This window comes from Serpula lacrymans (assembly GCF_000218685.1).
Source record: "Serpula lacrymans var. lacrymans S7.9 unplaced genomic scaffold SERLAscaffold_1, whole genome shotgun sequence".
In the NCBI taxonomy this organism is placed as follows: Eukaryota; Fungi; Basidiomycota; class Agaricomycetes; order Boletales; family Serpulaceae; genus Serpula; species Serpula lacrymans.
Window position 1 is genome coordinate 1,718,390 of NW_006763290.1, and position 61,457 is coordinate 1,779,846.

The 61,457-nt window shown below is 42.3% G+C and overlaps 12 protein-coding genes across 12 annotated transcripts; 4 read left to right on the forward strand and 8 right to left on the reverse strand.

Moving 5' to 3' along the window:
• Positions 1-3,907: 3,907 nt before the first annotated feature.
• Positions 3,908-4,372, reverse strand: SERLADRAFT_431949 (uncharacterized protein; the record flags this gene model as incomplete). The annotated part of the gene is made up of 1 exon (XM_007312231.1): positions 3,908-4,372. One exon carries the CDS (start codon positions 4,370-4,372, stop codon positions 3,908-3,910), a length of 465 nt encoding a protein of 154 aa, XP_007312293.1.
• A 279-nt stretch (positions 4,373-4,651) lies between these two features.
• Positions 4,652-4,894, reverse strand: SERLADRAFT_340128 (uncharacterized protein; the record flags this gene model as incomplete). The annotated part of the gene is made up of 1 exon (XM_007312232.1): positions 4,652-4,894. A coding segment is annotated over one exon (243 nt), but the record flags the coding sequence as incomplete, so codon positions are not given.
• Positions 4,895-12,819: 7,925 nt separating this feature from the next.
• On the reverse strand, positions 12,820-13,168 carry SERLADRAFT_375616 (uncharacterized protein; the record flags this gene model as incomplete). Its single annotated transcript, XM_007312233.1, has 1 exon — positions 12,820-13,168. The coding sequence occupies one exon, from the start codon at positions 13,131-13,133 to the stop codon at positions 12,957-12,959; it is 177 nt and encodes a 58-aa protein (XP_007312295.1).
• Positions 13,169-18,399: 5,231 nt separating this feature from the next.
• SERLADRAFT_344644 (uncharacterized protein) lies at positions 18,400-19,059 on the forward strand (the record flags this gene model as incomplete). Its single annotated transcript, XM_007312234.1, has 1 exon — positions 18,400-19,059. A coding segment is annotated over one exon (660 nt), but the record flags the coding sequence as incomplete, so codon positions are not given.
• Positions 19,060-19,134: 75 nt separating this feature from the next.
• Positions 19,135-19,590, forward strand: SERLADRAFT_338903 (uncharacterized protein; the record flags this gene model as incomplete). The annotated part of the gene is made up of 1 exon (XM_007312235.1): positions 19,135-19,590. A coding segment is annotated over one exon (456 nt), but the record flags the coding sequence as incomplete, so codon positions are not given.
• A 13,307-nt stretch (positions 19,591-32,897) lies between these two features.
• Positions 32,898-33,931, reverse strand: SERLADRAFT_431954 (uncharacterized protein; the record flags this gene model as incomplete). The annotated part of the gene is made up of 6 exons (XM_007312236.1): positions 32,898-32,936; positions 32,992-33,068; positions 33,119-33,200; positions 33,252-33,485; positions 33,538-33,638; positions 33,817-33,931. 6 exons carry the CDS (start codon positions 33,929-33,931, stop codon positions 32,898-32,900), a joined length of 648 nt encoding a protein of 215 aa, XP_007312298.1.
• Positions 33,932-34,597: 666 nt separating this feature from the next.
• Positions 34,598-35,394, reverse strand: SERLADRAFT_431955 (uncharacterized protein; the record flags this gene model as incomplete). The annotated part of the gene is made up of 4 exons (XM_007312237.1): positions 34,598-34,916; positions 34,969-34,993; positions 35,051-35,238; positions 35,363-35,394. 4 exons carry the CDS (start codon positions 35,392-35,394, stop codon positions 34,598-34,600), a joined length of 564 nt encoding a protein of 187 aa, XP_007312299.1.
• Positions 35,395-41,233: 5,839 nt separating this feature from the next.
• On the reverse strand, positions 41,234-42,160 carry SERLADRAFT_454723 (uncharacterized protein; the record flags this gene model as incomplete). Its single annotated transcript, XM_007312238.1, has 3 exons — positions 41,234-41,735; positions 41,785-41,904; positions 41,956-42,160. A coding segment is annotated over one exon (441 nt), but the record flags the coding sequence as incomplete, so codon positions are not given.
• A 429-nt stretch (positions 42,161-42,589) lies between these two features.
• Positions 42,590-44,616, forward strand: SERLADRAFT_454729 (uncharacterized protein; the record flags this gene model as incomplete). Its single annotated transcript, XM_007312239.1, has 10 exons — positions 42,590-42,681; positions 42,746-42,951; positions 43,006-43,070; positions 43,124-43,322; positions 43,378-43,502; positions 43,565-43,687; positions 43,737-43,926; positions 43,977-44,151; positions 44,206-44,345; positions 44,397-44,616. The coding sequence occupies 9 exons, from the start codon at positions 42,898-42,900 to the stop codon at positions 44,460-44,462; spliced, it is 1,137 nt and encodes a 378-aa protein (XP_007312301.1).
• A 3,294-nt stretch (positions 44,617-47,910) lies between these two features.
• SERLADRAFT_444346 (uncharacterized protein) lies at positions 47,911-50,340 on the forward strand (the record flags this gene model as incomplete). The annotated part of the gene is made up of 7 exons (XM_007312240.1): positions 47,911-48,108; positions 48,176-48,970; positions 49,027-49,290; positions 49,346-49,556; positions 49,610-49,878; positions 49,936-49,980; positions 50,035-50,340. The coding sequence occupies 7 exons, from the start codon at positions 47,944-47,946 to the stop codon at positions 50,038-50,040; spliced, it is 1,755 nt and encodes a 584-aa protein (XP_007312302.1).
• A 376-nt stretch (positions 50,341-50,716) lies between these two features.
• Positions 50,717-50,929, reverse strand: SERLADRAFT_375641 (uncharacterized protein; the record flags this gene model as incomplete). Its single annotated transcript, XM_007312241.1, has 1 exon — positions 50,717-50,929. One exon carries the CDS (start codon positions 50,927-50,929, stop codon positions 50,717-50,719), a length of 213 nt encoding a protein of 70 aa, XP_007312303.1.
• A 4,483-nt stretch (positions 50,930-55,412) lies between these two features.
• On the reverse strand, positions 55,413-56,022 carry SERLADRAFT_404595 (uncharacterized protein; the record flags this gene model as incomplete). The annotated part of the gene is made up of 4 exons (XM_007312242.1): positions 55,413-55,579; positions 55,650-55,794; positions 55,883-55,893; positions 55,974-56,022. 4 exons carry the CDS (start codon positions 56,020-56,022, stop codon positions 55,413-55,415), a joined length of 372 nt encoding a protein of 123 aa, XP_007312304.1.
• Between the last annotated feature and the right edge of the window lie 5,435 nt (positions 56,023-61,457).

Below are 61,457 nucleotides of genomic sequence, written 5' to 3' on the forward strand. Positions count from 1 at the left end.
AAGGACTCATTCCAGAGGCAAGGCATAGTGGTTTGAGGAATAACTAGAATAGTGGATCGATCAATAATACCACAATTTAATAGAAACCTGGGGTCCATTATACTACGTAATAGTAGTCCAATATTCCCAGTTTTTGTAGCAGTCCAATACTCCTGAGCTTTGTAGTAATCCGGTGTTCCTGGGCTTCGTAGCAATCCAATACTCCCTGGACTTTGTAGTAATGCAAAATTCCCAGGCTTCTACCTGCTCCCAGTATTCAACTAAAGTGTGCCTGGGTTTTACCCTTTATATTGAGCAAACTGCTACAAATAGCTACAAACTTGCAGCAGTGATGTACCCAGATCAAGACAGTTCTGTTGCTATTCCACATTTATAACTACATAACATAATCATGTGAAGGTACTAACCATCCCAGGGTCTCCACCACGCACATTGTATGTATATACTCCCTCACGCAATATGCAAAACATACTCTCCCACCACTGCAGGACAAAACACCATGATTCAGCAACTTCCCCCAGCCTGGACCAGTTGTAGTCACCCAGAAAGGTGAAGAAGAGTTTGAAGTTGAATGGGTGGTGGATGCACGATAAATGAGTACCTATCAATTGAGACAAAAATTCAAGTTCCATAATGTGCTTCTTGCACAACAAATTATTCACCCTTGTGACCTTTCACCCGACTGTCAATTAGTTGCAGTCATTTACTTTGACTGGAATACATCTTTTGAATGATTCCATGAATTTTTAAGGGTCACAGACCTTCATACTATTGCTGCTACACATGGCATTACTTTCCGGTCCAGTGACAAGAAATAATAGATGTTTTGCGATTCCCAGTGTTTACCTTGGCAATTCATTTTTAAAGTGTTATGGAGAGATCAAACTCTACATTCATGGTCCATTCAATGTAAACTACCTGCAAATCCTGTTGATCCTGCAAATGAGCATGTCTCACAACTTTGTTCCTTGCAAGAATCCAGACGTCACCAGTGCCACATACTTCAAACAGCTGAAGATGACTCTTTTCCACAGATTGCTTCTAAAGTATCTACATATCCCCCAAATTCTGGATTAATTTAATAAACTTGTTCAATGATAGAAAGAGGCCAGAAGTGTTTGTGGTCAAGTTTATTAACAGAGGCAAGGTGCTATAAGTGCTCTTGTAGCCTATGGTAGCCTACATAGCTCCCGTAGCTGTAAAGATCACAGTTATAATATAACTAAAGCTGCTTAAAAGAGTTAATAAATTATGTATTAATCAATTATGTAGTCTGTATCAGTGAAGTGATGGTTTGTACCACTGATATTTATAAAAATAAAAGTAATAATTTATCCAAATATAAGTTGTGACAATGGGTAAAAAAAATAACACAAGTCCATAAAAGGTCAATATATGACGTCTGTATAATATATTTTATAAGCTTTCATGGTGTGTGGATAAATGTGTAATGTGTGGCTATAGGTTGTTTAGTTAGTAAAAAGCAGACCAGAAGGTTGAGAGTTCAAACCTTGTCTGTGTTAGTTTTTTTTATCAGCCGCATCACAATTTCCAACATCTATAAGAGCAGCTATATGAGGCTCTATACATGGCAGAGGTCATATGACAGGTTTGGCCACTATAGCAGCTTTATGAGCACTTTTAGTGCTATAAAGTTCTATATAGCTACCCTCATTTTTCCTAATATTCCAGTTTTCTGCACATAATAATAGGCCGATATCCTCACTACCATTGTTGTCCATGTTGTTTGCTCTCTTCATGGTGCATATTATGTTTATTATCTTAAGGGTGCCTTAGAAGTTCGCTTGCAAAAAGGTCTACATACTCCCATTTAAGGAAACAGTTGTTCTCATAAAAGCAACAGGTGTCACCGGCTTTCCTTTTGTTGGGTAACAAAGCACACTTGAGGGAATTATAATAAAACTAAGAGCATGTACGGGAACCAAATTACAAAAACCATGGCTATGATTTTTGATGTGCCAAGTGGCTGACAGAGTGTTCCAAATTTCATTTCCGACCGGCGTCAAATGTGCATGGGGTGAAGGGCACATGCCTTGAGTAGATGGAAGTAAAGATAGCTACTAGTCATTATGCAAAACAGCTGCATCAATGGTGCAAAGAACCTCCCCAAGACACTCTAAGGTCACTCAACAATACCCTCTGCATTCATTAAGGATGTCTGGCATCAATAAATCTACAGATACAAACACAACCACTTTACAGTAGAAGAAAAAGGTGCCAAAGTGCATCTGGACAGAAAGTGACACCAAAAACTTGCTTGAACTTGCTGAGGAGCACGTTGGCCTGCTTGGAGAGGGTGGGGGGTATAAGCCTCAATTTTATAACCTGGCCGAGGGTAATCTGGCTCCTTTAAAAACAAAAGGTGTAACAACCAAGAGTTTGTATACTCTGGCGCACAACAAAAAAAAGCAAAGAGTGATGAGTGGAGGAGAGGATAATCTCCTTAAGGTAGGACCAATTTTGTTGTGGGTAAACAACAGAAGGACTCACTGAGGAGTCTCCTTGATCTATTGGGGTATTTATACTACTGCAGACCATTTGTACATGTATACTATACAGTTGATGGAGGCAGTGGCTGATGATGTCATGGGGCACAGCCCATTTGACCAGCTCCACTGCATGAGATACTTGTAGCTAAAATAAAGAAAGGCAGCGCAGCGCAAGAAGGTGGAGTTTGAATGAAATGGAAAATGCTGCATGGCACAGTGTGTGAATACTATAGAAGACAGTTAAAGAGGAGAATGAAATTTAAAGGTCCAAAAATTGTCGTAACAAAAGGAGCCATCAAAACAGCCGACTCAATCTGTAACAAATGGTTCAGTGTTAGTAGTAGAAGTACATTTTAAAGCTTCATTGCTAACTGTTATTTCAGCTAAAGAAGGAGCTTAGTTGTGTAGATCAGTTGATCAACACATCTGGGCTTGGATTTGATGTAAAATGTGGACTGAAGATTACTGATGCAAACAGGCACATTTGGGATGCTTTCCTCAAAGTGAGCATCTTTATCCTCAGCAGGTATGGGACGGGCTTACCTTTTTTTTGCAGAGCAAGTCAAAAGATGTTAAGTCAACCTACAACCAGTTAGCTTCAGATGGGTGGAGGTGGTATGACTCGATCACAGCTATTCTACCAAGCCGGGCAAAAGGGACTCATGTTTTCTGTGCATCTCAAGCACAATCTCCAACAATCAGTTCAGTGAGTAAAGATAGGGTGGATGTGGATGCTGAAGGCAATGATGGAGGGGAGGACGGAGAGACGAAGGTGATGAAGAGGGTGCAAAAAGAGAGGCAATTGAAAGAGTGGCGGTTGTTAGCACCAAAAAAGGCAAAAGAAAGAATGGGAGTGAATCTGGCACCTTGTATGTGTCATCTATCCACTCCAAACCTACTAGCACATCTGTCAGCATCACGTCCTCCGGAAAACGCAAGTATTCAGCCATTGATAGTACCTCTGTAATTTCTGCCACCCCAAGCAAAGCCCCACATTATTCTGGAGCCACTGCAATCAATGGTGTGAAGGAACAGATGCAGAGGATGGTGGATAACAAGGAACAGCGCAATGCCAAGCACAATGACTTCAGGTACCATTTCTTGAACATTGTAGAGAGTGCTTTCACTGGCAGCGTATCTGGTGGTGGATCTTTAAACATTGCTTTGTCTTCATCTTTTTGACACATTGAGCCTTTGAACACAAGGAGTCAGGCCATTAGAATGGCTGGGCAGATTAAGACACAGCTCAATGATGAGCAAAAGATTGCATTTGTTGATATGGTTACCTCGATATGGCCACACAGGATGAGAATCTTCACATAATGCGGGTGGATAAGCTGTTGAAGGACTTTGCAGCATTTCCATCCAACTAGGTCTGTTGTTGTCTTCATTTTTTGTTATAACTTGCTGTATCCCTGCTCAAATGTAAGCTCTGTACGTTGATGTGGAAATGGAATCATGACTGCTCTTTTAGGAACTTGTGCAGGTACTCCAGGGAGTAGATGTATTTGTGTATTTGTTGCCCCACTCACTCCTGAAGGTGTTGAATCACTCCTCGGAGGCATTGGATGACTCCTTGGAGGTGTTGTATGCCTTCCAGAAGCTGATCCAATGGACAGGCTGTCTAGCTGTATTCGGACTTTTTCCACATCAGCTGGCTGTATGTTGAGGGGCTGTCCTCCCACTGACTGTAACTCTACTTTGGCTTTCCGTTCTGAAGATGGCCAGTGTTCAGGTCTTGGTTGTAGAGACTGTTGTGGAGGGTGTTTTAGCTGATCAGGTGCTCCCACTGCTCTCAGAATATCTCCACGGAGGTATTGCCCCACTGCTTTCGGAACATCTTCATGCTGATATGGTTCCATTGCTTGTGGAACATCTCCTTGGAGATGTGGTTCCTTTTGCAATTCATTTGGATCTCAGATCCGAGGGTCAGGATCATCCTCCTCCAATTTTTTTTGGTCTGGATAGTGAGCATTCTCTGGAATGAGTCCCCCCCACTGATCTGTGCTAGTGTCTGTGTTCCAGGGAGCAGTGTCATCCTTTTGTACCTTTCCGGATTCATTGAATATAACATGCCGACTGGAAAACACAGTCCGTTTTTCAGTGTCTAGGAGTTTGTAGGCTTGCTTTCCATGTGTGTAGCCAATCATTATGGCTTTGTGCCCCTTGGAGTAAAACTTCCCTTGCCTTTTGTCTTTCGGAATCAAGGCATATGCTTGGCATCCGAAAGGGTGAAACAAAGTTGGATCAACTCTCCTTTTAAACAGTATTTCATATGGGGTCTTTCCATGGAGTCCTGATGCTGGGCTGCGTGCTATGATATATGCAGCTGTTTGCATGGCATCTACCCAAAATGACTTTGGGAGCTTGGAATCATGGAGCATAGTGGTTGCTAATGTAGCCAATGTCTGATTCATGCGTTCTGCAATGCCATTTTGTTCCGGAGTATCTGCAGCTGTAGTTTCTTGGATGACACCATCTCCTCGGAGTTGATTTTTGAATGCATTGCCAGTATATTCTCCTCCCCCATTGCTCCGGAGGAATTCTGTGTATAGTGGAGTGAAGTTTTCTTCTCCCAAATGAGTCCGGAAGAATGTTTGGACATCTTCTTTCCATTGCTTGTATCCTTCCAGTGTTTCACTTTTATGTTTTAGGAAATATATCCATGGAAATTTGGAGAAATCATCTACAATGATAATCCAGTACCGAAAACCCTCCCTGGAAGTTGGTTTGATTGGTCCTCCAACATCTGTGTGCACAATTTGTATGGGACACTTGGCTCGGTTTCCTCCAGTGGTACATGGTGACAACAAAGTAGTCCCTGGATCAACACAAGCGAGAACAACAATGCCATCGTTGCCACTCTTTTATCCACTTTTTGGGGCTCTGACACACACAACCCAGCAGCTTAGCTCTTGAATGTCAAGTCTGCAATCCAGAAGAGAGCATATCTCAACAAATCACTTATGTCAGTTGTTGTTTGTTGCAAGGAAATAGCTATTGTAACAACCAAGAGTTATTTACTCCGGCGCACACAGGAACACACTATAAAGAAGATGATGGGGAGTGGTTACCCCTTTGGCTGCAGTGAGTGGGTTGTGCTAGACAACAGGAGGACTCACTGAGTCCTTCCCCATGTATTGCTCTTGTATGTATACTAAAATACATGAGGTACTGTACAGTTGTAAATAAAGTTCAAAGTCCGATGTTTAGCATGTGACCGGTCACATGATGAGTCTAGACACTGGTCAGGTGATGTGTCACATGACTGGTCATGTGACTATGAAAAAGTCCGAAAATGTAAAGTAAAGTAAATGGTCACATGACTGGTCATGTGACTTGGAAAATAAAAGTAGAAGTACAAAAGTGAAGCGTAAGTAGATGCTGGTATGTCAATTGTAACAGCTATCAACATCCTTCTGATGGTCAAACTTATGCACTTTGTCATAAAATGTCAAAGATAAGTTCACTTGTTTTTCTCTCATATTCAATGTTTTTTGCTCATCTCTCAAGTTGTAGCATCAAAATACAGACACGTCTCTCTCTCAATGGAATATACATATACAATCAAGAAATTGAGCATCTGTCTAACAAACCCAGCAAAAGAATGTTCCAAGACTGGCACTTGACTGGAAGCAAGTTTGCAGCCCTTGTTGGTGGAGGCTCTATATATTTATTAGTACTTATTGCTGGTCTGGGTCTTCATGTTTCAGTTGCTGCCATGAAGGGCACTTCACCATGGGACCTTTACAAATTTGCTAAGAATGCCAAAAAAAGGTAAGAATTGAAAATAGTCACCTCTTATACATCTCTGACAAGCTTAAAAAAGTAACCGCTGAGGGAAATTTAATTATCAACCACATCATTCCTACTATCAGTTGCATGCACCTCTTTTTGCCCATTAGCATGACATTGATGTTCTCCCTGGCTATACTTGCGGAGCATCAGCTACCAATTGACTAACCATATATTGCTAGATCTCTGTGCTTTGATTTTTGGAGACCCCCTCTGGTCTCCCGGATCACCCATAGCTTGTTTCCCCAAAGATGCTAGGTTGGGGTCTTTGCTATTCACTTAGTGGGAAAAGAGGAAATTGATATATTATGTATGGAAGAAATGATCATGTACTTGTTAATGTATTAGTTTGTGATTGGGCATGGGCTCTTTCTGAGCTGACCAAACCATAGACCTGTGGAGAAAAAAAGTAAGCTGCTAACCCTTTCATGATAGGAGATGTTATCAATGTAAGCAGTGAAGATTTTTTCCCAAGGGGTTAGAAGATAAAAGGTGGTGGCTCACATAAATGTCAAAGCACTGGTGGTATGCCTGTTGTACGTCTGATGAGAGCAGTGTGTGTCTCTGGAGCAGCCTGCATGTAGGGCGCTAATATTTGGGCATGTTTCCACAAATACACTGAAAAGGCATTGCTCACCCATCTCCCTTTTACTTTCATGACAGCGAAGGGGACTTCTCATAGGAGATATTCTAATGTAGTACCAATGTGGATGCCATGACTTGGTGGAAGTTTGATACTGGCTGCGCACATTGATTTGTTGATGGTTGTTAAGAAAGTTGATCTTGTCAGGGGATTAATGCCTGATTTCTTCCCTTGTGTCCATTTGTATGAGACTATGTGATTGTTGTGAGAAGGATAACAACAGATCTGTAAGTGTAGTTGCCAGGTGGTGGCAGGATCCAAAGGTCCATTTTGTGTGGACCAGGAGACCTCTTCTCCTAGTGGCAATGATTTGGTACACAGTAGTTTGAAAATGGTTGACGTCAATCTGTTGCAATCTGTGTCAATGTGGACGCCTGATTGTGATGGGTGAACGTTGAGGTTGAAGGCCTGTAAGTTTGGAATGGTGAATTCACCAAATTGGGCCGCCATGTAGAACATGATGGTGAGGCAAGCATAGACGGCTGTGCTGAGTGGGGAGGAAAAGTCTAGTTGGTAAATGGCTGACATGGCAGATATTTGGCAGTTGGAGGTGTTAGAGCAAGGGCTGCGGCTATGAGGGAAGCAACCTTGTGGTCATTGATTGTCTATTGTAGCCCCTGCAGTATGTGCAAGGCTAGCAAGCCAGCTAGGTAGTTGTTGATGGTTTTGTTGGAATATGCTCTTACCATGCTGGAAATGAATGCCAAGATAAGACGGAATAGTCATCCATCCAGAGAGGAATGATAGCAAGGTTGTCTGGGGCCAGGGTATCCAGCTCAAACCAATCTAACTCCATTCCCTTAAGGAAGGAGATAGCGTAGTTGATCTTTGCTTTGTCAGTTCAGAATGCGCCCGGACGGTCATTGAAATTCAGTTGGCACTGCATAATGAAGGAGCAGAGTTTTTGTGGGTCAGAGCCATTGAAGGTGTTCAGCTCCCTGATCTTAGTGCGTGCGGAGACACTGTCAGGGCTATGTCTGGACAATTGGGCAAGCAAGGCAATTGCTTGAGCCAGAGTGAGGTCTTCAGCATCCTCATTTTCCGGCTCTATGCAAAATAAATCCGGGAGAGCAGGTATCAGAGAATCCAGAACAGGGGTTGGGGTACAAGGTGAGTTGGGCCACAGTGACAGTGACATTCACCAGTGTCAGACCTTGAAATATGTGAAAACATCTTATTGACTCCATCTTTTTTCGAGAAATACAGTGCCATTCTCACCATACAATGGCTTCAAATCACCCTATTAAGGATGCAGGCAGAGATGGATGTGATATCTGTTTCCAACATTTGAAGGGTCACACAGAAGAAGCTAGGGACATATCCATGTCTATGGCAGGTCAAGGTGGGCCAGATGCTTGCCAAAGGCAATAAAGATGTTATCTTGAATGTAGGCACTGTAAAACCTCTATCCCCTATACCGAGTTAACGGAGGGATAAAAGCTTAAATCAAACAAGTAGCGTTTTCAAGTAACGATTGAGAATTAATCAACAACTGAGGAAAATATGTACATGATGGTCTACTATATATATGTTTCTGAAAGTCAGCCATGAGGCGCTGACTGAGCTAACATGCAGCAGCCATGAGGCGCTGACTGATGTTCTTTGTAATGATTCTAGGCTTATGTCACGTGATGGTCACGTGATCTGATATAACTACGTATTTATGTTATCCGCGCTAAAGCAGCAGCTTAACATATCTTATCTGTCATGTGATCAGATATCAAAGAAAATGAAAAAGGAAATTAGCGCTCAGACTAGCGCTTCTGGTTCAAGTCGTGACATTACCCCCTCCTTAGGACTTTCGTCCCGAAAGTAGGGGTCCATCTTTCCGTTTTCCCAATTAAACAATTGTTTTCGGACTCTAGTCGTTGTGAAGTTTTCGAAGGGTTGGAAATGTAATTGAAATCGGATCCGTCGAGGTGCACTAGGGTTGTTATCGTGGAATGTTTTTACTTTATCGGGTGAGTTGTTTAGATGTTGTTCGGGTTCCCACGTGCGTTCCTCTTTTGGATAGTTCTTCCAGTGTACTAAGTATTCCAATTTCCCTCTTTTTAGACGTGAGTCTAAAACTTCTTCGACTTCGTATTCTTCTTGTCCGTCCACTATTACCGGCGGTATTGGTTTAGGTTTCTGTTGGGAAGGGAACTGTGGTTCTTTGTACGGTGTAAGCTTTATCTCGTTGAAAACTGGATGAATAGGCCTCCATGTCGGTGGTAGCGCTAATTTATATGCCGATTCGCCTATCTTTTCCAGTATTTCAAACGGACCGTGTCTCTTGTCGTCCAGTTTCTTAGCTGGTCGATCTGTTGAGATATTGGTCGCTTCTACGTACACCTTATCTCCTACTCTATACTCTACTGCTTCTCTTTTCTTCTTATCGTACTGCTTCTTCATCTGTTCAGCTGCCTTTTGCAGCGATTCTTCTGCTCTCTTCCTTGTTTCTGTCATTCTCTTTACGAAATCTTCTGCATTTTCGTTTTTTACCCCCACTTTCACTACTTCCTGTGTTCTCGGATGATGTCCATGATTCAGGTAGAACGGGCTATATCCCGTCGCAGAATGTTGTTTGTTATTGTAAGAGAATTCTGCTAGGGTAAGCCATTCTGCCCAATCATCTTGTTTATGGTTTACGAAGATTCTGAGATACTGTTCTATCTCTTGATTGATCCTCTCCGTTTGTCCATCCGTTTGTGGATGCCAAGCCGTTGATGGGTTCGCCTTTATCTGAAGAAGCGTATGTAGATCTTTCATGAATTTCGAAACGAATTGCGGTCCCCGATCTGAGATGATCTTTTCGGGTATGCCATGGTTCCTGAATACATGATCTCTAAATAGTCGTGCCACTCCTTCTGATGTGATCTCCATTTGCGTGGGAATTACCTTGATCATTTTTGTAAACCGATCTACTACTACCATTATCATGTTATATCCATTTGATTCTGGTAGCGGTCCGATCAGATCTACTGATATGATCTGCCAAGGTTTATCCGGGATCTCATTTGGATGAAGCGGTGCTGCTTTCTTTTTATGGTCTGTTTTGGTTCTTTGGCAGACTTCGCATCCATCTACGTATCTTGTGATATCTCTGTCCATATAGGGCCACCAGTATTGTCGAGTAATTAGCTCCTTTGTCTTATATCTTCCTGGATGGCCTGCAATAACAGAGTCGTGGTTTCGTCGGATAATCTCTTCCCTTAGCGCGGCATCCTTCGGTACATAGATCCTGCCTTTGAATACTATGCAACCGTCTTCGTCTAGCCAACCATCCTCTCTCCTTTCTATCTTTCCTTTCATCTTTTTTATCAGCTCATCTACATTTCCCTTTCTTTTCGTAATCCACTTTGAAATCTCCAATTCTTTCTCTTGACTGTCTGCGATCTTTTGTCTTTGTTCTGGAGAGAGAGTCATTCTTACAAATAGTTTCTCATCCAGTAACACGACGTCTTCGTTGTCGTTTTCTCCTTTGTTATGATCTGATCGCCTGGAGAGAAGATCTGCTTTTATATGCTTCCTTCCTGGCATATGATGTATCGTGAAATGGTACTGGCTCAACTCTGTCATCCACCGCGCCTGTCTCCTATTCAACTTCTTTGGTTCTTTGAAATACAGCAGATTCTGATGATCTGTCCATATCTCAAATTCCTCTTCCGCGTCTATTAAGTAATGCCTCCATTCGTTAAGTGCCGTCATGATGGCAAGAAGTTCTTTGTCATAGATCTCGTAATTGCGTTCTGTGGGGTTTAACGCTTTGGAGAGGTATGCAATTGGCTTCCAGTCATCTTTTTGTCTTTGTGATAAGACAGCACCCATAGCGAAGTCACTACTATCTGCTTCTACTTTGTATTGGCCATGTGGTACTGGGAGAGCTAACACCGGGGCTGAAGCTACACGTTGTTTTAATGTGTTGAATGCTTCTTGTTGTTCATTTCCCCAAATGAAATCCTCTTTTCCCGTTAACTTGGTCAATGGTTTGGCTACTTCCCCGAAGCCTTCTATGAACCTTCGATAGAAATTCACAAATCCCAAGAATGCTTGTATGTCTTTCTTATTTTTGCATTCTGGCCATTTGCTGATTCCTTCTACTTTCACCGGATCCATGCGAATTTCGTTTTCTGAGATGATCAGTCCCAGGTATTCCACTTCTGTCTGTTCGAAATCGCATTTTTCTGGTTTAAGATAGAGATGATTCTTTCTTAGGATTTCTAGCACACGTCGCGTCGTTGCTCGGTGCGTTTCTATATCTTTTGTGAATATCATGATATCATCTAGATATATGATTACTAATCCTTCATCTATCAACTCTCTAAAAAGCGTGTTCATCATCATTTGGAACGTGGCGGGGGAATTTGTCAGTCCGAAGAACATGACTAGTGGTTCGAATAATCCCCGATTTGTCCTAAACGCCGCTTTATGCTCATCTCCTTCTCTCATTCGGATGTTATTATATCCCCATCTTACATCCAATTTTGTGAAGTATTTGGCTCCACTCAATTTGTCTACTAGTTCCCCGATCAACGGAAGTGGATATCTATTTTTGATGGTGATATCGTTTAGCTTCCTATAATCTTGAACTGGTCTCAACTTCCCGTCTTTCTTTTTAATGAAGAAGAATGGTGATGCGAATGGGGACTTCGATGGTCTTATCCGTCCCGATTCCAGATTCTCTTTTAGGAACACATCTAGTTCTTCTTGCTCTCCTCTTGCCAATGGATAGATCTTGCAATCTAGGGAGTGATCTCCCGGTATTAGTTCGATTGCGTGATCCCATTGTCTTCTTTCAGGTAATGTGTCAAACTCCTTTTTATCAAATACGTCTTTGTATTGATGGAGGTGTTTTGGCACTATCTTTTCGAATCCTCCTTCTTTTCGATCTTTGCCTGCAGCTTCTGCTAGCTTTTGTGCCATTGTGCCTTGGGCTCTGATATGGTAATATTGATTGTCGATCGTGGCATCTTCGAAATTATGGAGATTCACCTGTATCATCCTCTCATCTTCTCGTAGTTCCTCAAAGAATATTTCAGGATCTTCCTCTGGATCAGAGATTCGGATCCTTGGTCTGCATTCTTCAGGACACCTTTCAAAGGTCAACTTCGATTCTTTCCAGTCTATTTTAGGATTATGTTTGTTCAACCATTCATGTCCTAGAAACATTTTTCCGTTACCCAGATTGGTTACGGCAAGATGTATCTTTTCGACGTGTCCGTCGATTTCCATGAGCAGTATTACAAATTCATTGATGGCTCCGTTTTTATTAAGAGTTCCATCTGCATTATAGACTGGAATAGGTCTCGGTATCTTCCTTGTCTCATATCTTTTGTCTTTCACAAATTGGGAGTCGATGCAACTCCCCGTGCATCCACTGTCCAATAGTGCTTCGACTGTTTCTGATTGGAGAGTATCTAATGTAGTAAGCTTACATTTTACGTTCATTTGATTGCCTTGGGTGCCCCTAATGTACTTTTTTGGGGAGGCAATTTCTATGATCGCTTGTATAGCTTCTACTTTTGGTAACCGGTTGATTTCTTTGATCGTTTCCCGGGTTACTTCTCTCGTTCTTTTTTTATGTGTCCAGGCACTTAGAATCCCAATGGATCTTTCTTCCTTTTGGTCTCTTAGCCTGTCTACTACCCACTCTGGGGTCCAAACTTCTGTTCTAGGTTTTTTTAAAGGGGTTCCTGACCTTTCTTCTACAGTCTCTGCTGCGTTTTCCTCCGTAGAGTTCGCCGCATCGGGTGTAGGAATCTTAGGTTCTATCGTAAATGCTGCGCTTTTTAGTGATTCGCCCGCCGTCGGAACTGCGGATGTCTTATCACTCTGCGCCGCTTTTACTCTAGTTGCATCTTTTTCGTTTCGGATTTCTTTCTTTGTCTGAGTGGAAATAATTTTATTGTCATCCGCGCTAAAGCTGCAGCGTAACAATTCTGAGTCACATGTATCTACAGTCAAAGGAAGAAACCGATTCAAAACGTCTTTAGGCTCAGTCGGTCGATGCGGTACCGCTGGCCTCTTTAAAAACCCTCAAGGAGTTTTTCCCTTTCCTCTTTCGTCATCTTTTCTAAGAACTCTCGGACATTAAATTGTGGCTTCCTTTTTTGTGCGTCTTTGCATTCGAAGCTTCTATGTCCCTTTTCTCCGCATCGGTAGCATCGTCCCTCTGTGCGGAACTTTGCTTTATCTACCTCCATTCTTTCTCCGCTACCGGTATAGGTATATCCGGTTCCATCTTTCTTCTTCTCTCCTTCTTTCTTTTGTTCCGAGTAGGGTTTCTTCCCAGTATCGGAACCTTTTTTCTCTTTTTCTCTCTCTCTCCAAATATAGTCTATTCTGATGAGTTCCCTTTTCCACTCTTGGTAATCTCTTGGAATGTGCCCGCCGTAGATCACCCTATCCACTAGCGGCTTGTTCATATTCCTTCTGAGTAGAGACACTAGGAACTCTTCATTTATTCTATTTGTGTATCCCGCCCATCTTTTCTTCTCTTCAAACCTTTCAAAGAAGGCTTGGGCGGTTTCATTGCCCTGTCTCAGGGTCAATATTTCGTTCTTGGCAGTTTCTTTTTCAAAACTGTCCTTGAACCTTTCTTCCATTTTGTCCGCAAAATACGGCCAGCTTCCGTACGTGTTTGTAATATCGAGCCCCAGTTGTTGGGCGTCGACTCGGTTCTCTAGCCAATCGGTCCGGAAGGCCGCGGCTTCTCCTTCTTTCATAAAAGATAGCACAAAGCTTATCTTTTTTCGGTCATCTTTGAAATATACGGCATCGTCTTCGAAATGTAGTAATAAGGACTCTCTAAAGGCCCTATACTTCTTTTTATCTCCGGAGAAGTTCTCGGGTTTCTCCAGTGCCGTTCTACTTCTTTCCACCTTTTCTGGAGGTGGCGGTATCTGTTTCTTTAATCTTCTTTGCAAGACGCTCACTTCTTCGAGTGCCTCGTCTAGCTGCGATTGGTAGTGCATTTGTGTCTGTCTTATTGCCTTTTCTACTTCTTGTTTTACGTATGCTTCCAATCGCGCTTCTTTCGGGGGGGGAGTGTCTATTCTGGGTAATGCGTCCATCATTTCCCTGGTAAATGCGCTGTCCGTGCTGTTGGATGGCTCGGGCAGATCGCGATATTCTAGGTTGGACATTGAACGTGAGTTGGGGAGGAGGGGGAGTTTCGGATTTGATTAAAGGGGATGGGATTCTAATGGGTTCTATTTCTGGTAAAGGGAATTGCCCTTTGAATACGTAATCTTGAGAGTAAATGTGTTGCTCTCCGATCCAAATGTAAAATTCTCTACTAAGCATAGAAAGGAGTTCACCAGTGATAAGCTGGATCGATACACCGCTTTCTAAGATCCTAGTAGTCTATCTATTCTCTTTGAGTCAAAGTGGTCCTCTTCAGCCCACTACTGACTATGTAGGTATGGTAACTATTTTTGTATTTTACGAATTTTATGTAAAAAGTATAGTGATAAATTGGGGTCCGAACGGTTGTCCCAATGTGACCAGCTTATTAGGCTTTCAGTCCTTCTCCCGACTGGCGGACGCAAATGCGCGGCCTGGTCAGAGGAAATCGAAAATGAAACTAGGTAAAACCGAGAAAATCCCAGTGGTTCCACACCAAAGAGATTATGATGATATAAAAGTGTAACTAGAGGGGGATAGTGACAAAAGAGTCTTGGGAGGATGAGGGTGATACGTTGGCGGGAAAGAAAGATAATATGGTGTTGGGGCGAGCGGGGATGTGATGGAGTGGAAGAGTAGTGGTGGTTTGGGTTGAGTGTTTGAGTAAGGTTAGGATGAGTAAGATGATGATAATGGTGACGATGATGGTTGTTAGGATTGTTGCTGTTATGTTCATAAACGGTACTTGTAGCAGTTGTTGATTGTGTAAAACCTCTATCCCCTATACCGAGTTAACGGAGGGATAAAAGCTTAAATCAAACAAGTAGCGTTTTCAAGTAACGATTGAGAATTAATCAACAACTGAGGAAAATATGTACATGATGGTCTACTATATATATGTTTCTGAAAGTCAGCCATGAGGCGCTGACTGAGCTAACATGCAGCAGCCATGAGGCGCTGACTGATGTTCTTTGTAATGATTCTAGGCTTATGTCACGTGATGGTCACGTGATCTGATATAACTACGTATTTATGTTATCCGCGCTAAAGCAGCAGCTTAACATATCTTATCTGTCATGTGATCAGATATCAAAGAAAATGAAAAAGGAAATTAGCGCTCAGACTAGCGCTTCTGGTTCAAGTCGTGACAGGCACAGGCCTTGGCAAGACCCCCGCTTTCACGATACTATTGCTGCTTCGAGTAAATGACATTCAAGTAATTACTCCACTCAATCTCTTGGGCCTACAGAACACTAAGTCTTATCAGAAAGCTGGAATACCAGCTATCACTATTCACTCAGAGACAGCATCACCAGTGAATTTGTGGGTAAGCACCTGTATCTCCTAATTGAGAATATGTCACAACAATTAGTTAATTGCATAGGCAATTGGGCCATAATCATCAGTCCGGAGCAAGCCATGAAGTCGGGAGAAGCTGTTGAGACAGCTGTTATTCCACCATAGCTGTATAATATCAATTGTTTTCAATGAGGCCTATTGCATCACTAAATAGGGTGAATTTTGACCAGTGTACCGAGAACTTGGCCGTCTTCAGTACATAATACCACCCACCATTCCTTTCCTAGTCACTTCAGCCACATTTACACCTGACATGCTCAATGATAGTCACCAACTCCTCCAAATTCATTCAGACCAACTTCTGACTGTAGATTGTTCCACTGATCACCCAAATATCAGCATTGGGGTCAAGAAGATAGAGCATCCACTCACAACTTACTTGGATCTTGCTTTCTTGATACCAAGTGGCTGGAAGGCATGTGATTGACCACTGGACAAGTTCCTAGTTTTCTTTGATAATATATAAGACTCAGTTGATGCAGCAAAGTACTTACAAAGCAGGATAGTTCCAGATCTACAAAACAAAATAGTCTGGTTTAATTCAGACATGTCAACAAGCTTCATGGAAGTGCAGTATAAATGACTGCATCAAGATGAAATCTGGAGCTTATATACCACAGATTCCTTTGGCATGGTAAGTCAATTCCTGAAAAGAAGAGTCAGTGCTAACACATGCAACAAGAGCATGTATATTTCAGATGTAAACTTAATACAGTGGCAGGTTGCTGACCACACAAAAAAGGTCAAGTTAATCTTGACTACACTAGGGCAGCGGATAGGGTGAGTGATACGTGATAGAAGTCTAGTGGGAGTAGTCATTATATTTGCCAAAAAGCAGTTTTCCAATGATGAAAGGACAAAAACAAAGAACAAAAAATAAAAAACAAAGAATAAAAGACAAAAAACAAAAAAAAAGAAAATTTCACCTCATGCACCTCAAAAATGATCTACAGGACCACATGTCAACTGGGATTCTCAGGAACATATCTAATCATGGACTTCATGATGACTCTGTATCATCCAAAACCCAATAAGAAGAGGAAGAAGATATGGATGAAAAATGTTTGCCTACCGTCAGGGCACTGTCTTGCAATAATAAGCTGAGATTTGTTAAGGCCCAAAAAAATGTTAGAATATACTCTGACATACCAATACTCCATAGGATAATACCTCTGATTTGTAAGCCAGCCCAGTATGCAGCAGCTATTCTGTGTAAGACGTTCGTGGTTGCATGTTATGTTTAAGATCCTACATTGTATAACCTTGGCCATATAGCTCAATTGGTAGAGCAGCTGGCATGTATCCAGAAGGTTCCAGGTTCAATCCATGGTCTGGTCATTATCCAATTTTATCAGGTTATGAGCCCTGTGCTCTAGCCATCTTCCTGACCTCATATCTCACCATCCAAGTGTCCTACTGCTTATCCATCGTAACCATCGTCTTCTGGGACTCTTATTATCTCATCCATCACCTCAGATTACTCTGATCTCATCTTGATCTCCAACAACAACTCCTTGTTGCAAGTTACCCCCATTTCGGACGCTTTTTTGGTCTTATCTGCACCATATCTCGCCCAATCCTTATCTGATCGTCCTGTAACTTCTACCGTCGTCTTCTACGGCCTAAATAACCCTAGGAGACCTGTCAGAGCGGTTGGATTTGAGCTGGATCTTTCTGTGAGCCTTCATCATCATTTGATCACCTTTTGGCCCCCTATTCCATATCTCCACATCCTGTGCTCGGATCTTGGCCCTATTTGAGCCATCTACTACCCTATACTATTGCACTTTACACCCTCAATTTGGGGGCAATCCATCCACTCCATCATCCTCTGTGAAGTTCGCATTTTTGGCACTTTCACCCCTATTGGACTCCTATTGCATATCTCCACATCCTGTGCTTCACTTCTTGTGATATTTGGGCCATCTATTACTCTATAAAAATGTTCCCTATACCTCTGATTTGGTGGCAATCCATCCATCTTATCTGTCTCTGCATCAATTTCGACTTTTTGCCCTATTTTTCGCTTTTTGGCATATCTGGTGTGTGCATAAAGCTCCAATCTTCTCTACTCTGTCCATTATCAGATAGAACAAGCCTATAGACTGTGAAGCTCGCCTGCATTGCCTCAGTTTGCTGTTGCCTAGAGCCTCTCTCAGTCTGCGGTGTTTTGGGAGCTTAAGTCACTTTGTTGACTCATATACAAGCCCTATTAACCAACACTGTCTCGAGGCGATTTCTCTGTTAATATCAGTGTAGTATTGAAAGGGGAACACAGGTGTAACCCTGTAGCAGCACTAGGAAGCCTTAGCACCCTCCTGGATCACTTTTGGACGCTTTTTGGACCCTATTTGGACCTATCCTTGCGCTTTCTGACCCTCTCCATATCCTCTCTCTACCGCCTCACCATCTTATCTGCTCGCCTACTACTGTTGCCCATTGTCTTTGCCACTATTCCATCGCCTATAGCCGTCTCCTACATCATTTATCATTGCTCTGTTGTCTTATACAACACCCATCATGTCTGACTCTGATCCCAAGTTCCATCCCTTGTCTGGCATTAACTACCCCCAGTGGAGTGGTGAAATGCAAGCTTGGTTGATGACCAAGGGACTGTGGAGGCTCGTCTCTGGCGCTGAAAAGTGTCCTGGGACTGACGCTGAAGCAATAGAGAAATGGGAGTTGAGAGCTGAAAAGGCTGCTGGTGCATTATACCTCAATGTCACCAAAGAGCAGCGCATCCATCTTGATGGCATCATTGATGATCCTGTCAAGATCTGGGAGAAACTGGCAATTGTGCACGTCTCTAAGAAGCCTGGGACAAGATTTTATGCCTATGACGACTTATTCTCTATCAGAAAGAAGGAGGACGAGTCCCTGCAGTCTCTCATGACCAGAATTGACGAAGGCATGCATCAGATTCAAAATCTTCGTCCTACTGGCTTCTCATTGTCTGAATTGGACGATGAATTAACATGCATGGCCATGATTAGGGCGCTTCCTGATCAATATGCCCACTTCACTTCATCTCTACTACTTCTGGGCACCTTGGACAAGACCCAGCTCAGGGATGCTTTCCTTGCTGAAGAGGTCAATCGCCGTTGTTGTGCTGAAGTCAATTCTGCCTTGCATTCTTCGTCTACCACCGCCAATAGCACCTGCACCCATTCTAACTGCCATCATTGCAACCAATCCACCACCTCTACTCGCGTTCAGTGTGATTTCTGTGGTTTACTTGGTCATACCCAAGACAAATGCCACAGATACATTGCTAGTTGCCAACAGGCAGTGGAGGGTGCTAAGAATTGCTACAAGCGTGGCAATAAGGCTCAGGCAGGCTCCAGCAACTCTCAGAATACCTCTCAGCAGCCCAAATCTTCGCCCAACAATGCCAATTCATCTACTGTGGTCACTGAATCAGCTGGAAATGCAAGTCTTTGTTCCATTCATCCCTCTGATCCTCATTTCCCTCTCCAACTTGATGCTGACATTGATTGGAATGCAGACACAGGCGCCACTTCTCATATGACACCTCATCGTTATTGGGTGCACCACTATACCCCATATCGTGTGCCAATCAAGCTGGCTGATCACACTGTTGTCTATTCAGCTGGTGTTGGTACTGTGGTGTTTAATCCTGTGATGAATGGCAAAGTGGCTAGGGCTGTGGAATTCTCTAGAGTGCTCCATGTACCAGATCTTCAAAATAATCTCCTCTCAGTCTTGTATTTAACTCGTCAAAGTGGTTTCAATGTCACTATTTCGTCTCATTCCATGTCCTTTATGCGTGACAACACTCTCTTGTTCACTGCAACTATCAATGACAACAATGCAGCATTTCTTGATGGATCTACTGCTGCTTGTGTTGAATTGGGACATTTTACTGCGACTATACCACTTGATTTGATGCTCTGGCATCGCAGATTGGCTGACCACCATCATGCTGATGTCAAGAGACTGATACAGAGAGATCTGGTCACTGGGCTTACACTGGAATCCAAGGCTGCTCCTGATCCTGTCTGTGAACTGTGCTTGTCTGGCAAGATGCATGCCAATCCATTCCCCTCATCTGATACTCGCTCTGCTCATCCTTTGGACCTCATCCATTCTGATGTACACCAAGTCTCTTCCCCCACATTCTCTGGTTATCGCTACTGGGTCACCTTCATTGACGATCACAGTCGATTCCGTGTTGTTGTGCCTCTCAAGGCCAAGTCAGATGTCTTTGATGCTTTCAAGAGATTCAAGGCTTATGCTGAGACTCAATTGGAGCGTAAAATCAAGGCTCTGCGCGATGACAAAGGGGGAGAGTACATGTCCAAAGCATTTGAGCAATTCACAGATGACCATGGGATTGTCAGACAGCATACCACCAGGAATCGTCCTCAGCAGAATGGTGTGGCAGAGAGAGCAAACAGACTTCTGACTGAGCGTATCACTGCCATGTTATCAGAGTCTGCATTGCCTAACAGCTTCTGGGGTGAATGTCTGTCCGCTTTGGTGCATGTCTGGAACAGATGTCCCACTGATGCATTGGCCCATGCCACTCCCTTTGAGTTGTGGTATGGACGCAAGCCTGACATGTCTCACCTTCGCGTTTGGGGCTGCACTGCCTATGTGCATGTGCAAAAGGACAAAAGAGGCGTCTTTGGCTCTCATATGGAGAAATGTATGTTCATTGGTTACCCCAAGGGGTACAAGGGATGGAAATTCTACAATCCTACCACCAAGTACACTGTTATCTCTGAGAGAGCTGATTTTGATGAGCGCTACTTCCCTGGCTTGAAGAGGTCTTCTGACAATGTCCCGCCTCCACCTCCCACTCCACCTTCGCTATCCATGCCATTGGGCCTGATTGAGGATGTCCCTGCACCAGGTCCAGGGGGAGATATGGGCCCACCAGCTGCGCTTCAGCAGCCTCAGCCATTGCCTGACAATGGGCCTCATTTGGACCTTGATGCAAAACCACCTGTGAATCAACCTCCTGAGCTTCCAAATCACCCTCCTCATCGCTCACCTTCTCCTGACTTGCCTATTGCACTGAGATGCCCTGTAAGGGCTAGGAGACCACCTAGACCATGGTGGCTTCAACACAGACAACCTACTCCTGCCATTGAGAGTGATGACAGTGATTCTGAGGCAGTTGATGATGAAGTGGCACACTTTGGAGACTCTGCTGAGCCTAGGTCATTTGCAGATGCAATGAAGCGTCCTGATGCAGATAAATGGAGAGAGGCAGCCATGGAAGAGCTTCAAGCTCATGAGCGCAATGGTACTTGGTCACTAGTGGAACTACCTCCTGGAGTCAAGGCTATTGGTGGCAAGTGGGTCTTCAAGATCAAGCGCAACTCAGATGGCACTGTTGAGCGCTACAAGGCCAGATATGTGGCCAAAGGTTATAACCAGCGCCCTGGCTTTGATTTCCTCGAAATATTTGCACCTACTGTCCGCATATCATCCATCAGAGTTGTCCTTGCCATTGCAGCCATCCACAACCTCCATTTGTGCTCCATTGACATTTCCCATGCATTCCTGAATGGAGTCATGGATGTCAAGGTCTACATGCATCAGCCAGAGGGATTCCATCAGGGTCCTCGCAATCTTGTTTGCCAGTTGGACAAGGCCATCTATGGGACAAAGCAGGGAGGCAGAATGTGGAACCAGAAGATGCACACTGTGCTTGAAAAACTCGGATTCAAGCGTACTTATTCAGACTCTGCCATCTATGTCTTGAACAGAGCTGATGTGCGCATTATCCTGCCTGTCTTTGTTGATGACATGACACTGGCATCCACTTCTACTTCTGCACTTGATCAAGCTGTCAAGGACCTCTCCCTGCACTTTAAGCTTTGTGATCTTGGCCCTACTTCTTACCTACTTGGCATTTCCATCACTAGAGACCTAAGTAATTGCACCATCTCCCTCTCCCAATATCAGTACACTCTGGACATTCTGGAGCGCTTTGGCATGAAGGACTGCAAGCCTGTGTCCACTCCCATGGATCCTGGTTTGCACCTCACCAAAAACATGTCTCCCAAAACATCCAGTGATGCTGCTTTGATGAAGGACATTCCCTACCTTGCTGCTGGTGCTCTGATGTATCTGGCCACTACCACTCGTCCTGACATTGCCTTCACTGTTTGGAGTCCTTGCCAGATATAACTCTAATCCTGGTCTTGCTCACTGGAGTGCTGTCAAGCACTTATTCCGCTACTTGCAAGGCACCCTTGATCATTTCCTTGTCCTTGGGTCCTGATCCCAATTCCACTGAACTCTTCACCACTTTCTCTGATGCTGATCATGGTGGTGACAAGGACTCTGGTCGTTCTACTGGTGCCTATATTGTCAAGATGGGATCTGGTGCTGTCTCCTGGAGCTCCAAGCTTCAGAACATTGTTGCTCTGTCCACCACTGAAGCAGAATACATTGCTGCTGTTGAGGCTGGCAAAGAGATCTGCTGGATGCGAAATTTGTTGAAGGAAATGGGCTATCCTATCACCTCTCCTTCCACCCTTCATATTGACAACCAATCTGCCATCTCTGTATCCAAGAACCCTGAGCACCATGGTCGGATGAAACACCTTGATCTGCGATGGCATTGGTTGAGAGATGTTGTTGACTCTGGGCAGATTGCTCCTACCTTTGTTCCCACTGCTGAAATGCCTGCAGACTTGTTGACCAAGGCTCTTGCCAAGCCTAAAGTGGAAGTGTTCAGGAAGATGATGGGACTTATTAGATCAGGGGGGAGCTGATGCTTGGGAGGTGCAGCATCAGGGGGGAGTGTTAGTTTTGGTGATTCTGCACTTTTGTGCTACCTATATATTTTCATTCCTTTCTCTATCTATTCTTCTATCATTCACTATTGATTGTGTTCTCTATTATTTCGCCTTTGTGGCTGCTTTGTTTACCTTTGTTTACAAAACTTCGGACAGTACTGCAGAGTCCAATGCTTCCTATTCTCTAGTTACTCACATTGGACTCTAGGTACTGTATACCTGTCATACTCTCTAATAATATAGTTACTCACATTGGACTCTAGTTCCAGTCCCTGATTGCTCTCAGCAAGTGGCTAGACACTTCCTTCAAGCTTTGTTCTTAATAGGTTATGAGCCCTGGTGCTTTATTATGCTATTGTATGAGCTTAGTCATTCTTACATGTTTGGCTATGTTTATAAACTTACCATATATGAATATGTCAGATCAGGAGGGAGTGTTAGAATATACTCTGACATACCAATATTCCATAGGATAATACCTCTGATTTGTAAGCCAGCCCAGTATGCAGCAGCTATTCTGTGTAAGACGTTCGTGGTTGCATGTCATGTTTAAGATCCTACATTGTATAACCTTGGCCATATAGCTCAATTGGTAGAGCAGCTGGCATGTATCCAGAAGGTTCCAGGTTCAATCCCTGGTCTGGTCATTATCCAATTTTATCAAAAAATAGCTGGAAAATGAAATGACTCAAAAATGAACTCAGCACTGGCATTGATTACCTAATCAATGCGGATTCGCATGCAATGGTAAAGTGTAGAAGGAAGGTGTTTGATATATACTTTGACAATCAAAGTGAGAACAGCCACAATCCTATTATGAATAACATGATCTTCTCACATTTAACTCAGAGTCTGACCATCATATTTGTGACCCCAAAAGGCTGTGATTGTTGCTCAGTACTCACTCCCACTATTTGCTGTGACATTCATCGCCCAAACCATTTCTCTTGCTTATTGTGACCTCGCTTCTTGTATTATCAAGCCTCCAAACTGTCTCAACTTCCACCATTTCAAATGGACGTCAAAGACATTGCACTATGCAAGGCTCTTTGTGTATGGAGAGTAGAAAAAACTAAGTTGGTCTACAGTGAGGCCAACTTAGTCAACTTGGGCCCCTTGCTTGTCATGAAGAATAACATAGTGAATCAAATTGATTTGCCACACCAATTCAAGAATACCAGTGTTGAGGAGGTGAAGAAGAAGACAAGGTGGGAAGAGTGTGGTAAATATAGGTTAGAAATTATTGCTCTGGTTGCATAGATTCTACCTTGTGTATTAGCAAAGTCTCCACTTTTCACTACTCCTCTCCCCAACCGCACTCTTACAGACAATGTATTGCCAGTACTTGCCCCACGCAAAAATAAATGCAGCACCTGTGGTCTGGAGGGACACAATGGTTAGTACCGCGCCATTTCAGTCCCTGCTATACCAGCTTGCTAACAAGTGCCATGATGACTCCAGTGTGAAACTGTATATATAGGACAAAGAGAACATAAGTCACATGAGACTTTGATTCCATCATATTAACCAGCTTTACAGCAACAGTCTGGGGGGTCTGGGGTGTTCTAAATGTCCACCTTCTCCACAATCACATCATCAAGGTAACTTTGTTGTCTTCTATTCCCTCACTCTCATTTTTATTATCTTTTCCTAGTAGCTGTAGACCTTTGTCAATTAAATCTGCAATTACATGTCTTGTTTATTGGCCTTTTTGAGTTTTGTCAGGTGTGTGATCATGGTTTCAAGCTGTTTGAATGTCAGTTTACTCTCTGCAAATTCTTCAAGGGTGGTGTGAGCTGGATTCTGTTCCATAGTATAAGCCCTCCAACAATTGAGGCAACGGCATATACCTGAGTGTCCTATAAGCAGGTACATGCAACAAAAGCCAGATTTGGTACCAAATATGCCTGTTTTCTTTGGGCACAGCTTGTAAACATCATACATGAGGCTTGTATTGTCTTTGCGAGCACTTAAATGCTGTAAAAACACCCACCATAAGGCATCCACACATGCTATCCTGTGTCAAATACTGTCAGAGCAGCACACCATTATACTGTGCTTGTATGCCTCTTTAAATTTAACATCAAATAAGATATACCATTGAGCATGGAAGAATTCATGTTGACAATGTTTCATAAAGGCAGTAAAGGGTATTTTGCCATCAGTGCGCTCAATAACCCAATCCTTGAACGAGTCAGGAAGCTGTCAAAAATTTTAGTCAGACACTCAAATTGCACAATAATAACAGAAATAATTTACAGTTTGAGAATAAGCTATATGTTTGCATAGTTTAGAAGAAGGTTTACAGCAACAATATTTTGACTTGTTTCCGAACCAAAAATACAGTGGCCAGAGCTTGGCATTTCCAAAGGAAGTCAAGTAAGTTAAATTGGACCAGAATTGAAGCACTACAACAATGTGTAGAAGGCTGCAACCAATTTCCCCAGGTAAGTTTTTGACTTCATTGTGAGCTTCAATAAAGGCCGGGAAAGTATAGAGCTCTACATAAACACTAACATGGTTTTGTGTATTATATGGCTACCAATAAATTTCATAAGGCCTACAGTGAAACTTCTCAAAATTAATCTTCTCTTCCAAGTTCTTGTGGATGATTGCAACGGGGTTATGGTAATGATAGTTGGGTACCACATAGACTTGTGGACCAAAGACGGGTGTCTCCTTGGAAAATGGAACAGACAACATGAGGGAAGCCTTGTTTCAGCTTGCATCAACCCACTCTGTATTGATTTCACTGCTTGCATGCCAGTTTGCTCCTCAAGTATCTTCAGGTCTAACTTTGGGACCTCACATGATATCTAAAGTCCTCCTGTTGTTTACCCACAACAAACTTGGTCCTAACTTAAGGGAGTTTATCCACTCCTTCACTCACTCCTCTCCTCTTTGCTTGCCTTTTCTGTGCACCAGAGTATAAAACTTTTGGTTTTAACAATAATAAGGAGTGCAAATATTTGAAAGATCAGATAGCTCAAGATACTTCTTAGGGTCATGTGTTCCAGTAGGAAGCCACTTAACATACTTTCTGAACAGACCAAAGAGACTTTGGGTGGTATCAAGATAGAATGAGAGGACAAGCCAGTTGAAAGCAATGGTTGTAATGTAAGGATTTTGGTGGGACTAGAAGTGCTTGATGGTTGCTTACCGTAACGAGCGGTGTTCAATGAGGAACCTAGGGAAGATATACCAGAAGGTGGCTAAGGCAGAAAATCTTGGAATCTCTTTGGAATCCTATGGTCTTCTTGATGAGGTCTTCTTTCTGCTAAGGAGATGTAAGGGTTATCAAAAGCTGGAGAAGGAGGAGGGATAGCTTCAGGTATTTCTTCTGGTAAAGATGATATGAAAGTGTAGGGATTCCCCAAGTCTTGCTCAGGCTTGTCTACCACAACATAAAATGCTGAAGCATAACTCTTTGCAACAGAAATCAACTGCACAGGCTTGAAAAAACTGCAGCATCAGATAAATAGGATGAAAAATATTGAGTAGTAACGCACTTCAAAGGGTGAACTTCTATTTTCCAAACAACATCTTTTCTCTCTACTTCAATCCAAAGCACTGCCAAGAAACTTCTTTATTTTTCCACATTGACATTTATGCTTGCTAAATGCATTGAGCTGGCTAAAAATTGACCACATACACAAACTTGACAGAAGGTGTCAGCAGCTTCAACTTGCATTAGCTGACACTTGTGGATAGGATGATAGGTGATATGGTATTCCATTGGATACTGCAAGCTGAAGTAAGGGCCCATGTGTCATTCAGGATGCTTTCTTTATGATGACTTACATAAAACGGTGACCTGGGGGCTGTAACAACCAAGAGTTAGTTACTCTGGCGCACACAAGAACATACTATAAAGGTAGTGATGAGGGAGTGGTTACCCCTTAGGCTGCAGAGAGTTTGTTGGTATACAACAGGAGGACTCGCTGAGGAGTCTCCTGGATTTATTGGGGTATATATACTAATACAGAGTGTTTGTACTTATGTACTGTACAGTTGATAAAGTTAGTGGCTGATGATGTCATGGGGCCTAGCCCGTATGACCAGCTCCACTGTGTGAGAAAGTTGTATCTAAAATAAGAAGAAGGCAACGTGGTGTGAGAAAGAGGAGTTTGGACAAAAGGGGAAGTGCCACATGGCACCATGTGTGAAAGTTAAAGTGTACAAGGTTAAAGCGGAGAATGAAAAAGAAGGAAAGGTCCAAAAATTGTGTTATTGTAACAGGGGCTAAACTTAGGGGTGACAGGTCCTCATACTGACACACAATTACCGTGATGCTCACTAATACAAAGTGAAACTGAATCCTGCTTTGTATTTGAGACTACTGCAGAAATGATCCCAAGCACAATCCATAATCATACAGTGACCTGTTATCAGATGGTATTTGCTACCTAATCTGCCAAACTCTTGAAACTTACAAACCAACTATCAAGCATGTCTCAAGATGACTGGGCTTCTGCTGTAGTACCCGCATATAGACTCTGCATCTCTTGAAGTGTTGTTTGATAATTGTTGCTTATGTGATTTGTGGAAAACTCTTGTCAAAAATCATCTCCAACAAGTTTATTTAATACACAATGTAACTGGAGTATTAGAAATCAGAAAATAAACTGTTTGCAAAAAGTTAGCTTACATACCAAATAATGAAAGCAGCTCTAATGGTATACCTGGTTAGCCTTGAGTATTAACAAATAACTCTGGATTCCTGACAAACTAGGATAGCCTAGATGACTTGGCCATATGGTGTTACAATTGACATACCAGCATCTACTTACACTTCACTTTTGTACTTCTACTTTTATTTTCCAAGTCACATGACCAGTCATGTGACCATTTACTTTACTTTACATTTTCAACTTTTCATAGTCACATGACCAGTCATGTGACATATCACCTGACCAGTGTCTAGACTCATCATATGACCGGTCACATGCTAGATATCGGACTTTGAACTTTATTTACAACTGTACAGTACCTCATGTATTTTAGTATATATACAAGAGCAATACATGGGGAAGGACTCAGTGAGTCCTCCTGTTGTCTAGCACAACTAACTCACTGCAGCCAAAGGGGTAACCACTCCCCATCATCTTCTTTATAGTGTGTTCCTGTGTGCACTGGAGTAAATAACTCTTGGTTGTTACATATGGACCCTCAAACCAAAGTCAGCCCCATGAGTTTGACAAAATATTCTAGTTTTGAATGTGAGAGAGGTTTGGTTACAAGCTGTTTTAGGTTGGCATGTCTGAGGTAAGTTCACAGTTATTGTGATCATAATCAGTAGGATAATGAACCTAGGAATATGGTAAGCTTACAAAGCCATGTAGAAACATGTTATTATTTAAGAGGTGTTGAGCTTGAGACTGAATATTGTTAGACATCACAGAGCGTGCCGGATAGACACGCAGGACATATAGCTGATATATATTTGTGACTGGGTCTCTGTGCCTTGTGGGCATGATGGTATTCTTAGCCAGCCTCACGGCTGAAGCTCAAAAGCATACCAATGTATCTGCTATCTGTGTGCAAGTTGACCCACCAAATACAAAGTACAGGGATAAAGTGACTGCTTGAACCAAGGCAGGATAATCTGGTGATATGAAGTACTCATTTTCTCTGAGAATAATTGCTAAAATTAGACGTAGTTACAGAGTTTTCATAGAAAATCATGATGGTTTTACTTACAGCTTGCTAGCTGAATACTGGTGCATTGTGCAGCCGAGCCTTTCCAAAATGGTGCGCTCATGTGCTTTACAAGGTGGAAAAGCCCCTCTGATTGCAACCAGGGCGGCTACATCATACTGGTTCCTCCTAATGAGCTCAGAAAACCTGGGGGCTTGCTAGGACCATAATAATAAAGGGTATAAGTTCTGGCATGAGCTTGAGGCGGTAGACCCAGCAGCTGAAGAATCTAAACCATCACCGCCTGTGGTTGCAGGATGCAAAGAAGGAAGAGGCAATGGGAAAAAGGTCATTGCGCTTGCAACTACAGATGGTAGAAACTGCTTGAGTTAACAAAGGGATGAATAATGAAGATACTAGGCCACATACCAAAGATGGTTACAAAAGGCTGTATTCAATCAACTAAGATGTTCCCAGAAAAAGTAAATATGAAATTGTAACAACCAAAGTTTGTATACTCTGGTGCACAACAACACAGGCAGAGAGGGGTAAGCAGAGGAGAGGATAATCTCCCTTATGGTAGGACCGAGTTTGCTATGGGTAAATAACAGGAGGACTCACTGAGGAGTCTCCTTGATCTATCAGGGTATTTGTACTACTACAGACTATTTGTACACGTGCACTATACAGTTGATGAAGGCAGTGGCTGATGATGTAGCCTGTGTGACCAGCTCCACTGTGTGAGAGACATGTAGCTAAGAATAAAAAAAGGCAGCGCAGCGTGAGGAAGTGGAGTTTGAACAAAATAAAAAGTGCCACATGGTGTGTGAAATCTACAAAAGAAAGTTAAAGTGGAGAATGAAATTTCAAAGGTCCAAAAATTGTATATTGTAACTCTACCCCCCTTCTAAGGCTCGGCTTGGAGCCGAAACCAAATACCCAAGGTAGTGGTTAAATTTTTGGGCATAGTTTGAAAAAGGGAATTGAAAAGGGTTGAATCCATGCCTCTCAACATTGCGGGAATTGTCCAGATCGGCTTCTGATTCCCACATTCTGTCCTTATCTCCACAGCCCTTCCATAGGACTAGGAATTCTAATTTTTCAAGCTTCAAGCGTGCATCACCACCCGTTCAACTTTAAATTCTTCTTGACCTTCGTGGGTGATTACAACCGGTCTGGGCTGGTCTACATGCTGTCCTGGAAACAGCCCTTTGTAGGGTTTTACACAGCTAATATTGACTGTGGGTACTACCCTCATTCGTTTTGGGAGTTCCAGCTTCACCACATTGGGTTTGACTTCCTTAATCTGGTAAGGACTAATCCACTTTTCGGTCAGGTTTCTAGACTGCCAATCTTTTAATTTTAAGTGGTCGGTATCTAACCAGACCAGGTTGCCAACCTTGTAGTCAGGGGCCTTAGAGCATCTACACTCTGCCCTGTCTTCCATCTGCTCTGCAGTTTTGAATAGAACCTTGCACATTTTGTCTAAAACAGACTTCATATCCTTGACCATGCTCCCAGCAGCCTTGTTCTTGCTTTTGCGAGGTTCTACACCCATTCTGGGGAGGTACAATCTTGTAACCTCAAATGGTGCCTTTCCTGTAGCTGATGACTGTTTGATATTGTACAAGAACTGGGCTACCTTTAGCCACTTGGCCCAATCTGCCTGTCTGTCATTGATAAATATACAGAGGTATTGCTTCAATTCTTGATTGAGCCTCTCTGTTTGTCCATCAGTCTGTGGATGGCACACCATTGAACATTGGCAACCCTGGATTGATCTATCAGGGTGACACCTTTGTTGTCATCTTCAATGCCGTTGGCACGATCTTCTCTTCTAGACAAAGCATCCACTTTTCCCATAGAAGTTCCTGGCTTATGAATTAATTTATAATTAAACCTAGACAAGTACACCGTGTAGCAAACCTGTCTTTGGTTCAAGTCTTGGGCCATCATAAAATACTCCAGATTTTTATGATCAGTCCAAATTTCAAATTGGTGCCTAGCACCTTCTAAGTAGTGCCACCAGTGCCTAGTGCTCTAATGATGGCTAGCATTTCTTTATTGTAAATATGATAGTTGTGCTCTGTAGGCAACAAACTATGCAATAAATAGGAACAAGGCCTCCAAAGATTTTCAGGGCATTTAATTGATAAAACAGCTCCAGTACTAAATCAAAAGTGTCAGTTTCTAGCCGGAACTCTTTGTCTAATTCAGGAAACGCTAATACGGGTGCTGTTATAAATGCCTGTTTAAGCTTATCAAAAGCTTCTTTTTCTTTGGCACCCCAATGCCAGACAATGTCCTTTTTTGTGAAATTGTTCAATGGTCTTGTTATCTTTGAAAAGTTTTCAAAAGGAAACATGTTTTTCTACTTTAGTATAGTCTATATTTTTATTTTTATTTTTACCAGAATCAAGCACCCTAGTAGTGTGTTGCTGGGGCCATGTGTTACAATTGATGTACCAGTACCTACTTACACTTCACCTTTTTCGTACTTTTACTTTTATTTTTTCAAGTCACATAACCAGTCATGTGACACAACACCCAACCAGTGTCTAGACTCATCATGTGACCGGTCACATGCTAGACATTGGACTTTAAACTTTAGTTACAACTGTACAGTACCTCATGTATTTTAGTATATATACAGGAGCAATACATGGGGAAGGACTCAGCAAGTCCTCCTGTTGTCTACCAACAACTAACTTGTTCCTACCAAATGGGTAAACACTCCCACCTCTTCCTCTTCTTTTGAGTGTTGTTTTCATTGTGCTCCAGTGCCCCAAGACTGTATCTTGTTGGTGTTGTCACACCACGCTCCTGGGGAGACACTGATGCAGCGGTAGTATCATAAATATTACAGTCACAATTTTTCATACGAGTACATACTTCAGATAATAAATTTGAAATTTATGTACAAATTGGGGAGCTACCCCCTTTATTGCTCGTGCAACACCCCAGAGCAGGGGCCACCTTGTTGTGGTTTACTTCATTTTTAATAGGAGCAAAGGCACCCAAGTGACCTAGGCTCCAAACTCTTTCCCTGGGCCTTCATTTCACTGACTTGTTGATCATAGAAGAAAGCCCAGATTTTGCCATAAGGACAACCAGCCAAGTATTGAGCTGATTGTCCAGGTTTTCTATTTCTAATTGGTGCACCTGGCACCATTGGTGATTTTTTTGTTGGGCGGCCTACGCCCCGTTTCTACAGTCCCGGGACATGTGTCTGTCTTGGCCGCAATTGTAGCAGTTGGCCTTGAATCTGCGCATCTGTCCGCCTTGGACCACACCAATATCCATAGGGGCCCTGCCCTGGTTGCAGCCCAAACAGCTTAAACCTGTGAGAATGATTGTTAATTTGGTTTGATGACCTAGGGCGCCTCTGGGAATAATTGTTTTTGTGGTGATCCTGCATACCCTGTATGTAAAGTTGTTGTGCAATGGCTGCTGACACATTACACTACAACAACTCCACCGCATATTCATTTCCAAGTTGCAAATGTAATTTGCAAAAATATGGCATGTATTATATGGAGACTTACTCAGCAGTGGCCAAAATGACTTCACACCGTGTCATACTTGCGCATGCCAATGCTAAAGACTGGGAAATACACCAGGTTGACATCAAATCTGTGTACCTTAACACAGATCTTAATGAAGATGTGTATATGCGTCTACCCCCAGGCTATCCTAGAACCATCCAAAATGACATGATTTGCAAGCTGCAAAAAGGAATATAAAGGTTAAAACAAGCCGGACTGAAATGGTACAACAAACTCACTTGTACATTCAAAACATCCGGATTCATGCACTCCGCACATGACCATGCAGTTTACCACAAACAATTGACACCTGATGAGATGGCATTTGGGGTATCAGCAGATGATATGACTGCAACAGGTAACTCCATGAACACTATAGCGTTGTTCAAAAAGGGACTTAGGAGAGAATACAAAATATCAGGTCTTGGCAAAATACACTGGCTACTTGGCATAGAAATCAAACACAACCAGAAGAACAGGACAATGTTCCTATTGCAAGGATCCTACATTGACTCCATAGTCACAGATTTCCACATGAACAACGCCAAACCTTCAACCACACCGATGGAACTGGGAATTTCACTAAACACAAATCAGTGCCCAACAGAACTACACAAAAAGGATACAATGAAGGATGTACCCTATTGTGAAGCCATCAGAAAATTGATGTACCTGTCAACATTCACTTGCCCCAATATATCCTTTGCTGTCTCCACCATCTTGCAATTTGCCCATAATCCAGCTAAAATACACTGAGAAACAGTCCAGAAAATCATCCGCTATATCAAAAGTACAAGAAGTGTGAAACTCACCTATATATCTGCAGACAAAGGCCTAGTTGAATTTGCTGACAAACTAATTTATTTAATGAAAAATCCAACAATACAAACCCTTCTGAAGACCAGCTAGACAGGATGCTAGAAGTAATAGGAGCATCCTGGGCAGTATCTACAAAATAAACTTACAGAGCAGGGCTCCTCACATTTTACATATACTGTGATATACATAGCATACTTCCTCCCAGCTGCACTGGTTTGTATGCAGGTTCAACTTTAGCTAATTATGTAGCAGGCCTCAGGGCTTGGCACTTGCTGCATGGATACTCTTGGTTGGTTAACAGAGACGAGCTCAAGGCGATCCTGGAAGGTGCTCACAGACTCGCGCCTGCATCGTCAAAAAGGCCGAGAAGGATGGCCATCATGTGAGACATGTTGATCGAAATAAAGGCGGAGCTTAACCTGCATGAACCACGAGACACCGCAATCTATGCGTGTCTCACTACAGCATTCTACAACATAGCCCACCTGGGTGAATTCACAGTCCCCACAATCAAGGACTGCAAGAACTGTGACTAAAATCTGCAGGAAATAGTCAATTTTAGTCCGATAAAGTTGTGTTTCTCAGTCCAGGTACATATAAAGCACACAAAAAATTATAGGAGAGTGACAAGAGAAAACCTCCACTGCATAATGACCAAAAAAAAAATGTTTATATTGTGCGAGCCAGATTCAAATTTTGTCTTCAATCATTTCTCGACTGTGGGCAAATTTTTCTTCCCCTTCCGCTGTAATAGTAATACAAGTTAGTTGTGTGATGAGAAAAACAAATGTGAGACTGACATTAGATAAAAATGAATTAATTTCCCTCTTGGAGGGCTGTTTCTCGGAGGGTGAGGCCAGTATAGTCGTTACAAGATCTACAAAATCATATCAGACGGTTAGAGTGGTAAAAAAAATCAATCAATACCTTTCTTATTCCTCTGTTTTAAGTTGGAGACGGTGACCCCACTGGTCTTGATCCACTTGATCAGCTCATCTTTTTTCAAGGTCTGTGAATTGAGCATGAGTTGGTTTTTCACTGACAGATATAACACACTTACCTGGAACTCTGCATGACACTCTTCCTCGTTGGGTGAATCAGAATCACCAGCTGTGACTTGTGAGACAGGCAGGGCAGAGGCAGCCACCAATGTGAGTACAGTGAGACCTAAGGTGGTGGAAACAGACGAGGGAGGTGCCATAAAGGCCAAAGTGGTGGATGAGATGATCAACGCAGTCCCACGAAGAGTAGAGGACAAGGATAAATCAGACCAGGCCTTACCCTTAGATAATGGCTATAGAATTATTGATCAGATAATGGATATTTTGAGAAAACCAAGTACTTACCGCTCTGGCTGTCTTCCAGGCTGCCCACAGAAGGTCAAGAATGTTGCTCAGATAATTATCTGCAAGGAATGTCGAAGAAATAATCTTGTCCTGAAAGCATACTGTAACAACCAAGAGTTAGTTACTCTGGCGCACACAGAACACACTATAAGGAAGATGATGAGGGAGTGGTTACCCCTAGAGCTGCAGAGAGTTTGTTGGTTAACAACAGGAGGACTCGCTGAGGAGTCTCCTGGATCTATTGGGGTATATATAACTGATGGTGGCCCCAAGAGATACCGTGGTTGTCTTCATCAAAGTCGGAGGAGTTTGGATCAGCACGCTCAATACGCTTGATAAATTTGAGCACAGGGGGGGAAGGGAGGCCGAAGGAGAAGTCAGGGAATAACTCCATGGTGTCGAGAAGATTAATGCCGGAGGAGAATGAGCTGAAATTGCAAGAGATGATACCTAGAATATTTTAGGCCTAAATTTGAATGAAACAAATGGAGAAAAAATACCTTTCAAATTGGATATAGAGGAATTGACTTCTATAAATCCTATGTCGTACCTTTTGAACCTAATATCCGAAGCAACGGACAAAAAAGATGGAGGAGCCAGCGACTTCCGAACAGGCACTGAAGTATAGATGTTAGTGTATTAAATTGAAATAAAAGAAAGATTGACCGGTAGTGGGTGGAGGCATTAATGCCTGCAGATGAGAGTGATCCACTGCCATCCCAATTTCTGAGTGGGCGCCCTCTGAAACAACACTGGTCACTGGTTGTTGTTTTTTTGCCATTTCTTAGATGCTTGACCTCGCTCGACGCCTCTTTTGAGACTCTGTTGCCGTTCCTGTTCCTGACAATATAGTAGTGAGATTAGCATCTTCATTGTCACCACTAATATCCACCTCATCAGCTAGCTTACTAGACCTTAACATCTGGCCAAGGACGTGTTCAGCCTTCCAGTGGTTCAAGCACAGAGTTAGCAGCGGCTGCTGCTGCTCCATCTCCAGGAGGATAGCCTCCCACTGAGTTGGATATGCGGATCAATAATGATTTCTTGATTGTTTCTGGGATTAGTGCTTTGGCAGAGGTAGCTGCTCAAGCTTGAATTGAGCAAGACGGGTGCTGGCTTTGATGGCAGACCATTCATTGGAAGTAATCATGGTGCCATCCGCATGTCGGATTGCACACTCCATTGCGGGTCGAGCGGGATTCTGAGCTGTTAACCCACTATCCTCATCCTCCTTGCAGTCGTCAAAATGCCATAAAACCTCAAACAGGTATTTGTCAGGGCGGGGAAGAGATTCATGGGTGAATACAACAGATTTTGCTTGCGAGGTATTGGCTGCATGTGACGCAGAGTCGCTTGGATAAATTGTGGAGATGCCGGCGCTAGAGGAGTAGATATGTTAGTCAACTGCACTGTATTGTACAGATTACTTACGCAGAGCTGTTTTGTGAATTGAGGGCTGTTTGCAATCATGAGATTTCTTGCTGAAGATGGTGGTTTTCTTGTTGTAAGGTACCATTTTCTTCAGTCAGTCGTTGCATATTGTCCTCATATCTCCGGATTTTTCCCTCCAACTTGTGTTGCTGGCTGATATGCACATGCTCCTTAGCAAGCAGTCCCTCAATCTGGCCAACTAATTCGTTTTGGTAGGCCTGAGTCTCGAGGAACTGATCAGCTGCAATCTGGTATTTTCGAACGGTATCACTGAAATGGCGGTTTTTTAGAAGATCTTCAAAACTAAGAGACTTGATTGTGAATGGATAGAATAAGGTTGACAAATCTGAAGTTATCGGCGGGTGGGCATTATCAACATGACTGACAGACGTACTGCCAGGTGGAGGAACTTGGGGAAAATAGCATTAGTTGTACAAGGCTGCTGTAAGGACCGTTTTATTATTTTCTTATCTTCTCTATGTCTTGGTTCTTGAACACTTTTCCCATTACACCTCTGGCTCTAGGGCTAGAGGTATCATTTGCCATTTTACTTCTCATAACCCTCACAGGCTTCCTTAACCACCGTTACCACTTTATATCACAGATCAGAGACTGGGTATCACTCCCAGCCAGCCAGCACAATGGGTAGGGACTGGTAGTAGGCATCTCGACAACCAGCTCCAAGCCCCATTAAGGCCTGGATATACTAATAAATGCTTTGATCAGGATCGTACCTCATCATGAGGATACAGTTCCTGAACACGCGTAACAAACATCTATTATTAGTACAATTCTCTCACCTGCTGATTAATCAAGTTAAAGTTATACAATAGTTGTTCTCTTTTTCCTATTGGACGATCTATTCCTCAGACCACTTTTCATCTACTCTCCTTTTGGTCTGAGGGACAAACAGTTCACTATATAAAGCCTTACCTATTCCTGTATAGTTCCTTAGTTTTCTATTACTGAATTTACCCGCTTTACTCCTCAACTGAAACCCTTGAGCTTACCTCCCAAGTCCTCTACTCGCTATATTTACTAGTGTCTGTTGACCTCAAGCTCATTGAACCTCTTACTCCCTACAAGTGTAGTAGGAGACAGGTTTTGTTTTTGTTATAGTTTATCGTTGCCTCACAGCTGCAGGACTACTGCTAGTAGTGGAATTATGGCAGATATGAGCTCACTGTAGTAAAGACTTGATGAATTATGAGGCTCTCTAGGGTCCATTGCTCGTAGTACAGTTGTCGACGTGGCAAGCAACAATGAGCATGAGACTGAAACATGGATCTATTAGTCAGCTTTTTTTTTGGGTCAATTTTTTATCGGATGGCGCCATGCACCATCTTCAAATTAGGCCTTGTGGTTGAGTTTGTTGACTCTCTCCCACCTCACAATAATGCCTTGCTATTGTACCAAATGTTTCCCTTCAAAGGATAGGAGTAAAAGGACAATATCTAACCACCTTGAGGCTGATAGGAATCTTATCAACACACCATATACTACACCTGCATTCAGGACACATTTAGAGCTGTGCATCAGATTGAACAACGAATTTCTGTCGAGATCTCTGCTGAAAGATGCACAAGTTTACAAGAAGATTGAAAACAATATACTTATATAATATTACAAACAGATACAAGTGTTTCTGACCACTGTCTTACAGACAATACTGCTCATTTTGGCAGGCAATCTGCAGATGCAGATGCTGATCAAGGTACGCTCTTTGCTCTTATTCTGTCTTGTATGCTAAATTCTCTAGATATAGTTGTATTCCCAGATCTGTAGAATGATGACCTTCATGAGCCTCACAGCTGTAGCACTGCTGTTAATGATGAGAGTGACTATGCTGATAGCAACCAGGATAATGATCTGAGTGCTGAAGATCAGGATATGTTGACATTCCCAGACCTGGAGAATGATAGTCCGGATAATTTTCCCAGCCATGATGCTGCTGCAGATGATAGGAGTGATGATACTGATAGCAACCAGGACAATGATCTGAGTGCTGAAGAGCAGGATATGTTGATATTCCCAGACTTGGAGGGCTGCAGTCTGGATGATTCACCCAGCTTTAGTGCTGTAATGATAATGCTAATAGCAACCAGGACAAAAAGACTGATATTCTGGATGGGGTTGATCAAGTTGTGCATACTTCTGCTCAAGGTTATGGCATTGTTGCCAATTATCCTCCTCTTCAAATAGACCTACAAACAAAACTATTGGGTGGATACAAGTGTCCTGTTGTCCCCCTATTGTCTGTTTCTTTTAAGAACAAAGCTTGAAGGAAGTGTCTAGCCACTTGCTGAGAGCAATCAGGGACTGGAACTAGAGTCCAATGTGAGTAACTATATTATTAGAGAGTATGACAGGTATACAGTACCTAGAGTCCAATGTGAGTAACTAGAGAATAGGAAGCATTGGACTCTGCAGTACTGTCCGAAGTTTTGTAAACAAAGGTAAACAAAGCAGCCACAAAGGCGAAATAATAGAGAACACAATCAATAGTGAATGATAGAAGAATAGATAGAGAAAGGAATGAAAATATATAGGTAGCACAAAGGTGCAGAATCACCAAAACTAACAGTTTCTGGGCCAAGCAATCTGACAGAGTCAGATATTCACAGCCTTAAACACTACATTGCATGGGAAAAGTCAAATGGCACTGTCAAGGCATATGAGCTGCATGCACAAGTATTACAACAAGCTACTCAGGTTAGATATATTGTCACTGTATGCTGTTTGCAAGTTGGCTGGATCTCTGGCCAAGATTGAGCCTGTAAAGATTGATATGTGCCCAAAGAGTTGTATTGCATATACAGGTGACTTTAAGGACTTGGAAGCTTGTCCTCACACCATAAAGGGTCAAATCACATGTGGGGAGAGGCACTATGTTGCTGGATCTAAAAATAAGCCCAGAGCACAAATGCTATATGTATCTTTCATTCCAATTATCCAAGCAATGTTTGTAAATAAGCAAATGTCCCAACTCCTGTGATACAGGGATAGATGTTTACAAGAAACATTGAAGTTACTTGCAGTTGGCTCACAAAGTTCTGGGACTCAGGCTCAGGCAAGATATTCTGATTTTCCCAGTGGGAGTGTTCATGAACACCATTATAAGGACATGGGATTATTTCAGAATGAGCGTAACACTGCTTTTGCATTATCCACAGATGGGGCCCAGCTTACAATGAAGAAGCAGTCTGATACTTGGATATTGATTCTGATATTGCTCAACATACCTCCAGAAATAAGGTACCATTCCAACAATATCATATTAACCATGGCCATTCCAGGACCCCACAGTCCAGGAAATATTGAGTCATTTATATATCCCTTTTTCCAGGATGCAGCACAGTGTAGTCAAGATATATGGATGTGGGATGCTATAGATTCCTTCCAAAAAAGCACTTTTTGCAAATTTGGCTAATATTATCTATGAGAAAGAAGTCTTGAAGGCCCTCCTCTCCTACTACCCTGAGTTGCAGACTCAACCAGGATCTAAGAAAACAACCATATTATTTTCTAAGGTGCCAATCAGAAAATGTGAATATAAACCTGGCCAAAGTTTTTATATTCATATAGGGGCTATCCTGTCCTGGAAACAAATTCCTTTTAATCCAAATATGCCAATCACAAAATGGGGGAAAATGCATGTGAGCAAGAAAAATGTTCTGAACACCCAGATGAGTGAGCTACAGGGACACCCTCCTTCAAGGTCACATCGTTACTTTGAAGGAAATGATGCAAGTGTGGTCCCTATTTTTGGTGAAGCACTTGCATTCTATGAGATTGAAGGACTTGAAGGCAATACACAACAATTTGTTGTATATCATCCCCTTCTGGATGTTCAGTGCACTCTTAATGTGTGGAGAGGAAAATGGGCCAAAGATATCAAAGTTCTTCCAATTTCTTCTATAGTCGACATTGTTGGGATCTGGTGTTACAATAGCAGGGTATATGTACTTCAGAAATATCCAGGGCTTGAGTGGCTAACTGAAGAAGAGCTTGAGAAACAGAATGAAGGCACACAAAATGAAGAGTAGTAGGTAAATCATTTTGTACAAATATTGTAATATAAATGTTAGTTTTCCTCAATTTATGCCAATACCTTTGCTGAGTGTAAGTTCAACATAATAGCATTGAGACTTAGTGAATTTAGATGAGGAGTTGACTTCACACCATAGTTTGACTATAGTATAACTAATATTAGACTATACACAACTATATGTAACTATGTACAAGTCTAAGAGCCAGTTTGGACAGAAAGACGCCCAGGGTTTTTGATTAGCCAAAGACGCTGGTCTCAAGATCTTTGCTGACAAATTAAATTGGAGCTTCAATGGTTCTACTCCCATCGTGATTCCAAATATAGTAAGTAGTGCAATCATGGATCCCGAACTTGAAGATGAAGATCAGCCTCAGCTTCAGCCTGAGCAGCGGCCTGAGAGTATAAAATGCCTCTCTGCTGTGCTTAAGGCCATTATTGAAAACAACAAAAGGATGAATCATATGTCTAACCTAGCTATTAGCACCGCAACTGCAGCATCAATTTATCACGCCGAATCAATGTATAACAAGCAACCCTACCACACGTCTAGCCTTACTGGTGAAGCATGGGTCCAGGAATTAATCAATGGACACCCCGACCGTATCCGTAGTGAGCTGGGGGTTAGCCTCCAAGTATTTGAGAAGCTTACTGAGACATTGAGAGACGCCATTATCCAAGGCTCAAAATATATCAGCTTAAACAAAAAGCTCGCCATCTTCCTCTATGCCAGTGTTACTGGCCTTTCCACTCGACATTTGGGTGAACGGTTCCAAAGGTCAAACAATATAATTTCAAAGTAAGTACATATTTTCCTTGTTCTGTAGTTTACTAATAAAATTATAGGTATTTTAAACAAATGCTCATTGCATTCTCATCGCGGCCAATCTACACTACATTCATTTGACTACCCCATGTGACTAACCCTGTCCCTCCTGAGATCAAAGACAATCAGAAGTTATACCCGTATTTCAAGGATGCACTTGGTGCAATCAACGGCACACACATTGCATGTACACCAGCAAGTGAGGACCGGTATCTTTCTGTCAACCGCAAAGGAGGGGTCTCGCAAAACTGCCTTGCATGTTGCTTGTTTGACTTACGCTTCTTCTACATGCTGGCAGGTTAGGAGGGGTCAACAGGGGATGCACTTCTGTTTGATGAAGCACGTCGACAGGATCTTTGCATCCCTTCGGGGAAGTATTATTTAGCTGATGCTGGGTTTGGTTTGTGCAAGGAGCTGCTGGTCCCTTATTGTGGAGAGCAATATCACCTTGCTGAGTGGGGCCGTGTTCAAACAAGGTATGATAGTCGTTTTGTAATTATAATATAATATTTATCTTATATCTAGGCCTGTGAATGAGAGAGAACTATTCAACTTACGCCATGCACAAGCTCAAAACGTTGTTGAGAGAATTTTTGGCGTCCTCAAGCGATGTTTCAAGCTTCTCTCATCATCCCCTGAATACAGCATGGAGATCCAAGCCTGCATTCCTCCAGCTCTTTCCATGATCCACAACTTCATTCGGATCTACGATCCTGACGAGCTTCAAGGCCTCATTCCAAACGACCTCGAGTACGAACCAAATAATGGTAGCTATGGCACCCTAGCCACTGGTTCTATCAGCAATAGGGATAAACTACTGGAAAATCAGCTCTGTGCAAGAATTGCGAGGGATATATGGGTTGATTATATCCGTGAGTTGCAAGAAAGGGGTGATCTGTATGTTTTGCAGTTGAATACTTTGGCCGAGAACCATCTTACCGCAGACTAAGCTGTTTTTTATGTTGTGAAATGAATAAATACAAGCATTGTTTGGTTTCATTCATGGCATACTAACGTACATCAAGCTAAAGTTACATTTTACATAGCTAATTATTCAAGACATGTCTCAACCCAAGTCTTACGGAGATCACCATCATCCTGCAAGTCAAGGAAGTCGTCAATGAGGTTGGGATTCAAACGGAACATGTCCATCAATGTTACCACCTGTTTCTTACTCAGGTAGGTCTCCTTTTGCAAGAAACGGTTAGCAATGCTCCTTAATGGGAGGGGAGGGAGCTGCATGATGGCTGTAGATGATGCAGATGGTACAAGGGAAGCAGTATTTTGCGAGGCAGGTTGAGATCTGGCACTGAGGTTGTCGACCGATGCGGCAAGGCGGCCATTGATAACATTGGCTGAGCTCATGTTATCATTAAATCTCAACATCTCCTCTCTCATCCCATTGAAGATCGAGAGGCCTGACAAACGGGCACTCTTTGAAGAGCGGGACAGAGTGATTGATGGGGTCCCTGTTGTACCATCAACAGCAAATGACTTGCGCTTGGTAGGCGACATAGATGGTGACACGGATGGGCATGCAACTGAAGACGGTACAGATTGTATGGATGGGGGCACAGCTGAAGAAGTTGTAGCAATAAAATTGACCACAGCGCTGGTCTTAGACGAAGATGTTTGGTCACAGGCTAAGGTATGATTGCTAGTACCTTCATGCATCTCAATATTGTCGTCTACATCATCATCAGGCCCATCTAATTCATCCCCTCCCCCTTCTCCCCCTTCTTCCCCTTCTGTGACGTCCATATTACCAGTAACCTCCTCTTCAGCATGGAATGCATGTGTACCTTTGCCTTTACTAGGCATAATATCCTGCATGCCCCCGTAGAAGGCCCACCCATTTTCCGCATAGTGTCAATAGTTCTTTTTAGGGTTTTTCTAGTCCTCGGTAAGTTTACGTTATCTGGTTGCATAGTTGGGCACTTACTTCAATCAAGGCATCCCAGACAGCCTTGTTGGTCTCGTCAATGTGGTTCTTGTTTTGAGGAGCAAACCCAACACCAGATAGAGTTGTCAGGGTCCACACACGATTGAATTCGGTCTTGAGCTGTCTATACGCTGAGCAAGTTGAATCCCCCCGTATAAATTTTGTACGTACATTCTTCCATTTACGTCCAATGCTTGCAGCATTCTTCGGTGCACCTGCCTTCATTGTTAATGCAAGTTGTGGTATGAGATTGGTCCAGAAAGCAGGCTTGAACTGGTGCCCTTTCCCCCTGCCTCCTTGCCCTCCTTCTTGACATATTCAATGAGGGCAAACATATCTTGATCCGACCAAACTGCACGATCATTGCCTTTCTCCCGATCAGCACCTGTAACCATTTTTTGAGGTGATTTTTGAGGGTATGGTTGCTTGCGTCTAGCTTTTGACAAACAAGAGGAAATATGTCGACTCATTTCTACAGACTATGTACAGTTGTTGATTACAATCACTTTCGTGGTTGTAGGGTATGCCTTGTTGCACGATGGCCCTCCATCCCCTCCGCAACCCTCCGCATGCCAGCCACCATCGCGGGCATTAATAAACATTGGATCGGCATATTGGCGAGCTTGAGACCAGCGTCTTCGGCTAATCAAAAACCCTGGGCGTCTTCCTGTCCGAACTGGCTCTAAGTCTCCAAGGTTCCCGGAGCTGTTGTTAATTCTATGACTGTATGGTGACTACATGTGACTGTGTTGGACTATGCTTTGGCTGCGTGTGACTATACCTCGACTTTGTGTGACTTATCCATGACTACCCTGTGACTATCCATGACTCTATGCGACTTAGCTTTTTTACTGAGACTGACCGCAACAGCAAACAAATGTTGTGCTTTAAGGTTTCGTAAGTGTTCACCAAAATATGTTTTTTCAAACTCATTTCAGCGAACATTTTGATCCAATTAAAGTTTCCTCACTGTGAAGTGATATTAGCTATTCCTTGGCTATTCCCACGGGGGAAGGTCTGACGTCCTGAAGCATGGGAAATTTCTTTCTTGCCCACCCCTTGTTCCCACTTGTGGTCCTCTAGATCTGAGCTATAGGAGACCACAACAGCGAAATGTCTACAGAATATGAGGATGTGCTGACAAATCAGCCAGTGGTCATCGATAATGTTCGCATCACTTTTCTTCAACAAATCGAAAGCTCCAAACCATCATGCTTTTAGGGTTCAGGTACTATCAAGGCGGGTTTTGCAGGTCAAGATCATCCCAAATGTTTCTTCCCATCCTGGTTAGTCTTGTATCTTGCTCTTTTGAGAACCCATGATCTCATTACACCTACAGCGTTGGGCGACCGAAGCATGTACGCGTGATGGCAGGGGCCCTAGACGGAGAAGTATTTATTGGTCGCCGCGCCCAAGAGTTTAGAGGACTGTTGAAGATCAAATATCCCATAGAGCATGGTATCGTGACTGACTGGGATGACATGGAACGTTTATGGAGTTGGATTTACGCCGAAGAGCTCGGCACGCTGAGTGAGGAGGTAAATCTCCAGTAAATTTAGCTTGTGCGATGTGATTAATGTTTATGTATGGTAGCATCCTGTTTTACTGACAGAAGCACCTCTGAACCCGAGGTCGAATCGGGATGTAGCAGCCCAAATATTTTTCGATACTTTCAACGTTCCCGCTCTTTTCCTCTCAGTACAGGCCGTACTGTCGTTGTGAATAACTTTTTACTAGACCATCAGAAATCTACCTGTAGTAATCGTCCACTTTTACTCAGATATTCGTCAGGTCGCACAACTGGGATAGTTCTCGATTCGGGGGATGGTGTAACGCACGCTGTGCCCGTATTCGAGGGCTTCTCTATGCCACACGCAATTCGTCGCATTGACGTTGCAGGAAGGTAGGCACTGTTAATTTTTGATTTTGGTTGACTGAATAACGCTTCGAAGAGATATCACGGATTTTCTCCAGGTCCTGCTTCGCAAGTCTGGACATCGTTTGCATACGACAGCGGAACGTGAAGTCGTCAGAATCATCAAAGAAAAATTTTGCCATGTCGCCCTCAACCCAACAAAGGAGGAGAAGGAGTCTGTGAGAAAGACAGAGGATTTCAGATTGCCAGATGGGAACATTGTCCAGGTGAGTGTCACGCACTCTATGATGCAATTGTCGTTTTATCCTCAGAATAGTTAGGATCGGAACGCTTTCGTGCCCCAGAGATCTTGTTCAGTCCTGAGCTTATCGGACAAGAATATGCTGGTGTGCACCAGGTAGTCGTAGATTCGATTAATCGGGTCGATCTTGATCTACGCAAAAGTCTTTTTTCGAACATTGTTTTAAGTGGGGGCAGTACATTATGTCGAGGTGTGACTCCTTTATTATTGTCGGTGAACTACTAAATGCTGGTGCTTGAGCTAGGGTTTGGTGATCGGTTGCTCAACGAGGTCAAGAAGCTGGCTTTAAAGGATATTAAAATCAAAATATTCGCGCCACCTGAGCGCAAATACTCTACGTGGATAGGAGGATCTATTTTAGCTGGTTTGGGAACTTTTAAGAAAGTAAGTCACTTAGCATTCAGCATATTTGTCACTTATTAGTGAACATTGTAGATGTGGGTTTCAGCGGAAGAGTATCAGGAAGATCCTGACATCATACACAAAAAAATAGGGTTCTAGCCGTTTCAAATCTAAGTATATTAGGTAGAGCCCATAGTACTGCACGATGATAGAAAAAATACTGTGATGTTCCTGGTACCATAGCGAGGTCTCACAATTCAACACTAGAAATGGCACCATTCAGTTGTTCCAACCATCTATGTTTCCACTCTGCCACATTTAATGTTCTTGTCAGATGCCTTATCACCCACATCTTGAATCACAGTTCTCCGCAGCATAAGATGTGTGCCTTGAAAATTTTCATTGTGTGCAAGAACAACTAAATGTGGCCCTTCAGCATAACATGCCTGATTAGTGCCTATTGAACAAATACCCAGCTTGCTGCTACAAACTTTAAGATGAGCAACCACTTGAATTTGACTGGCTTGTCTCAATTGATGGCAACAATAGCTTGAAATGGTGAAAGTCCTCTATATATAGCTTAACTCATAGAAATGATCCATGTAAAGCTTGCATAGATTATTTGCATTATTTAATGTATACAACACTTTTCTGGCAGACAAATGAGAACAATCATGATGGCCAATGGCAAACATATTGCATATAGTTGCGTTGAGCGATGGAGAAACACTGGGCAAGAGCAACATAAGAAGATGATTGGAGACCAGCATTATTATTGCCACTTGTTGTCACTGATTTGTATTCCTTGTCTGTGATATAATTGAGAGTGGTGAACTGTAAGAACTTCTTCTGTCTCAAAATGGGAAAACAAACAATGCTGACTAATTTCCTGAGTAATAGTTCCATTGGGCCTTGTGTATGAGCTTTGAACCTTTGAATGATAGTTGGCGGTCGAGCAAATCTCCTGCTGAAACAATGCAACAAGCAACAAAAGCTCCAGCAAAACCTTGACAAGGCATGGAAGCAGATTGATGAGATGACAGCTAAAATAGCATAAGACAATAGCAAGTCTATCAGCTACATCAAAAAAAAACTGTATCTGGGCCATACAAGGTTACAGCATTAACATAACAAAGTGAGTGTATGGAATACATTCTGTTAGAAGAAAAACCAGGAAGTTGATAAAGAGAACAGTGACTAATCCCCATATCTTATGTGGTCATCTTCTTACCTCTTGTTTAACAGTAGTTAAAGGCCCTGAGCCCTCCAAAAACTCATAAGTAACCACCATACCAAATATCATAATCTATCAAAGGACAAAAAGGAAGAGATTGTCAGTGAATAGTCTAAGTATTGTGAAATAAGAATAACTGATCTTTGTACATCAACAAGAGCAAGAATGACAGATGTGACAGACACATTTAAAGCAGTTGAAAAGGAGGTTTGTCCTGGATAAAATAGCTTAATCACCATTGTTGTTGATTAATATGAATTTAGCTCACCAGTTTACAATTTTGCACAGGTGCAAAGTCTATGCGTTATACAACAAGAGGTTCAACAGAACTACCTCTTCAAGGAATTGCATTCAATACAAAAAGAGTAGAGAACTTTATGTTATCTGCTGTGAACATTGATCATCAATACTTGATTAGTAAGATGGAAGGTTTTTCTGTGCAGGGAATGCAAGGTAAGATCTACCTGTTATTTATCCTATTCATTCCTACCATTTTCACAGGTGCAGCAAAAAACCATCAGCAATGAGTGTTAGAAATTTGGTCAAAAATTCATAATAAATCAGCAACTAAGTGAGTTAAATATGACAAACATCCATAATGGATCTCATACCTTCTATAGGAATTATTACTGATGACCCAACTGCAAAAATGCAGTAGAATATTATTGAAGGCTGGCCTGAATGCATCCCTTTTGCCAATCTCAGTGAAATATCAAATGGTCTTCCAGATTTGGAAATGATTTTGCATAATTGGAATCTGGCTAGAGACAACTTAAAGAGAGCGAGTATCAGCAAATGTCCGAAGAAAACATTGAAAGACTTAACAGTGGAGAAATAAAAGGGCCAGGTCATTGCAAGCAATCTGACAAAGGCACCAAGCGGAAATAGACACAGAATGGCCCAAAGGTTTCCTCTAGAAAAAAATATAAGAGCACTGAGGTTATTAACAGTGACACAGAGAGTAGCTCAGCTGATTCTGGTGCTGCTGACAATGCACAGGGAACTACACCAGCTGACAACACTATGCCCCCAAGAGTTGTGGTGATTGCCAAACACTGCACATTGGGCCCTAAAAGAACTGAGGTATTATAACATGAAAATTCTGAATAATACCAGAATAATATCAAAAAAACCTTGTAGGATTATTACAGTTTTAATTCTAATAATACCAAAATAATAAGCAAATAATACAAAGGATAATAACACAATAATATCATCATCATTTTTCTTTCCTTATTAGGTATGACCTTGTAGTACAGCAACACGAAAGATTTCATTATAACTACATGTACAGCTATGATAGCCTATATGGTTATTTCTCCCATCTACAAATATCAGCACTCCCACTCCTAGACTAAATAAAACAGGTGCATGCCCCGAGGAAGACTGAAAAAAGCACTGGGTGTAAGCATGAGGACAGCTTCACAAACCAAAAGAACTTGAAAAGTGATGACATATTGAAGACTCAGACCGAACAGGGCAAAAGTGGCAAAAAGGGACTTTTTTAAAGATTATAATTCACAAGAGGAGATTGATCGACCATGATGAAGATGTCCAGGCTAAACGCAATTGCACAGAAGTGTCTGAGTCAGCTCAAAAAGACCAGCAAGACAAGAGCTATTCATACCATCATTCTAAGTTGATGAGGCTGTTGCAAGGACTGAGAGGGCCTCAAAAATAAAACCATTCAGTTAATAATGACCAGCAAATGGACCAACCAAACTCACCAGGCTTGGAATATGTTGAAGAGAGTGCCGTAATCAACAGGATTCTAGCCCCATACAAGCCAATACATTGGCTATATGCTCATTCAGCAATTCATTCTTGTTTACCCACAAGTCTTATTTTGGGCTACCTTAGTTCATCGGCTGTGACATGTCTCTGAAAGAATTTGATGAGCTGCCAGAGTCAACAATCAGGGGCTTTGGAGCACGTTGAAGACACCAGAGATACTGCCCAGACGTTGATGGGCTAGATATGAGTAAAAATGATATTGGTGATTTTGTCGGATGGGACTGATGACGATGCGGTGGTTGAACTTAGAAAAGCGCACTTAGAGAGATTTAGAAATGTCTTGTATTTTAAGTACCAGCTAGCTAGTATGATATTGATGATCAACTCACAGCATCAAAGTCAAAATGCCAAAATAAAAGGGTGGTATTACCTGAAATAGAACATTACCCAAGCACTATTCGCATATTATTTAGGATTTCACCAGAAAAATACAAGTTGATATTTTACTCGAAAGTGCAGTGAAAGACCTCGCATAAAGGGATAGGAAGTACTTTGGAGGATGATCAGGAGACGACAAGTCACAACCGTTACATCGTGGGACAACCCAGAAATGCCAAGCTTTTTTCTGGATGGTCCTGCGTGATAAGTCTGCTCACAACCACTATTATCATCATGTCTCTCGTCCATGGCTATTGTTCTGATGAGGATGAAGATCTGTTCAGAAGGAACAGTGACACATTTAGTTTATCTGCTTTACCAGCTCCCAAGAAGATCCGAATTGATGTACAGGACCCCATTTCCGCCATGGTACAACCTGCCCCATCTATTCTTACGGAAGTGAGTTTAGACCATTACTTTCCGCTGGGAGCGTTATTCAAAGAGGCCCCAAATTTCCGTCCTTCAGGACCTTTCAAACCAGTCCTCGCTGGCCACACGACCTACCGATACTCAAATGAATATAAACATACCCTACGTCGACATGATGCGACCACTGCAAGGACCTGACAACCCATTCAGCGATCGCACTCCCTTTGCTAACCAAAATGCACTCGCGGGGCATGTTGAAGAGCAGTCTATGACAGATCACGCGTTTCGTGCCCAGCATCTTACCTATTCCATCCTCGGTTACTCCGCCAATCCGTCTGTCGACCCTACAGCTCCGCCTGTTTTGGGTCATATCGAAAAAGCACGCGGAAATTGTTTTGCAACTATAGATACTCTCAGGGCGACCAACGCAGAAAAAAAGTTAGTTAAGAGGAAGAGAAAAAACAAAGGGGACCTAGAGGTTGTCGATGGAGAGGGCTCTTATGCCGGGCCATGGGCGGCATGGGAAGGGGATGAAGTGGAGGGTTTTTCGCCTGACGTTGATTGTGAACAAGTAGCAAATGATGAAAAAGAAGAGGAAGAACCAGAGCTAGAAGTTAGGAAGAAAAGATCGCAGCCAAAGCGCGGTGCTGTGGGACAGGAGACCACCATATTTCACGGAAAGTCAACGACCGACTATCAAGGACGAACATATATGCATCCTCCCCTTTCAGACGCACCACACCTACTATCAGAACCTGGTTCACAGGACACATTCTTACCCAAATACTGTGTTCACACGTGGACGGGCCATACACAAGGCGTCTCAGTAATACGTTCTTTTCCCAATACTGGGCACCTTCTACTGAGTGGGTCCATGGACACTAAAATTAAGGTGGTGTCATAAATTCAAACCTCGAAGTTAGAACCACTAATCATTGTTAGTTACAGCTTTGGGACGTCTACACTCACGGGAACTGTCTCAGAACTTTCCATGGTCACGTCCAGGCCGTCAAGGATATAACTTTCTCCAATGATGGCCGGAAATTTCTGTCTTGTGGATACGATCGTCAAATGAAACTGTGGGATACCGAGACTGGCCAATGTCTGAAGCGTTTCAGTAATGGCAAAACACCATATGTTGTGCGCTTCCACCCAGGGGAAGAAAAACAAAATATCTTCCTCGCTGGTATGTCGGACAAAAAGATAATCCAGGCACGTTTGTTACTGTTTCCCAAAGGATGCAATCCATTGACTCGATCACCCCTAGTACGACATACATTCCGGTGAAATTACACAAGAGTATGACCAGCATCTTGGGCCCGTCAACACAATCACATTTGTGGATGACAATCGCCGGTTTGTAACGACTTCCGATGATAAAACTATCCGGGCATGGGATTTTGATATCCCAGTGGTAATAAAGTACATTGCGGAGCCTCATATGCACTCTATGCCCGCCGTGACATTACACCCATCTAGTATGTTAATCCTTTTGGTCGATGCTTGAAGCGTTTCATGACGTGTTTCCCAGAGAAGTACTTTGCTGCGCAATCATTAGACAACCAGATTCTGATTTATAGCACTGATAATTTCCGCCAAAATCGGAAGAAAAGATTTGCAGGACATTCCGTCGCCGGCTATGCTTGCCAGGTTGGGTTTTCCCCTGATGGGAAGTGGATCAGTAGTGGGGATGGTGAGGGGAACGTCGTGTTTTGGGATTGGAAGACCGGAAGGATCAAATCCCGGCTCAAGGCGCACTCAAAGGTTGTCATTGCACATGAATGGCTTCCGCATGAGACGGCGAGTTTTTTTACATTAGTCAATGCCACTTTGCGCTGATGAAAACCGTTCAACTAGTCTAAAGTAATAACAGCTTCATGGGACGGTCTTATCAAACTATGGGTATGTTAATGACAACTTTGGTCCAACTCAAAACTGACACGATATTGATACAAGGATTGAAATGAATTATCCATTAAACAGGCCTGATCCACAATGGACGCCATCACGTGACGAAAAACATTAACACCGTGACAAACCAAATACTTGCCACCTTCTATTCGAATTATCTAGACTTTTTGTTTGCCAGAAAAGCTGGGTGTAGTAACTATAAGTAGATTGCTGCAAGCGTGTAAAAGGACGGTCTAGTACCTCTAAATGCAAGACTCCATCTAATAATATTGTAGGTAATATAGAGTAACAACGACCACGGACAAAGAAATCCCTACATCTTGCACATCCTCCACATGGGGCCCAGACATATTGACGGCACAGTGTAAGCTGGTTGAAATGTGTCTCGTCTGCAAGAACCAGTTGTTCTGGGAGATGTGCTCCCAAATAAGGATCTTGAATAAAGCATGGTCATCCTCATCTTGTTCACTGGCAGGGCAAGTGATCTATGATAGAAATCTGTCAGAAAGTGCACAATATATAAACAGATCACTTACTTTCTTCATGGTGAATTGTCGCCTCTTCAAGGTCCTGAGAATTGCCACAGCTGATACCTCAGTGCCACATACCTCCCTAAGTTGCTCCTGTAACTCTGAGAGGATCATATCAGGCTGTCTTTCAATGCAGCCTTCAAGGAACTAATCAAAAACTTGATTTATCAGCATATTAGAAGATTAAAAGAAAAAACTTATACTTGCTTCCAAGCCATCAAGGGCATGAGGCCATCCTTGACAAGCTGGTTGGTGTCCACTTCACCAGTGTCCCAAAAGGTCTTCTGGATGCACCTGATGGTCCGTTGACTGATTCCTAGGTAACTGCTAACATGTCTGTCCAAGAGGCCATGAATGCAAGACAATTTGTACGCTAGTATCTTCTGCTCCTTAGAAATATGGCGCCGCATGCTGGTTGAGGGTTGACTAGTCTCTCCCAGACACTTTGGGTTCTTCCCAAAAATATACACTCCGCTGAAGTCTGCCTGCACGCTAACTTATTGGATAGGTCTATTATTATAAAATCAGCTGTAAATACTAATCAAAATTCCATCATTATTAAAAAAAAGCAGTCAGAATATTTAATTTAGTTAATGTAAAATCACTTTAAATTGTTTAAAATTTGACGGAAAGGTTTCTAGCTCTACAAAACTTAATATTTTAAGGAATATAACTGCAAAACCAAAATATTTTATTTTCTATCTTATTTTCTGATATTGGAAAAATAGATATTTTAATAGCCGTTCAAGGAAAGGCCAAAATAAGATATTTTGAGACACTTGAAATACATTGCCCACTCATTGCCCAATCATCGGCCAACATGTTGTAGTAATAAGACTACCAAGTGATGATATGAGCCATCACTGAGTGCACATTGGCTGATTGTGGCTGACAACAACTATACATGGCACATTTCTTGATGCAATGGTTTGGGAGCTTCAGACTCGGAGAGTATGTCCTTTGGAGATGCCGGAGTTCTGTCTTCTGGTACGGATATGACACAGATGATGACCTGGAAGCATTAGAGGAAAAGATGGACACATTCCGTATAAAATGTGCAAAAATGAAACAACTTATCATAAACTTCATTACCAATTCTATGCTAGACCAGCTGAAAGCCACATTGAAAACAACCGAGCCACATCTGATGTGGAAAAAACTCTGCAAGATGTTTGAAGACAAAAGCGACATGTCACAGCTTGATCTGTGGCGAAAGCTAATGTGTATAGAAGTCACAGATGAAGATGACATGGATGACCACATAAATGGATTGCTAAGGCTCAGATCTGAGCTAGCAGGAATGGGCGGCTCCATTGGAGACCCCCAATTCAATGCTATGCTGATGTCTTCATTACCTGATTCATACCGACTCATGCTATCAGCAATAATGGCTGATGCACTATAAGCCAAAACCGTCCTCAGCCCAGAGGACATAATTACACACATCCTTGAAGAGGTTGACCACCAAAAGACCAGAGCCTCTCAGCAGGACAATAACACTGCACTATCAGCTAAAACTAGAAACTACAAAGGTCAGAAAGATGAGTCACAAGCCATAGCAAATGGTGAGTGGTTTAAGTGTGGAAATATCAGACATCTAGCCAAAGATTGCTGACATTATGAGCAATCAGGCCAGTGGAAAGATAGTCCTAAAGAAAGAAAGTCGGATGATGGAAACAGACACTCGTCCAAGTCATCCAAAGGTAGAGCACAAGCTAAGGCTGCGGAAACATAATCTTTATCTGATAATACCAACAACGGCAACAATCTATATGCTCTGAAAGCATCAATATCTGATTGTAATAAAAAGCAAAACAATCAACTCACTACTGAAGGGCCTGCCACCATAGACTCAAGCGCAAACCACTACTTCTCTCCTTTCAAGAACCAATTCATTACTTTTTCTCCATGCAACACAAAATTGATAGAGATAGCAGGAGGATCACCATTAAAAGCCGCTGGAAAGGGTGACCTGCTAGTGAGACTACCTAATGGTAAAAGGCATACATTATTACTCTTAAGGAACATAATCTACGCACCGGATATGTCAACAACTTTCATATCCACGAGCAAGATCAACAAAGTAGGCTATGCAGTACACTTTGAAAAGGGGAATTGCAGAATACTGTCTCTAAGTTCCAAGAGACAGACAATATCAAACAGGACCTATACCAGGTAGACAACACATCTCCACCCTAAAATGCAATAATCCGAGCCAAACCTATAGCACTAAAAACCAAAATGAATATCAATGAGTTACATAGAGCAATGAGACACTTCTCACACAAAGGCTTGGGGAAGCTCATTGGTTTGGATATAGCTATAGGATTGACACTCAATACCTCCGTTGAGAAGGAATTCTGTGAACCGTGCATGAAGGCCATGTCTAACACAAAACCATTCCCTCAGGAATTCTTGAACTGCGCTAAATCATATGGATACATACAGATCTATGGGGACCAGCATCAGTGGAAGATATATCAGGAAAGCAATACCTGCTTACCTTCACAGACAACTATTCCCGTGAAGTCCACATATGATTCCTACCTACAAAAGACAAGGTCTTCCTTGAATACAAAAGATTTGAGGCTCTGCTGTTGAACCAAAACAACAGGACATCTATAAAGGTCTTGAGATCTGATAGAGGAGGGGAATACATGAGTATTTCTTTCAGCAAGCATTCAAAAGAGAAGGTTATTAGCATTACCAAATACAGGGTAGCCGGGGGTAGGTATTTCTCCTATTGTAAATTTTCTGATGTATTTACGCCAATAACAGACAATGCTGTCTTGCAATTCATTTGCGTTACAATAATTCCATATGGGATTAAGTTGGGATTTCAAAACTACAAGCGGGTTGTGCTCAAGGTTGTCCTTCTCCGTTGATATCAGACAAGAGTTCCAACACTTGAAGAGAACTTACTGTACAGGATTCCCCCCAGCAAAATAGCACCACAGAACATCTAAATCACACTATAGTGGAATATGCTCGAGCCATGCTAATGACAGCAAAACTCCCAAAATCTTTATGGGGCGAGGCAATGAAGCATCTGGTCTGGATTAAAAACTGTGCACCAACCAGATGCCTTGATGGAAAAATGCCCTATGAAATGGTCAGCAGACAAAAAAAAGATCTATATGGACTATGCAAATTTGGTGCCATAGTCTATGTCAAGGACCTTTCGGCAGGGAAACTTGATTTGCAAGCTAAAAAGGGATATGTGTTGGATACAACTCCAAAACCAAGGGATATTGTATATACTGGCCTGATAAAAGAAAGGTATCTGTTGAGCGCAATGTAACCTTTGAACAACAACAAAACTCACCACAATACCATCAATTCAGACAAAAGTCCTACCAATGTCTCTTCACAATCCCATGCTGAAACAGCACCTGAAAAAATAAAGGCTGCCAGCAATGACCTCCAAGATGATTCAGAGACAGAAAACTTACCAGACACGTCACCGCCTGATGATGGGAAGAGAGACAAGCCTGTTTGTACAACCACCATCAAACTGCAGGGATATTACTGAGCCCTAAATGACGGCAGACCCATTGCCGCTAACACTGCCAACTTACATGATGACAACTACATGTCAGATGACAATGCACTTGAAGCGGCCATGCTTGCACACACGCTAGATGGTGATAGCCCGCCCATAAGACAGGCTTTAGCGAGTCCTGAAAGAGACAGGTGGTTAGAAACAATAGATGATAGAATAAAACAACTGAGGAAATTACATACCTGGGACCTTGTGGCACCTCCAGATGGTGTTAACATCATAAGAAGTCACTTCGTGACCAAAATCAAACACAATGAAAGGGGAGCAATTTCTAAATACAAGGTCAGACTCATAACAGATGGACACAAACAGAAGTACGGTATTGACTATACCAAAATGTACTCCGCTGTTGCATAACTAGCATTGCATCAAGCCATCCTTGCCTATGCTGCCTCACTGAACTGGGAAATTGACCAAGTGGACGTTAAAAGTGCATACCTCAATTCTGAGCTTGAAGAGGACATCTTCATGAAGCTACCGCCCAAACTACTAAGACCTGGTGAAGAGAACTTAGTAGCAAAACTCAGGAAAGGGATATACGGCCTAAAACAAGCCGGAGCAGGATGATACAGAAAACGGAACAACACAATCCTACAACTAGGCTTCAAACAGTCAGAATATGATCACGCAATATTTTTCACATGGATACCAACTGAAGAAATCATTGTAGGCATCTTAATAGATGATATGGCTGTTGCATTGAAATCCAGAGCTGCTATAGACAGTTTCAAACAAGGTCTTTAAGATGAGTATGGCATAATTGACCTTCGACCAATTTGATGGCTGCTGGGGTTTGAAATAAAGAGAAACCAACCTAACCGCACATTACAGCTGGGATAAAAGGCATACACTCAATCAATAATCAATGCCTTTGGCCTAACAGACACAAAAACCTCCTCAACCCCCCTGGAACCCAGTGCCACACTCTCAAGAGATCAGATGCCAATGTCTATTGATGATAAAGAAGATATGTGTAATGTACCATACAGAGAAGCAATAGGAAAGCTGATGTACTTGGCGCTTGGAATGAGACCAGACATTATCTTTGCAGTGTTGCTTGTCTCGCAATTCTCTCAAAACCTCAGATGCTCACACTGGAAAGCAGTCAAACAGATCATCAGATACGTTAAAACTACACTGGACTATCAACTCACCTGGGAGGGGGGTGATACAAGGGCCTTTTTGCTTATTCAGATAGTGATTGGGCATTTCAGCCCCATTGTCACTCCATGTCTGGGCTGATCACCTTCTATTGTGGTACCATAATTTCTTGGAACTCCAAAAAGCAACCTATTGGTATCTCTCCCATGGTCAAATATGTACGTAACACCTCATAGGGTGACACTGAAATCCACAGTTTTTCTGCTGGTGACCCCTAGAGGCACAATCAATTTCCATGACCCCTCAACCTTGTACCCCCAGGGGTTCCCTGATCCCTCCCAATTCTCCTCGCACCCTGACCCCCGCTCCGGATTTTCCAATGGCCGCTTCTGCTGAGCTACCACGCATTGAGCCAGAGAACCAGAGAATGAGGATGCTGAGGGCCTCACTCTGGCCCAGGCAATTACCTTGTTTTCTAGACCCTCCAGACATAACCCTGACTCCGGTTCCACACATGCTAAGATTTGACAGGCAAACACTTTTGATGGCTCCAATCCCAGGAAGCTTTACTCCTTTATTGTGCAGTGCCAACTGAACTTTAATGACCATCCGCTGTCATACATGAAAAATGTTTCATGTATGGACATGGCATTCCACGACATATTGTACCCCGCAAAAAGTACCTCATCTTAAAGCACACATTCCAAAGTACTATGTCACAAAGTTTTATATCTTGATGACCGCTAGTTTTGGAGATATGAGCCAAACAAGAATGCTTGTATCACACTTACTGTCAGCCACTGGCAGCCACACTGAAATCTGACCACATGGCTTGCACATGGTCAGTTTCTGAAAAGGGAAAGTAAATTCCCCATGACATAATCTGCCTTTTTCTCAACAACCACTTCACCAATCACTCCGGTTTTTATAGAGTAGGTGATACTTTCACGCCCCTATCAGTCTGGATACTTTAGGAGGGCTTCCAAATAAGGAAATTCTCCGAAATTCTTGTTTTACTGTGGAGAAGGCTGAATTGGCATTTGTTTCTTATAAATAGAACACTGTGCCTGACTGAGTCATATTTTGCTCCACATTTTCAAATTACTTTTCTATTCTTAGTCTCAAAAAGGCCACTCTAGAATCATCTAGACAATAGATGATTCTGGCCTTTTGAATTTCCATTAGATATTTTGGTACTATCATTTGTAATTACCAACTAGGAAGGAGCCCTTATAGCCAAAAGGTATATAAGGAGGCCAACTTTCCACCTAATAAAAAAAAAGCTTTTACTTACAAGCAGTCCCCACATAAGTGGACAACCACTCAGAAGTCAACTAGCTTTAGCCTAGGAAGCATACAAAAGGTATTGCCCATCCTAGGAAGCTTAGTCATCAAGTCATGTCTGTCACAAACAATAGTAGTCCAAGTATGATTACAGTTTGTGATTGTTTATTATTTGCCACAAGTAGCTCTAGTATCCTATAGTTCATCTCAAACTTATATCAGTCATCTATTGATTTGGTGTAAGCTCATCTGCAGTCATTCACTGAAGCATAGCCAAGTATTGCTTCACCCTTCTATCGGCCATCAGCATATTATAGTTTGTTCTTTATCAAGTGTAGGACACTATTATCCTTGTCCTATCAGTCTCTCAACAAGCAAGGACTATCGTTGTCACACCTATATCTTGAAGCCAGTCAAGTAACACTTCACACTCATACGTACACTCATATGTATATCCACATACTACTACTTGTTTTTTATATCACCAAGGACATATCTACTATTGTCATATTAGTCTTCCAGAGCACGAGGACTATTAACAAACTCACAACAAAAAGGATAATTAACTTCCACCCCACGAACAAACTAGGTTATTACCCGTTGTCCAGCTTAGGTTGTAAAATTCTGGTGGCCCTAGGATAAAGAAGCTTTGGTGGCTATCCCATACCAAACACTTTATCAACAAGACACCGTGCACATTCTATACTGACTGGGCTAAAATCAACTATATTATCTCCTTCATTAAGAGAATGGCATTGGATTGGTTAAAACCTGACATCCTGACCCCAGACAATCTCATCACTATGGCCATCTGGATAGACAGTTACTGTGAGTTCCTCTCTGAACTCTGCTCCAATTTTGGGCCTCAAAACCCCACCAGAGATGCGGAGTCCCAGATCAAACACGTCCAGATGCACCAGAACCAACATCTAAACTTGGTTCTCCAATGGGTAGGAGTCCCAGTCTGGTGGTGCATTTAGCACTGGTTTTTTGTAATTGAGTACGGCATTTTTCAATTTGTTAGCTTGTTTGTATAAGTTATCTTTAACTTTTCAACTCACAAGCCAACGGGATTTTCGGATAAATGGAAGCTTCATAATATTGGCTATCACATGTTGATCAGAGGCGTCAAGCATGGGCCCATCTTCCGCCAGCTGAAGCACAGGTTGTTCACCAACCGGGGAGCCCTCTTGAGCATCAACCAAGTGGCAAACTTCCTGTCCGTGCCGGACTAACAATGATTGGCATGCTATTAGCATTACCAAATCATGGTCATTACCAAATACAGGGTAGCCGGGGGTAGGTATTTCTCCTATTGTAAATTTTCTGACGTATTTACGCCAATAACAGACAATGCTGTCTTGCAATTCATTTGCGTTACAATAATTCCATATGGGATTAAGTTGGGATTTCAAAACTACAAGCGGGTTGTGCTCAAGGTTGTCCTTCTCCGTTGATATCAGACAAGAGTTCCAACACTTGTTCAATTCTTTTGAATCCATCCATTTACTCAATTCTCCATCGGGATATCCACGAGCTATATAAAGATAATAGAGATCACTCATACTCTCAAGGAATGTTGCCTTTTTAGAGCATAAAGTGGCTAATCTTGATATCTTGCCAATCACGGTCCCACATTTCATGTTAAGGGGGTGATAGGAGATCCATGGAATTCTTTCAAGATAATTGTTCTGCTTTTGGTAGGGTTTCTATTGTATGTTTCCAACAGAATGTAAGTATATTTGCATATCTAAAAATACTTGCGATAAAACAAGGGTAATCCAATCAATTTCACAATCAGTGATAGTAAGTTTTTTACAGATGTCTAACACTTCTAAGATAGCTGAAAAACACCAACCCAGGTCTTCAGAAGGAGTCTCCATATCTAGTTGTATGTGTCACAAAACAAAATAAAACTCTTCCTTTGAAGGCATGTCTTCTGCAATATCCCAAGCCAATTCTTAATATAAGATATCTTTGTATTTCTCATCTATAGTCATAATGTTCTGGGGCATATACAAGATGTAGAGGAAGACTAAGTGTCCCTTACTCGTGAACACCTATTGGCTGGGGTTGAAAGACTCGGTGTTTTGACGGTTGTTTAGTATGCTCTTAAGGCCTTTCACCCATCCCCACGACCATACATACACTATCACATCTTATGCTAATCTCGTAACTTACTTATGGTAGCCAAAGCCAATACCTTTGATGTGCTTTCTCTCTTGCACACCCCTCCATGGGTAATTGTATTTCCAAACTTGGATTGGATACCAGAGTTACATTATTTCAGAAAAAAAGAGCTCTGGCCCAGGCAAGATGGTCAATTCAGTTTGGTCAACTGCTATTAGTGGCCACAGATACACCCCAAAAAGTATTCATGAAGCACAGTAATCCCTAGACAGGGACACAATGCTGAATGCCTTGTGGTGGAAAACTACAAAGGATGACTTTGACCTTGAGCCCGGATCAAAATATGGCATGGGACCTTTGTCTTGACAGAAGCACAATAAATTAGCTGAACTCCACCACAGTCTTCAAGAAAGGGTTATTAATTGGCAAAGTGTTACGATAACACATTTTTGGACTTTTAATTTCATTCTCCTCTTTAACCTTTTACTGTAGTTCTCACACTTTGTGCCATGCGGCACTTTCCCTTTTGTTCAAACTCCACTTTTTCGCGCTGCACTGCCTTTCTTTCTATTTTAGATACAAGTCTCTCACGCAGTGAAGCTGGTCACATGGGCTACACCCTCTGACATCATTAGCCACTGCCTTCATCAACTGTATAGTACATATGTACAAACAAACCTGTAGTAGTATATATACCCCAATAGATCAAGGAGACTCCTCAGCAAGTCCTCCTGTTGTATCCTCACAATTAACTTGTTGAAGCCTAAAGGGTAACCACTCCCTCATCATCATCTCTATAGTTGGTTCTAGTTGTGCGCCAGAGTAACAAACTCTTGGTTGTTGCACAAAGGAGCTGCCACCAGTTTGCAGAAGATGCCATCTCCCCTTTAGTACTGGCTTTGCAGCACTCGCTGGCTCATCTATTACATCATCTATTGACTTTCTGCGACATTGTCCTCCAAGTAGCTGAATTCCAGCGCATATACATGGATGTATATGCACATATGGAGTATGTTGAGATTGTCATCCCCCAACTATGATGACCCCTAACCACAAGCACAAGACCTGTATACTTTTACTGGATGGGGGCATTTACCATGAACCCTGACATTTGCCAAAAATATTTTGACCCTGGCATCCCTATGTGGTACATAAGGAAGGCTGAGTTTCTTTCTCATGATACAATATCAAGAACATTATTAGCCCCACTGTTCCTGCAACAATTGTCAACAAACCATTCATAGAACATAACTTCATAAAAAATTTCAGCCTCGTTCATCTCGGTCCTGGGGGAGAATTTTGGCATTTCCACTCCCGCCTGTAAGGAATCAATTTTCCTATTGCATTCCCACCATGTCATGGTTATCCAACCTATTCCCCATCACTCCTCTCACTATTGGATTAGAAGTCATGGCTGGTACTCTCTTACTTTTATCCTTCTTTGTCTTATTTTCCTTCCACACCCGTATCCTATCATACTTACAATGTAGGAGACTCCTCTCCAATCCCCGAGAAGATATCCCAATGGCATAACTCTGATCAAGAGCTGTGCTCGGGAACACTTTGGTGAGACATCAATCAGCAATACAGACTGTGACTCAGTGCCTTCCCATGGGGTCCCTGATCCACCCAATTGTACATCCCTTATCAAAGATCCTTCTCACATTATTAGTAATTATTATAGATCACACCATTCCTTCTCTTTTTTACTATTGGATAGTTATTTGGTCAGACCACTTTGTTATCCTTTCTCTTTTTGAACCAACCCTCATTATTTGCTATATAAAGAGTAGATACTCAATGTATTATTCCTGAGTTCAATATTAGTTTGGATTTGTGTTTATATTGATACTCTTCAATGTCAATACTCTGATCCACCACCTTTTTCAAGGACTTGGCCAGACATTTGTAGTTGTTATATAGCTTTGTATTCATTGCCTGACATTGCTAGCTCTGTCAAACTTATTTTGATACATCCAATCCAACCCTACCTCCTGTTGACCCCTACTTCGGTATGTCACTGCAAGATATAAATCACAAACACAATAGCAAACAAAAGCCATCTGCAAATGGCGGTAAAATATTTGAAAAAAAAAAAGACAAAATAGATGTATTGACCCATGTGTGTATTTCTTGAAACCTTTTTATTGTAGAACCAAAGTTGTGAGATAAATACCTCAACAATGTGTATTGGGCGCTTTTGATGTCATTTTCCAGAATAATCTACAGCATTGTTTTGGGAGTGAACTCTATCAGTACACAATTTTTGCTGCCTCTGTTGAAGATTTGATTCAAAATTTCATAGAAGCCGCATGCCAAAATATGCAAAAGGAAGATCCGTCAGACCAGCCAAGCTCCTATCTCCAACAGAGGTGCTCTATCTGTTTTGGAGGTGTATATTGTCATGAAACAACAGAAATGTAACAGGATTACATTATATTTGTCCTGGTACTCAATTGTGGACTAGGCCCTACTGTATTGTATATTTGGACGCTTGCTTCACTCAAAAGTGTCAACACAGTGGCTCTTATGATTATTTGAATCACTCCAATGATCACCCTTCCAATGTTTTTATCCCTAAAGCCAATGTTGACGAATGCAAAAGCTTATGAGTACGCCCCGCACATCAAGAGAACAAAGCAGCTGGAGACATAGACCCAAAAGCTCGGCATCAAAGGATCAAGAAGAGGAAAACTTCGAGCGGCATGAAAGTATCAAACTCCATTTTAGATAGTTGTGGGGAATTGTTTCTGGCTGCTGATGAAAAGCGCAAAAAAGCAAGTACCCAATTTTTTGCTGACACTGGCCTCATAGCACTGGGTGCATAGCCAAATATATATCCATGAGAAAAAATCTGGAAA